Source organism: Haliotis rubra, unplaced genomic scaffold, assembly GCF_003918875.1.
Source record: "Haliotis rubra isolate DU_JTF1 unplaced genomic scaffold, ASM391887v1 Scf32, whole genome shotgun sequence".
NCBI lineage: Eukaryota > Metazoa > Mollusca > Gastropoda > Lepetellida > Haliotidae > Haliotis > Haliotis rubra.
Window position 1 is genome coordinate 1,084,128 of NW_025766991.1, and position 72,089 is coordinate 1,156,216.

At 40.7% G+C, this 72,089-nt stretch overlaps 3 protein-coding genes across 4 annotated transcripts; 1 reads left to right on the forward strand and 2 right to left on the reverse strand.

Moving 5' to 3' along the window:
- Positions 1–7,788: 7,788 nt before the first annotated feature.
- LOC124283665 (transmembrane protein 196-like) lies at positions 7,789–35,148 on the forward strand. Its single transcript, XM_046719656.1, has 3 exons — positions 7,789–8,306; positions 31,020–31,076; positions 33,351–35,148. Exons 1-3 carry the CDS (start codon positions 8,154–8,156, stop codon positions 33,684–33,686), a joined length of 546 nt encoding a protein of 181 aa, XP_046575612.1. The 5' UTR covers positions 7,789–8,153; the 3' UTR covers positions 33,687–35,148.
- Positions 35,149–52,977: 17,829 nt separating this feature from the next.
- Positions 52,978–61,590, reverse strand: LOC124283668 (ras-related protein Rab-1A-like). Of its 2 annotated transcripts, XM_046719658.1 has the most exons (7): positions 61,510–61,590; positions 61,261–61,333; positions 60,872–60,919; positions 60,481–60,528; positions 59,885–59,980; positions 57,352–57,483; positions 52,978–53,563 (listed from the first exon to the last, which is right to left on the reverse strand). In XM_046719658.1, exons 1-7 carry the CDS (start codon positions 61,539–61,541, stop codon positions 53,363–53,365), a joined length of 630 nt encoding a protein of 209 aa, XP_046575614.1. In that variant the 5' UTR covers positions 61,542–61,590; the 3' UTR covers positions 52,978–53,362. The 2 variants fall into 2 exon arrangements, with proteins under 2 accessions (XP_046575614.1, XP_046575615.1); XM_046719659.1 differs by lacking the exon at positions 59,885–59,980.
- Positions 61,591–64,454: 2,864 nt separating this feature from the next.
- Positions 64,455–71,215, reverse strand: LOC124283667 (hydroxyacid oxidase 1-like). Its single transcript, XM_046719657.1, has 8 exons — positions 71,003–71,215; positions 70,142–70,293; positions 69,431–69,686; positions 68,671–68,846; positions 68,305–68,396; positions 66,637–66,795; positions 65,534–65,603; positions 64,455–64,750 (listed from the first exon to the last, which is right to left on the reverse strand). Exons 1-8 carry the CDS (start codon positions 71,146–71,148, stop codon positions 64,683–64,685), a joined length of 1,119 nt encoding a protein of 372 aa, XP_046575613.1. The 5' UTR covers positions 71,149–71,215; the 3' UTR covers positions 64,455–64,682.
- Positions 71,216–72,089: the final 874 nt, after the last annotated feature.

Sequence of the window (72,089 nt, forward strand, 5' to 3'; positions counted from 1 at the left end):
CTTGAAACACATGTTGTCAAACTTTCGTGTCAGTCGGTGCGGTGCGGCGGTCGATGTCATTTTGTATGTCGAGCTGACCAGACGACCAAAACATCACGTGACAGTAACGTTGACTGCGACTGGTTGTTTCTGAACAAACAGGAGTTTAACAACATCTCATACGTCAAACTCTAAACTCGGGTTTGACAACACCGAGAGTTTGATGGAAAAGTTGGTGAGACCTATCCTATTTCTCGACAACAGTTTGACAACTCTGAAATTGAAGTTGGTGGCGAGTTGTTTGAATATTAACACTCTCTAACTCGAGTTTGCCGTGTGAAGGCCGTGTGAAGGCTGCTAAAGATAAGTTAAACGTTAAGAAAACGAATGTCAATTCATCCCCAACGATACTGAGAAAGCGGGTTCCAAATATTCTCTCAAGTTTACGTTTCGTTAAAGAAATGCAAAACGCACCGACGTTCCATCACTGTTTCAGCATGTTTCAGCAATGTTTCGGCAATAGTGACTGGTATTCCTGACATGACATGCATGTTATATTCTTATGGAAGGAAGTAAAGTCTCACTGAGAACTGACCCACAATACTCGATACTAATACTGCAACAAGAACGCGTTTCAACAAACAAAAAACAAACAAACTGTGATCACGAACACAGATATATGTTCGTATACTTACACTTCAAGTAGTTCCACTATTGTTTCCATCAATGTATTTAAATACTTTTTAAACAAACCAGCACCCACACCCACCCCACTCCCGACCCCTCACACCCACCCCCACCCCAACCCCCGACCAGAACTCTACTCAATAACTGCAACATATAGTCCTTTCAAAGTTTATTTGTAAATAACACATTAATTATATATAAGTTAATCATAAGTGCTTAATTCCTGATCAAAGTAGTCCAGCGAGTGACGTGCATTTCACCCTCTACATAATCTGACAAACCGATTTACTTTTTTCAGCCGATTCATTTGATTTTCTTCTGTGCCTATCATGGCGATGGCTATGGTGTTTTACAACGTCATCACGCGCGGAGATCGATCCTTGTTGCGACGATCCTTACGATCGGAATGATGACGCTTGTGTCGATGATGACGTTGTTCAGCTTCCTCTGCTTTCCGTTTTGAGTGCGTTATTTCATTTACAGGAATTGCTTTATCTTGTTCCTTTGTGGAAGGAACGTCACGTTTTACACCACTTGTTCCCGGAACTGTGTCTTCGGCTCTGTTTTTCTGATTTGGGTTCCATTTTCTCCGATTTGGCATTGCCTCTTTGGGACTCAACATGTTTTCTTAAATCATCCTCTTCTGGCTCTGGTTGATTTCTGTCCTGGTCTCCAGTTCTCTCTAATTTCTTGGCCCCACTTGGTCCAGGTTCGGGGTTAATTGATAACTTTTTATTTCCATTTGCTTTGGTTTTCTCTGGATCTTTATTGGACACTGTATTCTTTTCATTTTCGTCTTCTGCTTCATTCACGTCAGAAATCCATTTCTCAATGGACTTCAGACGATTCCTCTTTTCATCAGACTTCTCAACAATCTTGAGCTTCTTGGCAGTCAATGGGCCGCCAGGTGTTGTAGTACTGTTTCTCTCTGGTTCAGATTGGGAGAGATCTATTTGGGTGGCTCTGTTTCTGTTGTCACCTTTGTTAAAAATATGACCAGACTCTGCTTTACCTGGTTTGGCTGCCTGATCTAAGGCTTTATATGTCACCATTACGACATTACCGGATACAGACCTGTTTACGGCAATAGGATCCATCCTGATTTGCGGCAGTTGAACATCTTTTGAAACACACGCCATACGTTGAGTTTTGTCCGTAACATTTTTCGTTTTCTCTTCTTTCTTTATACTCTGTTTGTTTGGGTTTCTTGACACTGAGCTAGAGGGTGGGTCAATTCTTCTGCCGCCTGATAAATCGGAATCTCTATCGGGAGACTTTCTTTTACTTTCAAAACATTTCGACGCGACTTGCAGTCGCCGGGAGGTTTGTTTTGTATATTGTCTGTGAACGGTGTACTTGGAGGTGATTGCTTCGAAAAGCGGAAGCGTCATCTGTTTGATCCGCCACAGTTCTCCAATATGATCGTACCATCCCTTCTGGCGTCGGTAACTGATGATCTTTCTTGCAAGCGTGGGTGTCACGCCAATAGTTTTCACTAATGTTCTGGCAGTGGAGTTGTTTAGATCTAACAACGGCGTTTCCGACACATTGTCCTCCGGCGACAGCATCTTCACTTTTATATTATCACAACGTCGATGATGCTCTCAATGATAAACGTCCGCCATTGTTAGAAATGGTTTACACGAGACGTCATAGATATTGTGACGTCATATATCTAACGTCATAATCTTCATGACGTCATAAGAAGTGAAACAGTTGCACAGTGTTCGACAGTTCGCATTCGCTTTTAGATCACCTTATTGTTCAGTGTTTTTTCACAGGGTCAACTGTTCAAATGTCTTGGTCGTCATAAAGTAAGGGCAAAAACGGGCAAAACTGAAGAATTAAAATACCAAGACTTAACAATATTGAACTTTATTTATCATATTGTCAAACGTCAGTGTTCATGTAGAAGTACTGAAACCGTTACCAAAAGCAGCAGGCATGGGTATCCGATATGTATGGTGGATGTAACAATCTTCATCCGTAGTCAGCTCGGGTTGTATACTCCCCAGAGAGTTGAGAATGATAATTAGATGGCATACTGCTCAGTTATCGATAAACTAATAAAACGGATAATGATGATGATGAATCCATCTGAATACACCTGAATCTAAAAAAACACCTTATCATAAACCCCCCTCCTGGTGCCAATTAACACCTCCCTACGTCGGCGGATCTTACGTATGTACATGTGCATAGGTCAGTGACCTTGCATAACGTAGCGTAATGTCCATATGTATAAAACCTGACTGACATGGTCACTCAGGGAGACCAGTCAGAGATGAGGCGAGGAGACAGGCCAAGATCATCGACAGAAGCGGACGGATTGTGCGGCTAGTCGGGGCGTCGGCCAAGGCCATCGCCTCACCAACGACTACGTCGACGATGAAGAATCGATGTCCGACTTCTGAATGTGTGTAAGTGACAGAGCAGGTCTCCACATCGGGAACATTGGCCACTCGGTCCCGATGTGCGTTCTGTCACGTGATTACCATTTTATGTACCATTTCTACCATTGTTCCTCAACCATAATAAACATGGCTGCTGCTGGCTTCAACTGTACCGCTGACTTTTGTCTTCCATCTCTTGTCCACCATCCTGAACTACCATCCGAGAGCACCTCAACGAACGCTCTTTGAAGTTCCATAGGTGATTGTCAATCGAAAGGAAAGTCATACTGACTTCATGTCAGACCTGTTAATATCCGGTATGTGGCTTACATAAAGTTATATGGAAGTGGTATCCCAAAATCTAAGCCAATTAGTTGTCAACATTTGTTGGAAGCCCCTCACACTGTCTCTATATTATGAGATGAGATACATTCTATGTAGTCAATACCTGTTGTTATGGACCCGAAAACCAATGTAGACCAAGGACTTCGTCTTCGATCACTTTTGTTTATTGTGGGTCCATGAAAAATGGTATTGACTGCATATAAAGTCTATAATTGTTTTATGAAATATTATTTTGTATACCAGATGTGCGACCTTTTTTTCAATCAGTGCTCAGATAACAATTTTCCATTTTTTTCGATCTGGTTGAACTGAGGTTATAACAAGGTGTATGGATGAGTGACTAAAGGTATGTAAGCTGTTAAGAAAGGTGGTATAGTTTATCCATTATTTCTATGGTATTGATTCAACACGCCGACCAGAGCAAATCCGACACATTATCTAATCAATTTTACGCAAGAATGAAACAATAACCGCTTGAAGATCGATATGAAACTAGATGCTTCTTGTTACTTTCAGGGAACAACCGCGGCTAATACAGCAACCACATTCGGTTTTGTTTTTTTTAGAAATTTCAGTTAGAATTTTCTTCTACTTAGACACATTTATGGCAGCTGTGGGTGGATCATTTAGGTTAACGCTGGTTTGAACTTCAGTTATGTTCCAGCGTGTGAGAGTGGTGTGGGGAAGAGGTGCGATCTAGGTTTAAAGATTACTGGACCCTTGTAGCAACGTGCATACACACGCCAGCGCGTTTGGGTAGGCGTGCGCGCGTGTGTTTGTGCTTGCACACCTAGTAGCAGTAGTGATGGCGGTAGTACCCAGTTGTAGTGGTGGTAGTAGTAGCAATAGTGGTAGTAGTGGTGGTGGCCGTAGTAGTAGTGGTAGTAGCAGCAGCAGCAGTCGTAACCGTAGTTGTAGTCATCGCCGTCGTAGTACGTAGTAGTAGTAGTAGCAGTAGTAGTGGTCTTAAGCTTCGTGGGAGTGTAAGTATGTGGTCGGGACGCTGATAGTAGCAGTAGCAGTCATAGTAGCAGTCGTAGGTAGTAGTAGTAGTAGTAGTAGTAGTAGTAGTAGTAGTAGTAGTAGTAGTAGTAGTAGTAGTAGCAAAAGTACTCTCCCTGGGAGTGTTAGTATTCGGTCGTGGCGGTGATACTAGCAGCAGCGGTATAATGTGCGACTGTGGTTGGAGTAGATGTGGTTGTATAACAGAAGCGGAAATGTTTTGAGCACCGGTTAGCTGTCGTTGGATTGGAATAGGTCGGAGTGTAATTGTAGGTTTAAGAAATACAGTTCGCTCTACCAAAATGTATAGTGTAGCTTGCGTCCGAGTGCGTTAACGTTATAATAGTTCAGGGCGAAAGTGCTTAATTACACTATACATGGTGGTAGAGCGAACTGTATTTCTTTTCTAAGATACCAGATTCAATACTCTCTAAGGATAATTACGATTAATCTAAGGCAGAAAACAAAAGACGGTGTCGGTGACCTAAATTAAGAATCCTCGCACAGGGCTAAACACATTGATGACGGTTTACGTTCGGATTAAATTTCGTCTCTAAATTATTGTGATTAACGTAAACCATATGGGGCAATATGAACGTCGCATTTCTACTACCAACGTAAGTTTAGATCAGTACATCCAGATGAAGCTGAGTAGTCAAGCGACATTCCACGATTGCATTGTGGGAATGTAAACATCTTAAACGTCGGAAAACATAAACGTAATGTTTCCACCAGTGACGTTAGCTGCGTGAAACGGGATGCAACGGAGTAGTTTACTGTTGGAGGCTGTACGAGGCGATGACAACTGACATGCATCGTGACGTCGCTTACATCGGTGACGTGATGCAAAAATTGTTCGATTACGAGGGGGCAGACTGGAATGGCATTACATTGTGACGTAATGCAAAAAGTGCACATTATCGTCTGATAAAATACTGTCGGCGCCGTTGATCTTTCACCGAAGCATCTTAGACTGACTGACTGACTGAGTTTGGTTTTACGCCGCTTTTAGCAATATTCCAGCAACATCACGGCGGGGAACACCAGAAATGGGCTTCACACATAGTACCCTTGTGGGGATTCGAACCCGGGTCTTCGGCGTGACGAGCCAACGCTTTAACCACTAGGCTACCCCACCGCCCCCGAAGCATCTTAGAAGTAGTTGGATAGCTATTGGAGTAGTGGTATAGCTGTAGCGTAGTGTGAGGGTAGATTCAGTGGTATAGCCATCGTAAGTGTAGCGGTGAAGTCGTAGAGGTTGTGGTAGTAACGTTCTGGTGACAGGTGTTGTCTTGGTAACCATGATGTTGGAGGATGGATTTAGTAAACGGAGTAATATTGATATCATCTGCATCATTCCTATCCCAACTTAATTTATAACTTAAAAAACGGTCTAAATCTAAGAATTCCTACGTTTCAGGTTTGGAAACAAATGACCAGAGCCCTTGATTCCGCAGTAAGAACGTTCACGCTGAAACTGACTAATTTGTACCCTGCAAAAACACATGCATTTTCTATGAATGTCGTGTATCCGTATCGGATTAGGTGTCTGGTTCAGACCGGACGTCAGATTGCGATTGATCCTGGCGGGATACTGGACAGTATGGACAATGTAAGTCTCCGCTGATGATTAAAGAGCCAGACCAGCCGAGCCGGTAATCCCGTTTACCCCTGCACATCAAATATTTTGACAGACACAAAAAAGTCTCGCTTGCGGTAAAAGGGAGAGATGTGTCCTTCTTTAGCACAGTAGAGCGGTTAAATGGACGGAAACCCAATAATCAAAACCGATATTTGACGTAGTGAGCTGGCTCTTTCTTCAGGGTCGCTGCTTGAAGAATTCTCATTTTTTTACTTCTTAAAATAGCTGGGAATCTATCAGGGTCTGAACTATCGTGGTTTCCTGGCTGACATATGTGTTGGCAGCCCCGGCCTTTGGCGATCCGTCACATTTTTCCGACCTTGTCCGAGTATGAGATCGGGAATCATCGGTGAACGGAAACAAAAGCATTGAAAGAGGAGATTCTATTGAAATGAAATTCTATTTGTGGCGATCTTGATGCAGGCATCCTCCAGCAAATTCTGCAGATCAATATCCCTTCCTCGCTCCGACCAGCTTTGCATCCGATCGATCGATTGACTGAGCATGCGCGGGATCGAAGAAGGAGAATGGCGGACGGTCTGTCTCCTGTGATGCCTGTTGGTTGTGAGAGTGACCCCTGACTTGTTTAGGCAATGTCCTATTAACTTGGAAGCTTCATTGGACGCTTGTCAGTCACAGCTCCGTCATTGGCCTCAGGTACTGCTCACTCAACCACGCTCAACAGGACACAGGCATTGGAACAGAAGCAGACGACTCGTGGACGATCTATTCTCTTGCAGGTTTGTTTACTGCCTTATCAACCTACAGATCAAATATCGATATAATATTGATACACCTTTTCTGAAGATTCAATAACCTCCCTTTCACTTTCCAATATCTGTCAATTCCCGTATTACAGAAAAAAAATCAATAAATGTTTTGGGGCAATTATTATGTTGTTTCGGTGTGCATGCTGGTAAATTCAGCAGGAGACACACGCAACGCCGTTATTAACTCCTATTGAACGTCTACTAAATCCTGACTTCCAACCATTCAACTCAGTTGGACTTCCAGGATGTCGATAATGCCGATTTCATTTACAGACAATCACATTTGCCCTGGTGCGACAGAGATCGAGTCTCGCTTGTGCGTGAGGGAAGAATATTTATCCCGCACCAAAAGAAAACACTTTCGCTGGCCAAGCAATTTTCAGTCTTGTTGCTAAGAAAATCTACCAATGCCCCCAGCGCCACCTCAATTATCACAATTGCCTTAAATTAGATTTTGTAACCTAAGTCGAAGAACAAAATCGTCCAATATACTTTCGGTCCTTTCTTACGCTACTCTGGTTCTGAATAGTAAATGTGAAGGGTCGATATTGAAGGAATGCTTCTGTATTTGCAGTATTTACACAGCATCTCGTTCCTGCCACTGCCGCTATTTCCCGCCATTTCCCCCAGCAGACGACGATGAGCAGACGTCATTGTTAACCACATCTCCAACCGCGACGTCGGTGTTAAACTTGCAGACAGCTCTCTTTACTCTCTGCATGGAACCAACTCCTATTCATTGAAAGGGAGCTAACGTGTCCAACTGTCTGCTTCAATATTTCATCATCACTGATTCAGGAATCATTAAACATCTGACAGTATATGAAGACTTATTTTGATCACTTAAAAAGCTCGATTGGAAGAATTAAGATCCAGAGGTAAAACTTGAAGAAACACGGAGCATCATCAGCTATTTGTTGAATTGAGGACCACATGTTGCTCAACCCCTAAAGATTTGCCCACGGCACCACTTGTTTCTCAACCCCTGAAGATCTGCAAACAGCACCACTTGTTTCTCAACCCCTGAAGATCTGCCCACGGCACCACTTGTTTCTCAACCCCTGAAGATCTGCCAACAGCACCACTTGTTTCTCAACCCCTGAAGATCTGCCAACAGCACCACTTGTTTCTCAACCCCTGAAGATCTGCCCACACCACCACTTGTTTCTCAACCCCTGAAGATCTGCCCACACCACCACTTGTTTCTCAACTCCTGAAGATCTGCCAACAGCACCACTTGTTTCTCAACCCCTGAAGATCTGCCCACAGCACCACTTGATGATCAACCCCTGAGCATCTGTCCACTGCACCAACTGTTGCTCCACCACCGTCTCCATGATGATCCGACTGGTAGTAACGGCTGTCTACATCGTCTCTGGCTTCCACGCCTTCTTCGGCTTACTAAGCGTCGTCGTCGGTGTCATCTCCAGCATCAAGGCAGAGGTGTGGCTTGCCCATAGTGTATCGCCCATCTGGAGCGGGGGTTTTGTGAGTAGATTTTTAAATTACTTATGTGCGAAACTTGTAGGTTATTCCCCCGTACATCCATTGTACGTATGCAGCATGAAACCTGCACGAGATATATATGTCGTGTACCCCATGTTTAGCATGAAATTTGAAGTTGCACGGGATGTAGCCCACAGGATATATCTGACTTTTCTTATATATTGTGCGGCAGGAAATTTAATATTGCTCTGGGTGTATCTCTCATATATCCTTTGCACAACATGAAATTTGCACGGAATATGTCTGGCATGTATCCTATATATTTGCGGCAAGAGATTTAATATTTTGCAGATAACTCTCATATATCCTTTACACAGGATGAAAATTGCAATACCTGACGTATATCCTAAATATAGTCCAGCAAACAATGTAACATTGCATTGGCTATATTTCCCCTATCCTTTGTAGAGCATGGACCTTGCATAGGATCCATCCGTTGTGTGTCCTTTGTTTTGTACGTAGGTTGCATCAATACTACTGGCACTAGTGTTGAATATACGTTCAATCCCTGAGGTCAGTTACGAAACATCACCTGTTGCACATATTCAGGCATCAGTGAAAGCGATTTATCAGCGTCAACGAACATGGTCCCCCGTGCTTAGTCTAACAGGCCAAAAATGACAATTTGAAACGTAAGGTTGTGAAAGTGATAGAACAGGTCAGAAACAGGCATTCTTGACAAAACAACACCCCATTCTTCGAAGACCTTCAGTTTCATGACAGGCATTTTATTATTGAGTTGTAGAGAGTTGTAGAGAATTGTCACCTCTTCTGTCTTTGGACTCTGGGTATCCTGGCATGATAAATATTGAAAGCAGCAATCAACTCGGATTTAAGTATATAATAATTATAATGCGGACAACATCGCGTGTGTATTGTCGCGTGCTGTTACCTCTGGGGTCTGAAGGGGATTGGTAGATATACTCACACTGCATCTACGGTCAAGGACAGAGGCTGATGACGAAGGTCTTTGAGGATAAGAAGACCCAATGTACTAAAACAAGACTTAGCATTGCTTATGCAATATTCTGTTGATCAGCTGCACCGCCATTGTCGTAAAAGATATTACTTTAAAACGACTGAGCAGTATTTCACGACATTTTAACAAGTTTGTGCATCATCATGGGAGCGGGTGGAGATACCAGTAATGGCCTTCAAACACTTTAATCCAGACTAACGCTTAGCCTCTGAATACATATAATTTTGATTGTAACAAATAAACCCATTTAAATTGAAAAGGAGCCCCAGGGAGACCAGAGAGGGCTAGGGTGTAGGGAAAATAATGTGGTTCAGGGACTGTGAGACTAAAATTAACCATGTGAGGAGTCGAACCCTTGTCCTCAGTTTGATGATCTTTAACCGCTAGCCTACCTCTATGCTCCGGCTTTTATGTTTCTGCGTAGTACATATCTAGTTTCTGGCATGCTGATTATACACTGTAATGAAACTGGATAGTCTGTCAAATATACAGCTTCAATAAAACAATGTACCTGTGTCACGATATAGCATCTTCTATGTACCCGGTCTAAACCGGTTACATGGTTGCTTTGCGCAGCAAGCATAGTGTTATAAGATATGTGATACATGTATGTGTGCAAACCTGTCCTTAATTACGAATGTAGATAAACAGGGAAATATATCTACACGTCGAAACTTCAACAAGCTGCTCTACAGATGTTAATTTAGACGAGAACAATTGTACTTCATGAACAAACTTCAGGTAGTCCGCGCTTTGTTTTCATTCGATACCAAAGACCAATGAATGTTATGTTTACTGTCCACCAATCGAAGCCTACGAGAAAATGGCCTCCGCTTGCGTTCTCGTTCATGTAGAAAGGCGCCCAGTCGATACTCTGTCTCGTCTACGGATCACGTGACAAAGATTCTGAAGGCTTATACCCGATCCCACTGACGTTCCATTGACAGTTGTAAATGACTCTAGCATCGTCCATGCTTTTGGACTATGCTGCTGACGGAATATTGCCGGAATTTTCTCTTCACCAAGTACAAGCGATATCCATCGCAACAATGGCCGTGTAATACATTTTGTTGTAGTTACCCATGGTTACGGCCAAATTGTGTCTCGAGCTTGTCCACGGCGAATGACAGAATGTTGAAAGTCACAGTTCACGTTGTTTACCTAGGTTTGTTTGTTTGTGTTTTGTTTATAGCCGCACTCAGCAGTATTCCAGCTATTTGGCAGCGGTCTGTAAATAATTGAGTCTGGGCCAGACAATCCAGTAAGCAGCATCATGAGGACCGATCTACGCAATTGGGACACGATGACATGTGTCAACAAAGTCAGCGAGCCTGACCACCCGATACCGTTCGCCTCTTACGACAAGCATGGTTTACTGAAGACCAATTCTAACCCGGATCTTCACGGGTTGTTTATCTAGGACCAGAGTGTTACTTTAGTAAACCCTAGTCGAGTGAAAAATCTCTGACCACATGACGTGTTTCAGATCTCAAGGGTTACATTTCCTGGCGTTAACGGCAGTGAGACCTAGACCTCCCTCGTTACTAGTCCTGATCGGGTATGAACACCACTTATAGCAGTTGATAACAGGCAGCATGTCTGAGTCTCAGTTCAGATTCTATGAAATCACATTTAAAGATTTTAACCCCATTAGTGGGCACGGTATGTCAACCATTAATGTCAACTTGAGATACACAAGTGTGTGCGGCACTGTATACTTGTGATCAATATCTGAAAGTGACTAAAAGTTGGGAAATGAGAATCAGACGACTGGGTGTAGCTCGTCCATCTGATGAAGGAGATACTTGAAGCTTCTCTGTCTCTTTCATTATTTTGATCACCAGGTCGATTCAATCCGTCAGCAACGTGTCAAGCTAACAAGGCGGGGTTGTCACTACGTCGGGACTTGTAAAAGATTGACATTTTTTCTTCAGTGACTTTAACGAAACGAAACATATCAAAGTGAACTTGTTTGTGTGGATGAAATAGAGAGTAGGAGAGGCTGGTTGCAACAGTATTGGGTTTTTTTTATAAGGAAGTTCCCTCCCAGGCAATTGAGAGAGATTGCAACAGTATGGTATGCATATTCCCGAGCGAGTGGAGAGAATCTCCTAATCAATGTTAACCTTCAAAAGGGTATAAAGTATATTCATTGAGAAAGGTTTTATTTCCCAGGGATTTGAAAAAGGCTGATGAAGTATGTTTAATGAGAGCAGGGTTTATTTCATTATATATTATTAAATATTATGTATAAGAACGGGTGGGTATACCCCCTACGCTGCTGGGAGTGACTTGAGCAATTAATGACAGGTGGGTATACTCAGGGAGTGGAGAGACACTACTAGAGTATATTTACAGGCAAGTACGTTTACTCCCTTGGAGTGAGTGAGTGAGTGAGTTATTATTTAACGTCACATCGGCAATATTTCAGCCATATCGTGACGAGAACATTTGACAGTAAGAAATAGAATATATATATAGTTATTATAAAAACCTGCCGACGAAGGACAGTAAAAATACTAGATAATCACAGATATCAATATAAAACTAGCGAACAAAGCTAAAATATTCCAATTAAAGAAGACAATACAATGTAAAAATGGGCTATAGATCGCCAACAACTGAAGGTAGATCACCATACTAAGGCCTACTCCCTTGGAAGTGGAGAGAGACTACTACAGCATATTATGGGCTGATGGGTATACTCTCCAAGAAGCTGAGAGTGGCTGCTGGAGTACTATTATTGATATATATGTATATCCACCAGACAGATGAGACTGCAAAAGAAGGTTTAATTTGCTGGCAGTGAGGTATATTCCCCAAGGAGACGAACGATAGGGGTTTCGTATACTGACAGCAAGGTTTGTTCCCGGGGAGATGAGAGACTGCTAGGGTATGCTTGATGCGTATGTATGATAACATTGAGGTATACTCCCATGGAGACTGGAGACTGCTAGAGTGTGTATACTTGCGAGGAGGTATACTCCCGAGGGAGATAGGAGACTGGGGTTGCGACATGGCTTCGGGGATTCTTTGAATTTGCGCTTTTACTTGTATTTGAAATTCGCATCTCATGTAATCCATCGGTGCTGAACCCGCTCTATAATCCATCGGTGCTGAACCCGCTCTATGATCCATCGGTGCTGAACCCGCCCTATGATCCATCGGTACTGAACCCGCTCTATGATCCATCGGTGTTGAACCCGCTCAATGATCCATCGGTGTTGAACCCGCTCTATGGTCCATCGGTGCTGAACCCGCTCTATGATACCTCGGTGCTGAACCCGCTCTATGATCCATCGGTGTCCAACCCGCTCTATGATCCATCGGTGCTGAACCCGTTCTATGATTCATCGGTGCTTATTTTGTCACGTGATGTGTATATTATTGAAAATAGTATTAATGTAATTGGCTGCCATATAAAGATATATATACATGTTCCGAAAGTGTCTCACATACTATCATTATGTCAATATATATTTCTACGAGAAGACAACATAACTATAATCGAAGTACAATTGATTGAATATTAAGTACGATGTTGCGTGACACGTTGGATCTGGGCTTCGACAAAGACCAGAGATGTCAAGGAAATCCCGTTTGGAACATGCAACTTTCGATCAATTCTACTACAAAGTTATTTTAAATAATAATGACGAGGGCCCCCAAATCAATACTAGATGATTGAGTCCAACTTCAACATGCCCGCAGCCGGAGGACAGAACAACAGAATGCATCCTGCTGTATTTTTAAACTAGACATGCCTCGTGAGTGTCTGGATAAAAACGTTACTCAAAGTAAAAATATGACTTTGAAGTAGATTCTGAATCTATGGTATGTCGGCACCGGTTATCATGGAGCCGGATGTAAGGAAATATCGCCTTAAATGAAGCCATGTTCAGCATCGCAATATACCTTACTTCATACATTAAATAGAGAATCTCACCCTTCTGATATCAATGAGTTGATAAAGTTACAAATATCCGAGGCTTTCCGAGGATATTTTAACTTTTATCAACGAGTGTTGATATATTTGATATCAGAAGACACGAGGGTGAGATTCTATTTATCATCCAAAATCACTCTTCATTAATTTTCAATGAAAAATGTACATCTCTGAACACGGTACTGCCATTTGACTTCCAGTGCAGCGATGTCATAGCATTGTGACGTCATCAAGTACATGACGTCATAGCATTGCCAGGGCATTGTACAAAATCTACTGCAAAACGATATTTCCTTGGAGATATCGTTTGATCTCACACAAGCGATATCTCCTGTGGAACACAGTTTGGGATGATAAATAGCGAATACTAAACGAGGTCCCGTGTAATACCATATTTATGAAACGAGTGAATGGTTTGGTATTTCTAACGAGCAAAAGCGAGTTAGATACCAATACTATTCACTTGTTTCATAAATATGGTATTACACGGGGACATAGGTTAGTATTTTATTTATTACTCACCCAACATTAGCAAAACAATATCGAGCAAAGTACTTCTTTCCTAAGAATTCAACGAGTGTGATGACTCTCAGCTTTGCGCGAGTCAAGCAATACTATTGTGACAGAGGTATTAGCATTGTGACGTCTTAACTGTAAACCAGTTATACGTCATACGCACAGCACCACGCGATGTTATTACACAATGTCTAATAACATTTTAAAATTATCAAACAGTGATATCTTCAACGGGTGAGTAATAAAGTCATTTATCCACCCTACCTTTTTTAAATTTAGACAATGCGTCGAGCATGTCTGAACTAAAAAGCTACCTTAAAAATATACCTTTGAAGAAGATTATGAAACCTTAGTCTGTCAGCACCGGTAATCACGAACCCGGATGTTGGAAAATATCACCCAAAATGAAGGCAGTTTTAATGTTCGAAATGTACCTTTCTTCGCTTAAAACGCATCTATTCAATGAAACGTTATTAATAATGAAGTCGTTGAATTTTAATAATCAAAAGTTTATTTCAAATTTTATTCAACTTGAATTTGATATATTCGTGTTTAAATTTAATAGTCTGTTTTCTATTTACACCATATGGTGTTTTAAGTCAGGATTATTTGTTTTTAGGTGTACAATTTGATACACTTTTTACATTGTGTCAGACAAATGCTTTCAACAGTGACTTAGCTCTGCAGTGTTGTGACGTCAGGCGTGGCACAATACCTCGATAGTGGGTTCGAATCCCAGATACGACCAGATTGGGTTTGTAGGATTATAAGCACCATAGACGGGATTCATGAAGTGGTAAACAACGATTTGTGGCAGTGATACGAGTATTGACTGAAAGGTTCTGCGCCAGACTACGCAGCGTGTGTACTACACCCTCAACTGATTCGATACATTAAAGTACAGGGCCCCGTCCCACAAAGAGTTCGTAGCGCTACGACATTCGTAAACCTATGATAAACTATAGAGTTACGACAGGTCGTAACGTTACGAACGCTTTGTGGATTGTGGTCCAGGAAACTATGATTATGACGAACTCGCTTATATCGAACTGACGGACATAACGAACTCTTACCGGACATTTTCTATATATTTTAGTCGAAATGCGTACAACTAACTGCGGTTATAACAAACTCAAATTACTTCGCTTTGACTTCGTAATAACCCTAGTTTACAATACTTTACATGTTTAGACCAGCATTTGAAGCACAAGCACAACCATTCAGCATGGCAGTGCGCAAAGTTAAGTATTCTCTTTTGATGGAAACGAAACAAAAACCTGGCAATACACGATGACAGTCTAACTTTTTCTCCTTATTTCCCGTTTAACTTAAAAAATATAAATTCAAGAGGACATTGCTATTCCGTTACGTTCGCAAAGCATTAGCGGCTTTCAGTACACGCGCACTCAGTTTAAAATTACAATACGCACGCCGAGGTTAAATTCAATCATTGGAATCAACTCAGCGTTCCAAACCGTTCTTATTACGATGCTAATGTTCCTTGTTCAACCCAAGACGTACCCTGACCGCAGTGCATGGGATGCAGATAAGCGAAAGTCTATTACTGGCGTTGAGTCTAATAGGGCGAGTGGTTGCTGGTCATGAGACAAGATGAAATGGAGAAAACAATCCATCATTCTGGTATTGACATGGCTGTGTTATCCCGACAACTTTCCACGAGTTCTTCAACGTGCTAATACATCATTCGGTATTAGGGTTAAGCCTCGTTTTATCAGGGTTTCAAAGAACGGGATACGGGTTACAAGATGGACTGGGAAGAAGGGGCAGGGGATTGTACCAACATGGAAGTAGAGAATGAATGTGTCGATGTATTTTGTTTAACTAAACAGCAATGCTTTGAAATTGATTCGAGTTTTCCTTTGAATGCTGCAATGTGGTTGTTAGGGAACTATTTTGGAATATTTAAAGCAATTTATGTGTTTATTAGTGTCGGGGTAAGTCATAGCTTCTGTTGGTCGGTGTTGGAAACATATATCAAGGCTTCTGTTTGTCGGTGTAATAGAATTATTTCACGACTCCTGTCAGTGTTAAATATAAAACGACAAATCTACAGAACAACCAGTCTCAATTATCTGCAAAAAACAGATTCCAATGGGCGCAAAGGCAAAAACTTCTGTTAAAAGTATATATAAATCACTACAAAAGTTAAGACTTCTGTTCACTGAAATGATCGGTTCTTCTGTTAGTTAGTGTGAAAGAAACAACCCAGGCTTCTATTGACATTGTGGTCTTCTACAGTGTTACAGATACTTGGGATCAAATAGGCCATGTGCCATACATTGTCCTCTGTCTTTAATAATGGGTATGACAAATATAACTTGCTGTATAATTGACACGTGTATCTACAATGTATTGCAGCGCCGCCTGGGGGGTAAGGCATGATTTAAGAGATTCTTTGTCGATATGGGGACACTGTTTCATGACTCTTGTGTTCAGTGTCAGAGGAAAACATAACATATTTACGTGTGAGAGAAATGTATGAGGGCTTATATTATTTCGTGTGAGAAAAATATTATGGAGGTGTCTGGTGATTGGGTTGAGAGATATTTCAGGCATTGTTATTTAGTGCCAGGGAAATATTTGAGGGCTTGTGTTATTTAGTATGACAGACATGTCTGAGGGATTATGTTATTTAGTATGACAGAAATATCTGAGGGATTATGTTATTTAGTATGACAGAAATATCTGAGACATTATGTTATTTAGTGTGACAGAAATATCTGAGGGTTTATGTTATTCAGTATGACAGACATGTCTGAGGGATTATGTTATTTAGTATGACAGAAATATCTGAGGGATTATGTTATTTAGTATGACAGAAATATCTATGGGATTATGTTATTTAGTATGACAGAAATATCTGAGGGCTTATGTTATTTAGTATGACAGAAATATCTGAGGGCTTGTGTTATTTAGTATGACAGAAATATCTTAGGGATTATGTTATTCAGTATGACAAATATCTGAGGGTTTATGTTATTTAGTGTGATAGAAATGCTTCAGGGCTTCTGTTGATCCGCGTAACAAACATTTCAGGGCTTCTGTTGGTCAGTGTGCGAGACATATTTCAGGGCATTTGCTGGTCAGCCTGAGAGAAGTATTTCAGGCTTCCTATTGGTCAGTGTGAGATATATATTTCAGGTTTCTTCTGGTCAACCTGAGAGAAGTATTTCAGGCATCTGTTGGTCAGTGTGAGAGATATATTTCAGGCATCAGTTGGTCAGTGTGCGAGACATATTTCAGGGCATTTGCTGGTCAGCGTGACAAATGATATAGGCCTCTGTTGGTCAGTGTGAGAGATATATTTCAAGGCTCTGTTGGGTCAGCCTGAGAGAAGTATTTCAGGCCTCAGACAAATTTTCTAGGCAGTCAGTGTGAGAGACATATCTCAGGGCATTTGTTGGTCAGTGTGAGAGATATATTTCAGGCTTCAGTTGGTCAGTGTGAGAGATATATTTCAGGCTTCTGTTGGTCAGTGTGAGTGAAATATTACAGGACTCTGTTGGTCAGTGTGAGAGATATATTTCAGGCTCCTGTTGGTCAGTGTGCCACAATATTTCCCCGGCCTTAAGGCACATGTCGTACTTCGTCTGACATATGGGCAGGCATCACGTGTTCATAATATATTTCGATATCTGGTTGCTAATAACCGTTGCAGCCCTACCATTTTACTTCATGACGTACGTTTCAGTTGTGTCATTAAGTATATTTAATACGTCAAACATTCCATACGCATTTACCGTAGCAGCAGGATTTTATTTGATCAGATCAAATTTCGAACGATTTACTGATTCAGTGTTTACATGTTTCAAATAACGATCAAGAATTCAGGTAAACGTTTTGGTGAAATTCGTAAAGAAATATAACTATCATCGTTTTGGAGAGAGACGAAAACATCTCCATTCACATCCTGACCAGACGTTGTAATCTCCCCAAAACTACTTCTCATTTACACAAATACTATTCTGTGCACAACTAGTGATCATTATCTTATATTATACCCTCAGTTCTTTAACCAGGCACCAAACTTTTTGAGCCAATTCAGATCCGCGAACCGAAAGGATATTGCTGTGATTTACGATCAGATTGCCTATCACAGGCGGTTAACTGGCGCATTCAGAGATCCCTACGGGGCAACGGTGGTGTTGGCGGATAATCAGAATGTCCATAACCAAGGACACACTGAGAGAAGAAAAAAATGTGAAGGAAAATTATGCCGATAGGAAAATAGAACTAGATGGACTTAAGCGAGACTATATATTATAAGTAATAATAGCGGATATCCAACTTTTCTTCCTTTTTTATCTAAAAAATGCGGTTGAGTGTTTAAGTCAATGTCCATACATCCTTCTTAAATTCCTTCAGGGTAAAAAAGTATTACAATTACCCAACAACCTTGAGAACTCATTGCTACAAAATAATGCGCCTTTTCAAATGGTATGAACTACCTTCGGCAAAATAGGTTTAAATTAGGTGTAAACTTCAACTCTTTATTACAACTAGAAAAGTTCGTCCAATTTACAGATCTGCCCGTGCGATCGACAATGCCTTTAAAATTCTATATGAACTCGACAGGAAACGAATTACGTTGCGTTATTTCCCTGTTGTGCTCAAAGAACTGATTCTATTCAAATTTCCCCGTAAGATTTTCTCCCTGCGATCTTGTTTTATTCTCGGTTGGTTGGTAGTCACATTGACAGCTCCGGAAATTACATAAAACCTGTCAGCTTGTTGCCTTGAGCACAGTTTCGTATTTTCTGTATAATGCAGAGCCGTTCACTGTTAAGTAACCACCGCTAGAAGCTCATCTTCGTGTCAATAGCAGTTGATTGATTTATCTTAACACCTAAGTTTGACAAGTCCTGGGAGAAAGTTCTCCTTTCATATCATGACGTCAGTAAGAGATAAAATTACAATCTTTCGTCTGAAGCATACGCGACTTTGAAAACACGCGCTGGTTTGAACATAAAACGCCAAGACCAGACAATATGTCTCGATTTTCTAGAAAAAGATTCCATCGGGCGTAAAAGACAAAATATCGGTAAACATACATGAATAGATCACTGAAAAGGAATTTATTGACATGAATGATGCACATAGAACATGATGAAAACAGAAGGCAAAATGGATCTCAACATCAGTAGAATTTGAAGCAAGCCAAACGGAGAACTTTGTTCAGGTTCGTCCCAGTTTGATACAATCACCTCTTTCATTGGGATTTGTTTGTTATCTCGAATGCACCAGGGTAGAAGCCATTTTGAGTTTTCGCTACATTTTTGGATGGGTATGGGCAGCCGAGTTGTAATGACACTAGCGAACCCACACTGAGACCTGGCTCTTTACACTTTCATGGGCAGTGGGGTAGCCAAGTGGTTAAAGTGTTCGCTAATCACCCGAGGTTCCACTAAACCAGGTGGGTCATAAGCGCCTTTCACGTGTTCCCCGCCGAGTAATTCTTATATGCCTACAAAATCCCGCTTCAATCATTAACTTCACAGATCCATGTATGGGTAAATAAGAGAAAATGATTTTGCCATTCCGCCATGTTTTAATGCTATTCCGAAAAGGCAACCTAACAAGTTTCCTATAAGTCAGTATGCCTCTGTTGACCGTGGTATGAAACACGTTATTTCGATTCAATAAACGTTAACATGTAGACTGTTTGCAGTGGAAACGTACCGATGAATTTCACTTCAAACAAAAATGTAATTCAAATAAAGTGAAAGTAGGATTGCGAATCCTCATAATTTTACCTTGCGAATTGAACATTTACATCTCAGAATTTTATACAACTTTGGAAAAAGTTGTTTAACAAACGATCACGGATTCAAATCGCTATTATTGGTTTGTATTGCAAGGGGGTAACCACAGTAGTTGGAACAGTGAAACAAATGCACGTGCGGTACGTGATGAGCGTTAACTACTTGTTCTCGGTGTTTCATTTAATGTGCATACCCCCCTTGTAATACAAACCAATAATAGCGATTTGAAACTATGATCCTAAGTTGAATAAAATTCTGAGATTTTTAAATGTTCAACTGGCAAGGTAAAATTATGAGGATTTGCAATCTTAATTTCACTTTATATCGACTTACATTTTTGTGTAAAGTGAAATTCATCGGTACGTTTTCACTGCAAACAAACTGTACATAAAGTGCTCTCGTATTGCACTAATCAAATGAAATGGCAGTAACTCATCCATCACAATAGTCATTATTATCTTACCTCGCACATAAATGTCGCTTTCTGATTGGCTGAGCGCTCTTCTATTATTTTCAATGTACCCCGCTTACAAGCGAGTAACATTTCAATGTACCCCGCTGTCAATGGCAACTCATTTGGTTCTTCGTGGTATTAATTCTTTATCTCGAATAACATTGAATCACGTATGATATACGGAAATTGCCGATGTTTTGCGAATGCAAATCGATGGAAGGGAGATAACTCTAAATCTTCCTTCATTCGTAACTTCTCGCCTCTTTCCGTGAGCTACAAGAAGACTCGTACCCCTACCGTACACCATTACTGCCAAGAATCGTGGCAAAACAATCAAACTGCGCGTAGTAAAACGTATTTCGAAGCATGGCGGCACCGTTGAACTTTGAAACTTCGCTAAACTATGCAAAGCACAATTTGAACATAACCTTTGAGCTAAAGGATCGGCAACTTGAAACACTGAAACATATTTACAAAGGGAATGACTGTACTGCTGTTTTGCCCACGGGATATAGGATATTCTAGGAGCCATGTTTGGAAATTCAGAGTTATCGTTCCTTGGTAATAGTACTAGACTATTTTCATCTCCATGCCCGTTTGCGCTTAGACAGGTCCCAGTCGTAAACATGGCAACGAGAGGGGTACGAGACGCCATCCGGCTTGCCGGAATGACACGAGTAGTTACGAATGGGTTTTCTTGTCAGCAAAATCTAGCGATGGCTACAAAAGATTTGTACCCGTGCTTCAAACAATTCAAAATTAACATTAAGGTGTTCGGTAAGATAAATACGTTGTTCACTGGTCCCTCGGGGCCAATGGGTTGATGTACCCTCGATGTTTGTTTATGTTCAACCCATGCCCGACGAGGGACCATCGAACAACTTATAATATACAACCGCTTAAACCTGTGTGTGCAAACTATTACATAAACGGTTAAACATCTCATCAAGACATGTGTCAGTGGTGATGTGTGGTCCTGTGCGTTGAGCTCAGGTCACAAATCAGTTGAAGGTATCAACGTTGGGAGCGGAGAGTCCTTGGATGGGTGACCGTGCTTGGCAACTTGACACCTGAGAGTTTCTAGGATGTGATCTCATCTTAGGCAAGTGAGTTTGTTCAAAATTGCCTCTGTTCACCCAACAGAAAATGGGTACCCGGTGAAATAGGTCGTGGGACTATTAACCTTCTTGCGCCTAACAGGCAGCTTGGGGTAATACGGGGTAATAATGATCAGATTGTGTGCTCAGAGCAGGATATCTAGCCTGGAAAAGGCGCGTTTTAAATATTCTCATTATTATTATTATCATGAACGACTACACGCTGTATTACAGGACCACCGCATATACTTGCTTAGCCATATTGTGTTTTATTTCAGCTGGTTTCATCGTATCAATCTACCCACAAAAATAGATTAATTACCTCCGTCGTTATGGCTACTAGATTTTCTAGATGAGCGTATCGATTCTCTGTACCCTTAGTTATCCTGCTTTACAGTTCAAATAGATTTTTTTCACACACAAAAATTAAGCCGTTTTCAAGACTTTTTGATCACACAGTTGATTCTGACCTTTGCCCTTCTGAAACGAAACATGATTCAAAACTGCTTTACTTAGTTCGACTAGATTATATCATTTGACGCAAATATTTATTTTGCTCGTTGGACCATTTCAGAAGTTTGCTTGGTTTCACGACCCTCGCTTCGAGGCTGTTTGGATTTAGCGTTTTCTTTCTCTGGAACAGTAATGGCGGTTTAATTCATATTGAATCGTTTGTTCAAAGACACTTAATATTTAAGGGGTATAATCTATATATAATCTCTCACGCAAAACGTTTTCAGAGCAGTGAAACACGGCAGTACCGTAAGATCATCGTACAGCCGCAAGGCTATGTTGATAATGGGCTGGTGTTATAGCTTTCCGTTACGGCTTAATTTGAATTTTACTAGAATCGCATTGCACCAGCATAATCAAATACGAATTATATGCAATTAGACCATTATATAATTTGGTATGCAAATGTTTAGAATTCGAAGAGACATTAAGATTGATTTTGAGGAATTTCCATTCGGAATCATTAACCTTTCCAGGCTTTGAACGATGCTTCCAAACAGATGCTTCAAATCGCTCGTACATTTAATTCCTACCATCCCATCGTCAGAAAGGAAACTATTTATTAAACATGCATTTTTTTCCAATCACACGGGCACTTTCGTGTGGTAAGCAGTTACAAATATTGAGGTGACAAAGGACTGTTTGGGAGCCTCGTGGTGGAAAATGTCGCTTCCCTCGCCGAAGACCGAGGTTCACTTCCCCCCATGGGAAGAATGTGTGAAGACCAGTTGGGATGTCCCCCGGTGTGATATTACGGGAATGTAGTTAAAAGTGGCGTAAAACCAAATCTCACTCACTCACCCATTAGTTTACACGATATCGTGTATAGGTTACGCAATATGATGTATAGGTTACACAATGTCATGGATAGGTGACACAATGTCATGATAGGTTATACAATGTCATGGATAGGTTATACAATGTCATGTATAGGTTACACAATTACATGTATAGGTAACACAATGCCATGTATAGGTTATACAATGTCGTGTATAGGTTACACAATAACATGTATAGGTAACACAGTGCCATGTATGGGTTACACAATGTCATGTATAGGTTACACAATGCCGTGTACACAATGTCATGTATAGTATAATGAGGTTACACAATGTCATGTATAGGTTACACAATGCCGTGTACACAATGTCATGTATAGGTTACACAATGTCATGTATAGGTTACACAATGCCGTGTACACAATGTCATGTATAGGTTACACAATGTCATGTATAGGTTACACAATTCACGTATAGGTTACACAATGACGTATAGGTTACACAATGCCGTGTATAGTTTACACAACAATGTCATGTATAGGTTACACAATGTCTTGTATAGGTTACACAATGTCACGTATAGGTTACACAATTTCACGTATAGGTTACACAATGCCGTGTATAGTTTACACAATGCCATGTATAGGTTACACAATGTCATGTATAGGTTACACAATGTCATGTATAGGTTACACAATGCCATGGATACGTTACACAATGCCATGTATAGGTATACACAATGTCATGTATAGGTTACACAATGTCATGCATAGGTTACACAATGTCATGTATAGGTTACACAATGCCATGTATAGGTTACACAATGTCACGTATATAAATGAAGTACATAATGAGGTAGTTTACAAAATGCCGTGTATAGAAGCCCGAGTATAGTACCCGAAGTGATGCTGGTCTCAGATTTCCACCTTCTTGAAAACTAAGATGAGTTAAGGAGCAATTTTGTGACGACCAGCGGATCCTGGCACGACTAAGAGACACAACTGTCTACTGTAAAATTTGGTGATTAAGACTAAAATGCCCCCACAATCAGCTGCTTGCAGGAACCAAATATCGACGACACCATGCCGGGAATAATTTCAAAATTGCATAGCTGCGGACGGAAATAAATGTAATTTTTTTGTCGTTTAGTGTATTTTAGTATAAATTTCTAATACAAAGTAACTATAGCCAATGAAATCGGCAAAACCAAGTCAGGAATAAATGTCAAATTTGCTTTGCGACAGCCGGAAATAAATATATTTATTTCGGTTCAGGGGTTTTGTGTAGAAAATTTTAATAGAAGTAACTAAAACCAGAATCGAAAACACAATAAAAACCTTAGTTTGGATTCTTATGAGAGTTGTGGTGCCAGTCTCGTCATTCGTGAGGTGGCGTCGCCAATAGAGGCCTAACCCAGTCGCGCTCTTTTTAATGCATAAATATATTTTATGACGTCTGGCGCTTTAAAGGATTATTGGAAAAGCCTGAAATCGGAATCTTATAGAAGACCTATTACGAGAGGTGACTCGTGAGTGTGTTATTATTCTTTGAAATGCATTACCTTGAAACAACCGTGAGTGTGTTATTACCGTCTCGTTGGTACATGAGATGAAACTCCAACGACATGAACAACATCGTGTGCAGACAGCTGTCGTCCCGGGATATGAGTTCGGAAATATAAATGGAAGAAAACGTCATTGTCTATATGACAAATAGTGGCTACAAATGCTACTAGCAAAGGTCACGTTTACCGGGGTTGAAGTGACGAGAATATGTGTATAATAACCCATGTCAATTTTAATGTCGACTTCACAAGCAGAGACAGCGTAGAATATGTTGTTCGGATCAAACGCTAACAACAAAGCATTTTGGTGACGTTCTGACGTCATCGTTATATGATGCGCTGTCAGTTCGCCGTTAAAGATCAGTCAGTGGTTGACTAAAGAATAGGCTGGCAATTTTTCAGGGAAATGTAGAGTTCAAACGAAATGTCAAAACGTATCTGTGTGACTTTACATAGGCATGACCTCGTGTTATTTGGAGTAATAAATGATAATAATTAGTAATGACTTGTAATAGATTGTTCTATGTCGAACTTGCCAGGCGAGACAAGGTCTTCATCCTATTCTGGTATCAACACTCACTTGTTATCTTGAGTTTCGTATGTTCGTCAAATCGTACCTACCAAGGACATCGACTTTGCTGGTCTTACAATGAAGGCGCTTCCGTTGATTTTCGATCATTGGGCGCCTGCTTCGAACTCGATTAATTTACAGTATACATGCCTTGACATATGTTTGTGACGGGTGCCGCGCAGAATACCCGGATGGTTATGCTGTAGTCGTAATTGGAAGATAACATTCGTTCACTGCATTTTCAACTCTTTCTGATTTTTATGGCAATTAGTAGAAATAATTCGACTTAAACAGACTACAGACCCGCGGTGAGGGTGATTGACACCGTGACTTTACTTCCGGGTCAAAATGTTTATAGATGGACATGTTTAGGGAGTACCCAAATTTGACGCATCAGTGACCAAGACGAAGTTCGATGCAACTCCCTATTTCTACTGGTACTGTATGGTTTTCACCTAATACAGGTGAACAATTGACTTGGCTTTACATGTATTTGTGACGGGCGCCACTGGTGGGGCAGAATACATGGGTTATGATTCATAAACATGATTACTCGGAATTGTAGTCGGAATTGTACAATGGATGATGCTTTCAGCAGTAATTTCTAATCATCATGGTTGTTGTTCTAATCATCATGGTTGTTGTTCTAATCATCATGGTTGTTGTTCTAATCATCATGGTTGTTGTTCTAATCATCATGGTTGTTGTTCTAATCATCATGGTTTTTTGTTCTAATCATCATGGTTGTTGTTCTAATCATCATGGTTGTTGTTCTAATCATCATGGTTGTTGTTCTAATAATTATGAGTTGCCTTGCTTATATTTACAGCACTGTTTTCAGAAAGACTTTGATTATGAAAAATTCATTTGCCCTGACATGGATCAAGTTGTGAAACGTTTTGTTTGTTTGTTTGCTTTTTTAACGTCGAACTAAACACATGTTCAGCTTTAAGACGGTGGTCTGTAAACAATCGAGTTTGTTAACCAGACAATCCAGTGATTGACATTACGAGCATCGATCTAAGCAGTATGGATACGATGGCCTGCACCGACCAAATCAATACCGTTAATCGCCTCATACAACAAGCATGGGTTTCTCAAGACCAATTGTCACCCAGACCTTCAAGTGAGTCATCGCTGAATAGATTGCGCTCAGTTGCAATATCAATATTGTATCGCGGCGAAGATTAACAAACATTCAACATAGATCATCTGTATTAACAACGCGGCATCATTATGAAAACTGATAATAAACTATTATTATTCCCTAAAGTACATCGCGACATACACCGACTGGTCAGCGCTGCAGTGCCAAGGTCAGGTCATGACCCCCGCTGCTATAAATCAACGTCACATGTCGACCTTTCGCCAAGGTTTGAACGACTTGGCTTAAATTGAACAGCGGAGGAACATGTACAGCTCTGAGTGAAGTAGCTACTTCCTACTCTGGGATGGTATTACTGCGCTCACAATATGGGAATCTGAGAGGCTGTATGCGGTGGCAATCGCTCAGACGGTCAAATATCAATACCGCCCGTTCTATAAAGCGGTATATATTGAATTTCATACACTGTGCAGGCCTTGAAAGAACATAATTCAGTCGCCATGAGACAGGGGATTAATGAGAGCGCGATTCCTGTCATGACAGATGACACTAATTCTGACACAGTATATCTCATGTATTAAAACATGGGGAACACTCTTTCACAGACCAATTACGTGTTGTTCGTGCAAGGTTAACACCAGTATGACCATTGAATAATGGACGTTAGTCTACTGCACGTTTAACAAGAGGAAACATATGTTGTAATGTATGTATATATGCGTTGTAGGGAAAACGTTTACCCTAGGCTATTTGATTATGGAAAAAAATACAGAAAATATTAATTGATATATTTATTAACCACAATCGTTCTGGTCATTTATTATTATGTTTTATTGCATATTGAGATTTATTGCCTTTGAAGATTAAGTATTAATCGTGGCTTATCTATGACATTCAAATTTAGTTTCAAACCGAATAGCTGGTTCTAAGGACTGCCTCTGACGCGCCACGCCGCAACGCGTCCCCATCAAGGCCCGACATGATTCGCTGGACTAAAGCTGGAATCATATGTGCAGTTCTGTTTTTCATCATTTGATTGTTTTTTACTCGTACGTCAGTTTGTCAGTACTAGCTGTAATTTGTTTCTCTGCATCAGAACTAACTTGGTTGTCAAGATCAAATACCTTGTTTCTCTGCATCGGAACTAACTTGGTTGTCAAGATCAAATACCTTGTTTCTCTGCATCGGAACTAACTTGGTTGTCAAGATCAAATACCTTGTTTCTCTGCATCGGAACTAACTTGGTTGTCAAGATCAAATACCTTGTTTCTCTGCATCAGAACTACCTTGGTTGTCAAGATCAAATACCTTGTTTCTCTGCACTGAACTAACTTGGTTGTCAAGATCAAATACCTTGTTTCTCTGCATCAGAACTAACTTGGTTGTCAAGATCAAATACCTTGTTTCTCTGCATCAGAACTAACTTGGTTGTGAAGATCAAATACCTTGTTTCTCTGCATCAGAACTAACTTGGTTGTCAAGATTAACTACCTTGTTTCTCTGTAACATCACTAAATTGTTTCTCCCCATCAGAACTGAGTTGCTTGTCAAGATTAGTGAACTCGTTTGTAAAGATCAGCTGATTCTCCGCATCAGAACTAACTCGTTTGTCAAGATTAAATACCTTGTTTCTCAGTATCAGAACTGAATTGTTTCTCCGCGTCAGAATTAAGTTGTTTGTCAAGATTAACGTACTCGTTTGTCAGTATCAGCTGTAATTTGTCTTTCTACATCGGAACTAACTTGGTTGTCAAGATCAACTAACTTATTTCTCTGCATCGGAACTAACTTGGTTGTCAAGATCAACTAACTTGTTTCTACTCATCAGAACTAAATTGTCAGAATCACAACCACCTTATTTGTCCGGATCATCTTCTCACCATCAGAGAAGTAACGCCGTAGTGTGCCGTGTGGAGGAGTGCTGACCAGCTGGTTATTGGTTTAATCCTGGTTTGGTTTAATTAGTGCTGTGTCAGCAAACCATCTTTATATTTTTACCAGAGCATCAAAAGTCTACCACCTGCGTCCCATTGAGTTTTATGGTCTATTCTGGTAGCACTTATGCCACATAATTACCTTCTCCTCATTGACAATGGCGATCGCATATGTCTCGGGACGGAAATTCAGTCCATGATGAATAGGACTTATTCATTACAGACGGAAATTACCTGTAGTATCAATACGATGAAAAAGAACAAACTTAGCATCCAAAACTTGCCTGCCACTGGGCAGAATGATCTGAACGAATACAACTGGACGTGAAGCCGCCAGTCCATATGGGAAGGCTGCAACGCCGTATACATTCATTGCTTTCGAACTAGGTTTGATGTGCACCTTGTTATACTAATACGTGCATCACAAACCGTGACGTCAGAGATGATGACATGAGTAATGTATGTTCTGATCAAACGTCCAATGCATTTTACACGACTTGCCTGCAAACGTGGAAATATAACGATACAGACTGAGTGATTGATATAATGAGCATAGACCTACGATAACAAGTTTCGACCGGGTCAGACAGCCTAACCACCCGATCACTTTAGACGCCTCGTACAAGCATGGAGTGCTGAAGATTAATTCTGGGCACATCTTTAAGTGAGTGAGTGAATATATTGCAGCAATATTACGGCGGGGGACACCAGAAATTAGGCTTCACACATTGAACCCATGTGTCTTCAGCGTGACGAGCGAACGCTTTAACCACTAGGCTACCCAACAGCTCCACATCTTCAAAGATGTACAAGGTTATGTAGTCCTCAGAAAACAATTGGAACAGTACACGACATGCAGTTTGTTTTTCAAATGTATCTAGAATTTAGCTTTTACCGGGAAATCTCTGCAATATCATCCATGGAAAACTGATACAAGTCTAATCAATGCCATATACGCATGTACTAATGAAAAATAAAACCTAAGTGTAGAAAGGTATACTTTTAAAGAGCACATAAATGGCAAAGATGCGGCTGATTAGCCGGTATCACAATTCTCACTCATGAGTGAACTTTTCATTACTTAGAGCAACAATTTGGATCCGTCGTCTTGTGGCGCGTCAAGTCATCCCACAATCAGTCCCTCATTACAGTACTGGCGTGACTTTAACACATCTACCCTTTCCCTTAACACCGCACGTCTTCAGTGACCTTCACCTTTGTTCGCCCAATCAGGATTGCCCTTTTAGACCACGTTTCCTAACTAACTGACGTCATCTAATGTCACGTTCACGTCTCATCTGGAACGCTGCTGGCCGAACCTCACTTAATTAAGTCGATTCTTCGTGATGATAAGGGTACGACAAGGTGACACGCTGACACTGCCTCCTTTTGGTATTGAGTCGATAACGAGTCTGAAGTATGTTTATTCAGTGGAAGCCGCCGATAATACAGCATGTTGTGTTCATGATTTACAATCAGCTCGCTGAAAGCTTGTCAATATCCTAAACCCGGTCGTGAAATGTAGGCAAATTATTAATATCTGGCGGTAATATTCTTTAATCCGCCTTCGTTAGCTGGAAATGCCACTGGTTCCAGGCGGTGCCAAGCTGGAGAACCTTATTATATCTTTGAAAACTGAGCATGGTGTTCCTTACTGTTTCGACAAGTTCTGGCATTTTAAAAGATCGGATACATTGGTTAAGACAGTTTGAAACATTTGTTTTTAAGTTCGCACTTTGTATAATTGTTACGTGTTGATTACACGGCATGCTTACTCTTTCGTGGATACCTGGCGATTCCTGGATACCTGACTTTCAGTGATCCATTCATATCCATTTAACCGCTATTTTGCCCTCCACGTCCCATGGCGTCCATTTTGGCGGATAATCGAGACTGGTTATTCTCTGTATATTTCACTCTAATTGGACTTAACCAGTACAAGAAGACCAATATTTTTGCAAAGTAAAACTAACTGTTTTAAGTCGGCCCATTTCTGAATTTACTCTTCATTTTGTTCATAATTTTATTTTGTCAGTTTTTGGTTTTTTATATAAATACTTGATGGTAATGAACCTTTATCTCATCATGATTAAGACTGTATTGACAATCGTGTAATCCATGAAATTATTTTGGATGAAAAGTGAGTGAGTCTAGTTTTATGTCGCTTTTAGCAATATTCAATCAATTTCAAGGCGGGGGACAGCAGAATTGGGCTTCACACCTTTTGTACCTATGTGGGGAAAAGATGCTTCTAGATGGTACTTGTTATTACCCTGCACACCGCAATGAGGGAATAAATCAGGGACTGTGTCTGAGTCGGATATCTATGTTAAACTGGGCCATGGTGTTTTAGTGCGCTGACGTTATACACACACGCGCGCGCGTACGCACATACTTCACCATATAAATGTATTTCAGCTTAGAAACCATCACACAATTTATATCAGAATGTTAGTTTGAACGCTTTCATACGCCAGTGGTCTCTGATTCTTGTTGTTTGTTTGTTGTAATTTATTTATTTATTTTTAAAAACTCATTTAATTCCAGCTTTAAAAATCAGTATGTAAATTGTTTTCTAGCCTATTGTTCATCAGTGTGAAAGTTGGTTAGCAGAGGTCACCTTGACTTTCTGAAACGTCCTTCACCTCAGCGAGGATCAGCTTTGGTTGGATTGGTCAGCTTTGTTTTTCTTGAGTTTTCAGGGGTTATAATCTGCGTACGTTTCTTGATTGAAGGCTTCCATATTGAACATCAGACACAAAAGGTGCTATTATATATATAAGCGCTAAAGTTAACTCGGTGATGGTGTAACACGTTTCATCATCATTATAAAAAAAGTTGCAACGTTTGTCTTCAATTTGTTTGTTTTATAAAAAAGCATGTGCCGTTGTGTATGCCGTTTAGTTTATCGACGTGCAGTGTTGTGTTGCATTTTGTTATTGTGTTGCTGTGCAGTGCGGTGTGGTGCCGTGCCGTGGTGTGGTGTATGGTAATATAGCCCATTTGGGGAGCAGGGGTGCATGCAGTGCAGTTATAGTCTAATTTATGAAATTAGTTACATGCAGTGCAGCTATAATTAAAGTTTTGAAATCAGTTGCATCCAGTGCAGTAATAGTTTAATTTTGAATTCGCTGCATTTTCCTAATAGGTAAAGTGTGTAATTCATCCTCCTCCAAGATATATATCTTTGCATTTAATGATCAATGACAGGTTCTACTGTCCTATGATTTAACATGCACATGATAGGGATAGGCTTGACACACCTCCCAAGCCCCACAATATTCGGCTTCGATTTTGAGTGTCAAAGTGTCCATATCAAATAGATGAACCTATTTCCACACGCTTCATAATACGTCAGTGACATCAGACCACGTTGTTCTGAAAACGTCTATTCCGCATTGTTTTGGAATGTATGTAGAGAATTAGGAAATAATCTGTTTGATCGTTATTTCAGTTTATCATTACTGGCACGCTTGGGGTCCTGTGTGCAAGAAAGAAGTCATCTTATGTGGTAAGTACACCTGAAACGTCACATGACGTCAACGTCACGTCAACCCACTCTTCCCTAAAGGCTTCATCTGACCTCTTTATCTGCAAATAACGTGCGTAGGGTAATGGGAATTTCCCACTTTAAAAATACCCTTATTCAACAATTATTCCTCATAAACTCGGAGGAGACACGCTATTCTTCTTTTATCGTACTGTGTAGCTTTCATCTATCTTTATCTTATCCCTACGTCAAGCAAGGCTATCTTAGTAACATCTCGCGCCTAATGAGGTTACTCGCGTACGTACACTGATGATTAAAGGAACAAGCTCAGCCCTTTGGTAAATGTCGTTGGCCGTTGAATCAGAGAGCGCTGACAAGGTTACCGTGGGTTTGCACAGAGCACTGACCGTCTTCTGAAGTCTGCGAATCAGGAAGAATTCTGTCGCTCTACCAAATAATTCCTCTTCAATCTTTGGCGTCAATACTCTTGTTAGCTCTGTCTGCTTAGGTCACATCTATAATGCATTATGAACTGTTGGTTTGCCCTACCCATGATAACTATGTGCTGAATCTGAATATAACAGGCTGAAGACACTAACGGTACAACCAGGGATTGTTGCTGATATCAATGGGCGTTATTGTTGGGGCACTGCAAAACAGCAAACTGATGCTACCGTTACAGTGAAATGAATTTGATTTGCACAGACAATCCTCCTAAGTTTGACGCCATATTGGGATTAATAGACTATAATTCATGACGGCCACATTGAAAGAGGCAAACCACTAGAAATTATTAGCAATTTTCTGCTTTTGAATTTTCATAAAATTTCGAAAATAAATCGAATTTATCAATCCAAATGACAGAGCCACCATAAAATTAGAATGGGTTGAGGGAAGTGGTCGCGTCAGGCTAACACAGGGACAGGAAAATTATGGATTTATTTTTGTGGCTGAGGTGAAAGAGTCGGAATTCCCGTGAATTCGTTACTCTGTCAGTGATTACTCCCTCTGCAGGCCTATCTGGTCCGGATAATTAATTGTGCAGAGTTTCGTGAGGATTTCCTAATTAAGTTTTATAACCTTATACGGTTTTGTTAACACGTATAACGGAATGGCAGATTGTCGATCCGACGGTGTGGCAGCAGACACGGAGAACATGTTAATCCTCTTCCGCAGCTACATGGTCCGTTGGAGAAGTTCCAAAGATTGTCGTCAAGTGGTTTCTGTTCGGGGAAAACCAGATTTGAGACCTCTTTAAGGCTGATTTTGAAAGGCTAATGTTGTCAGCTTGCTGGTCCTGTGTAGTTGGGGATAGGTTCTAAAAGAGGCGCTGTCCATTAGGATCTGTCAGTCAGTGTGTTTGCTTCAGACCGTCCACGAGGTAACATTGTCGCCGCTGCAACGGTCGCCTTGAGGTACGCGCCAGCAAAACCTAATCGCGATGTTTATCGTTAGACGCTACTTTCATTATATTGAATTCATACACTTCACAATGTGACGCCATTTCATATCACCGTCATGTACAATGTCACCATCCATTATCTTGAAATATGACCCACTGCTCTTTTCCATGACATTATACGTCCTTTTGTTTCGTGACATTATCCATTGCGCTGTTTCATGACATCACCCACTCTTCTGATCCATGGCATCATCCACTTCTCTGTGCTGTAACATTACCGACTGCTCTGATCCATGGCATCATCCACTTCTATGCTCTGTAACATCACCCACTGCTCTGATCCTTGACATAACACAAAGCTCTGATCCATGTCAACACCCACTGCTCTGTTGCATGACATTACCGACTGCTCTGATCCATGACATCATCCACTGCGCTGATTTATGACATCACCCCATGCTCTGATCCATGACATCACCCAATGCCCTCTTCCATGATATTATCCATTGTTATCTGCCATTACATATACCACCCTGTTCCATGACATCGTCCAGTGCTCTGTCTCATGACATCCCCAATGTTCTGTACCATGACATCACAGTAAGATCTACCATGTACATTACTCTGTCTCTCTGTGTCCCCGGTTAGAATTCATCTTCAGCGACCCATCCTTGAAAAAGGCGGGATCGGGTGATCGGGGTCTTTGATTTCGTTGATGAATGGAGTGATGCTTTTCACTCCATTGGAGTGATGCTGATTATGTCAATCACTGGACTGCCTGGTCCAGACAGGATTAAGTATATGCTCCCATTCAAAAAGCTGAAATATATTAAGTTGTGCTGTAAACAACGGAGAATTCTATCCCTATTATATAACACGACCATTTGTTCCAGATAATGTGCTTCACCGCTTTCTCCGTGGTCTCCTTGGTAACAGCTGTGGTCAGCATCCAGCTGCTGAGGCTCGGTCTGGTCAACCACACGACGGACGGACACACCTTCCAGAAGGAGAACAAGGACATTCTCATCTTCGTTGCCCTGGCAACGGCGGGCTCCGAGTGTCTTGTGTGCCTTATCTCCAGCGCTCTAAGTTGCCGAATAGCTAAGGTGGCCAAAGAGGAGATGTGTAAAAGGCGTGAGGGCATGTTCCATGTTAAGGTATTAGGCCAGAAGGATATTGTTGTAGTAACCAGACCCCTCACTCAAAATGAAGACGTCACCGCTGTGTGAGCTTACGTCATCACTTCCTGCACCGCTCTCCCCGCCTCTCCTCAGCCTCTGCCACCTGGTTCATCAGAACACTGACCTCTTCCTTTAGCGATGACGTCACCACCCATCCTCCAAATCCCGAAAGCCTGTGTCTGTTAGACTTCTGTGACGTCAGTCCGTCCGTTCCTGTCAAGCTTCTGCTTCTGCTTGTTGTGTGCCCGTGTTCCTCAGCATCCCCCACAGTCGTTAGGCTGTTGTATATGTATGTTTTCCACACAGGAGGATGGGGAAGATGAGGAGGGGGAAGGAGGCGGTGACGATAACCCAACGACGCTGGCCGGTCGCGTGACCAACTCACAGCCTCTAGAGGAGGGGGGAGTGGAATTGGACATTATGTCTCCAAGAACTGCCGACAGAACGCAGAAAGAGAGGACACCTTTTGATATCCGAGAAATCATGAAGGAGTGTCAGTCTGAATTGAACAATGAGAACCAGCGTAGCGAAACAACTTGTGACGTACACACGCCGTTCTATGTGACGAATATACAGGAACCATCTCAGAGACTGTGGGACCTGAGTAACGCACAGAGATACATTTGTACAGAGCCTGTCAGTCTCTCCAGGGGAGGTAACTCGTATTCGAGCAGAGACTTCGTCCTACCCAGTATTCAGTCCTGACATCAGCAGCAATAAGAAAAAAGGGGAGATAACCCGTCACGGAGAAAAGCAATGGAGCAAAATGCAATACAAAGACTACGACCTGTGATTTTTAGGAAAGGTGCCAAATTTCCCTGATTTGCCAAATAATAAAATTAAAGGGAGTGGACGAAACTTCTACATACAGCAAATCAAGCAACGCTGCGTGTCACGCGGAGTCGGAGAGACTCTGAACACTCAATAATCCATGAACTTTACAAAGCTCAGAGGCAATATTTGCAATGGCAATCGCTAAGCATATGCTTTGCATGGTTGGGACTCTCGTGTGCTTTGTTCATCGATATTCACAATTTCATCTTCAAAACCTTTCATTTCAAATAGTTTGCGTCACAGTTCGTAATATTTAGGGAACTTCACCACGAAGCATCACATAACCTTTTGGAGATGTGTCTTGCATGAAGCGTTCGATATATGTCTTTTCATTCCCTTTCGCTTTGAAATTAGTATGACAGTTCACTTATTTCCGCGACACTAGTGTAATACCTCACATTATGAGGACGTGAAGAGCTTTGGTATTTTAACTAATATGATACTTTTCTTCCTTTAAAAAAGGAGATCTTTGCACTGTGTGATGAGTGGCATGTGATTGGTGGATCGTGATCACGTGTCACACATTGTGTTCTCGTGCATGAAGCATGCTATTCGACGGTTTTGTTGTGTGTTGTTGTTACATAGATTCAGTTACATCGTAGCCGTTTAATCACCAATTTTAAAATAAACATACGTGTATGAAGTGAACTATGATTAAAATGAATAGAGCCACGAACTATTTGCTGATTTATGTGCTTCCGCAGAGGGCGTGAGGATAACAGATGAGAGATAGTGATCACTACGCGAGTGTCTGTCAGATATCATTGTCTTACTCCGACTTGTTTCAGAACGTATTGAACGAGAGAAAGAATAGTGGTATATGACAGTCGTAATATGGAGTAGTTATTTTTTCGAAAGGCCCTCAAACCGCACCATTTTAGTATCGTACCGATGCATATTTGCACGCGTGATACACGTGGTTCACCTTAGACAACTGAGTTTTTTCAAAATTGTCTTTGGTCACCCAGCAGAAAATGGGTACCCGGTGGGACTATTAACCTTCTAGCGCCTCACAGGCAGCTTGGGTTGTCCGGGGTAATAATGATCAGATTGTGCGCTTTGAGCAGGATATCTAGCCTGGAAAAAGCGCGTTATAAATATTCTCATTATTATTATATCCATTCTTATCATCACAGTGGAGCAACAATACAATCACAAAGATCATACAAGACATGTGACCCTTTACAAATACAGTTTGGCTCTATTTGGAGATTGTCAAGATGATAATAATGCAAACTATATAAGATCATTGAAGAACATTTATTAACATTAAAAAAACATTACATTTCGAATTCGACAGAGGCAGGTTAGACGTACCAATGACTTACAAAATGAAAGCATACCTTGCGTCATCATCATGGAGTAGCCGATCACAGAAATCGAATTCGATCTCACCAGTATGTTTGATACCGGTTATCTCAAGTGGGTTTCCCAACCCATGTTCAAGGGTTCGAACCCCAGATTCACACCATCTGACCATTGTCGTTCTGAATCGTTCCGTACTGATGGGTTTCCCCAGAACTTAATGTATATGGCCTGCGCCAGTCAAACCCCACTCACTCACTCACTCATCGTGAATTACTTTATAATATATGAAAAGCATGGATTCGAATCCGGATTTTCAACGAGCAAACTCCATTAAAGGAAATTGTTTAAACTTAAACTGTTAAGGATGTTGATTAACTACATCAGAAATTCTGTAATATTTCTCAAAATATAAAACTCTCAAGCAAAAATACTTCACAGTTTTATGCATCCGTTCAACACTAAAAAATATTTTAGGCTCCAATTGACTTTGAAATTGAGCCTTAAATAGGCCGTTGTCAATACTTCATTCAGCCAAACCGCCACAGGGCTAACTTGTCCCATATCTGACACCAAAATGCTTGACGCCAGGGGGCGCTGAGCGTATCGATCGGCCAACTTTTTACCCTTTCTCCGCCACGTTTATGGAAGGGTAACAGCATTCAACGTGGCCATAAAACACCATCAACTGAACCACTCGACAACATCTCACGTTCTGGTCATAGTAGGCAAGGGGGTGTTGTTTATCGGACTGTCAAGCAAAAAGTAATCAAATTAAGCCAGCTTTGAAGACGATGCTTTGTTTATCTGACAAGCGACTCCGAAATACCGCACAGGGAGCTTACAGTGGCCATTATCATGGAAACATCGACAGGCAGATCAAAACACTAACCCTCTTTACTGCATCTTGGTCAAATGCTGTCTATTTGGAGAAATTAGAGGACCTTTCATCATCCATCTTACAATTTACGTATTCTAGAATAATGGAGGGATTCCGTGTTTTATTAAACTGTCAAGAGGTCTTTGGGGATAGGAACCTTTTTAATGCTCCATTTCAATCATAAAGAATTTCACTTTATTTCAACTGACAATATTCGTTATCGAAGCCTGTGATGCTTTAATGGATGATGTCATAATGTAATTGAGAGCAGTGTGGGACTATAAGGATACCAAACTCATATATAGGGCATAAACCAACCTCCCAAAACCCTTGAAGAACACACGCGTCAATGATCGAGCGGCAGTAATTTCTGGAAATTATGTGTTACGCCAGGAAATAAATCAAATTAAATCAAAACAGTTATGTTTGTTTGAGTGAGTGCGTATCAGTACGTCTCTTTCAGCAGTTTTATAGAAATGCTGGGCACATTGTGAATGGACTTTAGTAAGGGTGTTTTTACACCATACATTTAATTTCCCAAAGGCAATACGTTACCATTAAAAAATAATGGTTGTCTTTTTCGACACCGACCTTAAAATAGTTTATATGGCAACTACTCGTATTATATGACTGTTGGTTTAATGTTTACATTTTTGGAGTACTTCAGATAAAGAGTTCTAGTAATTGCAATATATTAAAACTTTTCACAAAGACGACTGACATCCATGAAGTGGCTGTCAGCAGATGCTCTTATGCCTTTAATAGATAATAAATGAATTTGGGATTTTCTAACCATAAATTCATAGTGAACTGTTGATTTAACCCTGTTTAACTATAACGCGGCGGTGGGGTAGCCTAGTGGTTAAAGCGTTTGCTCGTCACGCCGAAGACCCGGGTTCGATTCCCCACAACGGTACACATTGTACAATGCTACGGTAAAACGCATTCCTGGTGTCCTCTGTGGTATTGCTGGAATATTGCTAAAAGCGGCGAAAAGTCATCATCGCCCACTCACTGCAACAGACATGAAATACATAAACAAACGTGTTTTCCGTGGAGTAAAACAGTCATTGAACATGCCCATAATATATACTACCCATCAAAAGTTTAGACTCACTTAAAGCACTCACTATATGTTAGGCATATACCGGTATGTGTGGTTACATCGGCGGTGAATTTCTCCACTAACTTTGGGGAACCAACTGTAAACTTTATGCAGATGAATTGCACGAGGATCATGCATTAAATTGCTAAAAAGCATGTGCAAATATCGTGCATGTGAACAGCTGTGTTGTGGTGTAAAGGTTTGTTAAAAAATCGCCAGTTTTCACTCAGTTTCATCATTTTTTTAACCCATGACAATAATCTTTCCAACGTTACGAATTTGTTTTACAATACATCAGTTCATGTGTAAACAGTACCTTTAAACAGTATGGAAAATTTTGCAAAATCTAGTTTAGAAGATTGGCTACATTTACACTAGTGAGTCTAAACTTTTGATGGGGAGTATATATAATCGGAGAAAATAATCTTTTCCAACGTTGCGCTGCTCTGCGGATAAGGTTGATCCCAGTGGGTTCGATTCCGGACGGGGCAGTGTGAGGAATGAAACCTGTCGGAAACTGACACAACTAACCACACCTAGAAAACAATTCTGGAGTCCCTGACCAGACCATGCATGACCATGCCAACCACTCACTCACTAACTCGAAGTGATCACACTGGCCTCCCACATAAGACAGATATCACGCGATATGACTGAAAGCGGAGTCGAACCCAAGTCACTCACCCGTGACATGTATGACACAACTGATTCTAACTGAGCGATGGGCGAATACACGTTTAATATCAACTTCAGAGCTTTGAGTGTTTACTTCTCATTTCAACCTCACCTGAGTTGTTTCCATGCGGAAGGATTGATTGATTGGTTGGTTGGTTGGTTGTTTAACACCGCAATCAGCAATATCAAGGCTTTATGGCGGCGGTCTGTAAATAATCGAGTCAGGACCAAACAATCCAGTGATAGGCAGCATGATCATCGATCTACACAACTGGGATACGATGGCATGTGTCAACCAAGCCAACAAGCCTGACCACCTCATCCCGTTAGTCGCCTCTTACAACAAACATGGGTTCCTAAAGATCAATTCTAACCTGGATCTTCACGGGTCCATGCGGAAGGAAGGGACACAATGGAAGAAAGGGCCTTAAAACCAACTTTCGGCTTTTTATCAATTAAACTGTTCGGCAAAACAAAGTATACACTTGGATGTGACCAAAATGAAAAGGCAAAGTTATGAAAACACCGCAAACGCAAGGTCGAAAACATAAGTATGATACCAGGACCAAATGCATCACCATCGAGAATTACGTTCGGTTTCGTTTCGAAAATGAGTTAAAACTTTCTTTTGCCCGTCAGTTTAGAAACAGATGTAACCACAAAATTACACACTGTTGCATTAAATGAATTCGACAAGGACTGGCACACTTAACGTCGATCAGGGAAGACGGAATGGACTGGATCCAGCCAATAATATCCACAACACAAAACCCTAACACCAGCATCACATTCTGATACCTGTTGTTATTGAAGACCTTACCTAATACACCAGACTCAATCCAAAGGGAGGACCGGTACTTGAGTTCGATTTCTACGATGAAGCAAATTTAGCCTTCCCTGAATCTCTTCATCCCATCGTATTTGACTACTTTCAGCCAGTCGGCTATTCCTTTCTCTGCAGCATCAGCAGCCGCGTGAAGTACTTAAGGTTTGGTCTTATCCAATTCCATTATCTTAATTCTACCTCCGACTAGCTTCGGATACCAATGGTGCTGTTTTCGTTCACTTGACCGACCCAATTTCCTCTTAAATAGAAAAATAAATCATTTTATGCAGACCACTGTGACGGGCGATAAACGTTATATTTCCCATCCAAGAATTGGCAATCTTCCAGAAACGTGTGCTTCACTTTCCAAACCGTTCTTTATATCCACGCCTTTAAAAAGATTCCTGTGATAAGAAACAAACATCGTTCTCGTAAAATTCAATCAAAGTGGCAATTCAGTTTTCAAAGACTTGTAGAAAGAAAGTTGCATGATAGAAAGCGTTTTTCGGTTAATGCCGGGTCTGGGGTTCCAAGGTGTTTTATATGTAGTTTAACAGACGGAACTACTTTTAGGTTCCAGGAATCTGTACCAGTGTTGTAAATTAGAGTGGTATTGGGGCATGTGTTGTAAATCCGGATCGATATACGATATCTCCATTAATATGATTAACTGACATAGTTTTACATTCGCCGACATCCTTGTGTTTACTTAATGATGATGCTAATGGATTTGTTCAATTCGGTCCGTGTTCCAGTTCAAGTTTTTGTAAATACTGGACCCGTAAATACTTTGAAACATGCTTAGATGGAGAAAAGATTTAGACTTCAGTGCGGCAGATTTTCTAAACACGGAATATTCTCGTAAATCTCCATAAAAGGACACAATTAACATAAATAGATAGGAAAATAAAGGCACGTTTGAGATTTGTCCACACATAAGAAGTGATCGTTAGGGATAAAACACCAGGAATAAAAATACAATGTTAGGAAATATATACGGTCAATAATTTGAACACAGATTTTATTCTTTATTACATAAGAATATCACATGTAAACCGGTCTCTTTCCATGTTTGTTCAATCGGTTTTGTTTGTTTGTTTAATGCCGCACTCAGCATTATTCCAGCTTTATGGTGGCGGTTTGTAAAATTAATAATCGAGTCTGGACCAGACAATCCATTGATCGACATCAGGAACATCGTTCTACGCAACTGGAATACAATGATATGAATCAACCAAGTGGGCGAGCCTGACCACCCGATCCCGTTAGTCGCCTTTTACGACAAGCATGGGTTGCTGAAGAACAATTCTAACCCGGATCTTCGCGGATTGTTCAATCGGAATAAGTTGACAGAAATGTGTGCAAGAGTACAATGACGGATTGTGGTGTTTCAGTTCACATGTATTAAAGGTTATAGAGGCCTATAATAAATTTGCTGCAAATTTAAACTTTAATATTTTCTCGACATTTCCTTTGTCCAAAGCTCCACGAAGCCATGAATCCAGTGAGAATTTATTGGATTATTGCTAAAAGCGGCGTACAATTCATCTCGCTCAGACACCTATTCATTCATGGTCTCTCTGAACATGCAGTGAGTTCATATATTAAAGATGTGTAAATTTAAAGGTGATGTCAGCAATGATGCCCCTTAATATCAGATCATACGTATAAAAAAGGAAGGGGATCATATGCTCTCAAACGAAATCATACAATTGATATTTAAATGCTGTGATCGGACGTCCAATTTTAAAAATGACTGCCAGAGAAAAAACGGAATCGGAAAAGTCCCGACACTCCATTTGACGAGGACCATGTCATCCATTCCAACACGGGGGTGGGGGTAGTGTAACGTAACATATAAGCTTAAACACGTGAAGATCCGGGTTAGAATTGGCCTTCAGCAACCCATGCTTGTCGTAAGAGCCGACTAACGGGATCGGATGGTCAGACTCGCTGACGGGTTTGACACGCCATCTAATCCCAATGGCGTAGATCTATGCGCATAATGTCAATCACTGGATTGTCTGGTTAGGACACTATTATCTACAGACCTCCATCATGTAGCTGCACTATTGCTGAAGTACGGCGTAAAACAATAAACTCTTGCTTTCAATGCAGTATCTGTAGTTAAATACGTTACCACTGTCTTATGGTAGCATCCTGACTTTATCACTTAACATAGGCATACAAAACTCGTATCCAAAAGGAAAAATGCCACGGACTAAAATTACGAAAGAAATTCACATTGAATCCATTAGTATAACAAACACATGATATAAACTTCAAGTTTCACCTAGCAAAACTTGGTCATGAAAACAATTATTTCGCTACTACTTTTCGCGTTGACCTTTCAGGCTGACTTCTGATTAAGGTGCCTACCCATTGCGTGTTGGACAGTGAACTGAATCCATAGGCAGGGTAAAAGTCAATCACCTCCTCTGATCACGAACTGAACTCTTCTAAACCACTTAACCACATGAATCAATCACATGACGTCATTTTTGGATATTTGCTTGACGGAATTGGTATGTGGTAATGTACAAAAACGTCACTGAAGGTTCTTCAGTTGGAGCCATCGGCATGAAGACTTTGGTAATAAAAAGTAATGTTGTGAGCAGCATTTGGTGTAGTTTTGAAGAACGTCCCTGATCTTTACATGGTAAATAGCAGGTGCAGCTTGTAGACGAAGAAATTAAGAAACAGCTTATTTGCTTCATGCCACATGGCCCATGGGCTTTTGGCCATCTGATAATACAACGCGGGTTCATCGTTACCAAGGTAACCTTGATTGCGTATTATCTCGCTATAAATGGCACCGCGGGGTCGCTGTCACAACATGTAGGGGTAATAGATAAGAAGCCAAACATATCAGTCATTTTCCACGTGGGTAACCCCAGTCAAAAGACTGACTCTGTCAGTTAACTGGACTGATATAATTGTGGGCAAGCTCTGAAATTGATAGTGGCAGTTTTGAATATGAGGTTAGGACAGAAAATGGCAAATATATAAGACCGCGTGACCTTGTTGTAGATTCTGCTTTGATCGGTGAGTCAGATTTAATCGTGGATTTCCATCTACTGTTGTGCGAGTTGCACTTGAAAACACCGATTTTTGCGTTTGGAATGACGGCTCGTAAGCCATAAAATTTGAAACTTATTCGATTCAAATGTCAATTGTCAATAAGCTGCTCCTAATGGTTACTGGCGATTTTGCTGACAGCACCACCGCGGAAGGTAATATAATATAGTACGTATAATACGTATTTTACGGTCATTCTCGGGAGGCAGTTTTACCTACAATAACAGCCATGCTGTGTTTCCATATGGGATTCCTACTTCATGTAAGGCTATGACGTGTCTGTACTACATCCTTCCAATGCCTGCCATGTCTTCAAGGGACGTATAACAGTGAAAAATAGCAGTGAAGGTCCGGGTTAGAATTGGTCTTCCGATGCTTGTCGTAAGAGGCGACTAACAGGGTTGGAAGGCCAGGCTCGATGACTTGGTTGACACATGTCATCGAATCCCAAATGCGTAGATCGATGTTCATGATGTCAGTCACTGGATTGTCTGGTCCAGACTCGATTATTTACTGACCGTCGCCATAATTGGAATATTGTTGAGTGCGGCGTTAAACAACAACCAAAAAACATCAGTGAAAGATGTGCCTCAGAATTTAACTGTTGGCAGTGATTACGTATATCAGGTCGACAATACACTCAGTATTGAATTCGGTTCCCTAATTTAAAATACTGAGCGAGAAAATGAACCACAAAATAACTTACAAATATAATTGACACGGATTTTCCACAATTACATAATATTATACATACACGATGTCTATGGTTACCCTGAAACTGCACATTCATTTCGGTCTTTGAATTTCATAAAGTTTAATCGACAGTGTACTATGATAGGTTACTTTGTTGACCGCCAAATCTCCTAAACACTAATAATTAGCGGTTAAGTGCAAATGAAATCCTTGAAATCGGAATTGTTGTTGCTACGAGTGTTCGAGTTGATCGAAACACCAACTCTGGTTACCATCGCAACCATGTCAACACCACGGTGTTCGAGGAGATGAGCATATCTGTCTTGTTCACCAGTACGATCGGTTACAGGCTGTAACACATCATATGACCCTGTTCAACGATGGAGTCAACAATTGAAAGTTGACAGCATGTTTGTTTACGTATTTCATGTCTGTTGCAGTGATCATATTCCAACAATATCACGGTGACACCAGAATTGGGCTTCACACAATGCACCCATGTGGGGAATCGAACCCGGGTGTTCAGTGTGACGAGCGAACGCATTAACCACTAGGCTACCACACCGTCCCTTCAGATCTATGGATCCGATCAGTATCCTTCAGCTGTAATCAATAACCTGTGGATATCGGTACATTGTTCTGGTGGAAAACTGTGTGTTTGTTTTTCCCACGATAGCCATATATTGATGCCAGGAACTTTCCTTCGACCAATATATTTGCTGACTCTATAGGGCGCTCATTTCATTTTGCATGGTAGACTGGAGATAAACAATATTTGGAACCCCGCTTCACTGAACGGGAACTAGGTAACCTAGTTATGCTTTATCAACTCAGCAGGTTTATCTCCCAAGTACAGATCCCTTTAATACAGGCTTTCTTGGTGCGGTTCACCTTTCATTGTTGTGCCTACCAATCTCTTGGTGTCAGCAAATTTTTAGAAATTTTGTGATACATGATAGGATATTTAAGGTGTTTTATTTTAGTGTGCAAAACTGATTGGTTCACCGCACATCTCCACAATGACTATCCTTAAGATGATCATTACATACACACATACAAACACACACACACACACACACACACACACACACACACACACACACACACACACACACAGACAGACAGAGACAGACAGACAGACAGACAGACAGACAGACAGACAGACAGACAGACAGACAGACAGACAGACATACAAAGTGCGAGCTTTCTTAGTGCTGTGCCAACCAGTCCTGATCCTATTAGTGCGAGCTTTCTTAGTGCTGTCCCAACCAGGCCTGCTTCAATTAGTGCGAGCTTTCATAGTGTTGTCCCAACCAGGCCTGCTTCCATTAGTGAAAACTTTCTTAGTGCTGTCCCAACCAGGCCTGCTTCCATTAGTGCGAGCTTTCATAGTGTTGTCCCAACCAGGCCTGCTTCCATTAGTGAAAACTTTCTTAGTGCTGTCCCAACCAGGCCTGCTTCCATTAGTGCGAGCTTTCATAGTGTTGTCCCAACTAGGCCTGCTTCCATTAGTGAAAACTTTCATAGTGTTGTCCCAACCAGGCCTGCTTCCATTAGTGCGAGCTTTCATAGTGTTGTCCCAACAAGGCCTGCTTCCATTAGTGCGAGCTTTCAAAGTGTTGTCCCAACAAGGCCTGCTTCCATTAGTGCGAGCTTTCATAGTGTTGTCCAAACAAGGCCTGCTTCCATTAGTGCGAGCTTTCATAGTGTTGTCCCAACCAGGCCTGATTCCATTAGTGAAAACTTTCATAGTGTTGTCCCAACCAGGCCTGCTTCCATTAGTGAAAACTTTTTTAGTGCTGTCCCAACCAGGCCTGCTTCCATTAGTGAAAACTTTCATAGTGTTGTCCAAACAAGGCCTGCTTCCATTAGTGAAAACTTTCTTAGTGCTGTCCCAACCAGGCCTGCTTCCATTAGTGCGAGCTTTCATAGTGTTGTCCAAACAAGGCCTGCTTCCATTAGTGAAAACTTTCTTAGTGTTGTCCCAAAGGCCTGCTTCCATTAGTGAAAAGGCTGTCCCAACCAGCTTCCATTAGTGCGAGCTTTCATAGTGTTGTCCAAACAAGGCCTGCTTCCATTAGTGAAAACTTTCTTAGTGCTGTCCCAACCAGGCCTGCTTCCATTAGTGAAAACTTTCATAGTGTTGTCCCAACCAGGCCTGCTTCCATTAGTGAAAACTTTCATAGTGTTGTCCCAACCAGGCCTGCTTCCATTAGTGCGAGCTTTCATAGTGTTGTCCCAACCAGGCCTGCTTCCATTAGTGAAAACTTTCATAGTGTTGTCCCAACCAGGCCTGCTTCCATTAGTGAAAACTTTCTTAGTGTTGTCCCAACCAGGCCTGCTTCCATTAGTGAAAAGCTTTCATAGTGTTGTCCCAACCAGGCCTGCTTCCATTAGTGAAAACTTTCATAGTGTTGTCCCAACCAGGCCTGCTTCCATTTGTGAAAACTTTCATAGTGTTGTCCCAACTAGGCCTGCTTCCATTAGTGCGAGCTTTCATAGTGTTGTCCCAACCAGGCCTGCTTCCATTAGTGAAAACTTTCATAGTGTTGTCCCAACCAGGCCTGCTTCCATTAGTGCGAGCTTTCATAGTGTTGTCCTAACCAGGCCTGCTTCCATTAGTGAAAACTTTCATAGTGTTGTCCCAACCAGGCCTGCTTCCATTAGTGTGAGCTTTCATAGTGTTGTCCCAACCAGGCCTGCTTCCATTAGTGCGAGCTTTCTTACATCAGGTCTCTCCACCATCGTTACTGATCCTGTTGATGCGAGCACTCGTAATATATACTGTCCCCATGAGTCAAGACCCAACTAGTGCGAGCTTCTTAGTTGTGTCCGCAATAGTACTGATCAAATAAGTGCGAGCCCTATTAGAGCGAGCTCTCTTAGGGCTCTCAAACCTGATGTCATTAGTGTGCGCTTTCTTATAGGGATATTCCCATTATTGCCAACTTTCTTAGTGCTGTCCCAGTGAGTCCTGATTCCATTAGTGCGAACTTTCGTCGTGCTGTCCTTATAAGATTAGTGCGAGCTTACATTAGTGCTGTCCCAGTCAGTCCTGATCCCTTTTGTGCGACTTTCTGAGTGTACTTCTGAACACCTTTCATGCTGCGATTCACGTTTCACGCAATGGCCCCGAATACTGTGTTTAATCCTTAAATATTTAAGTAAAACTGCATATCTCCAAAGAAAATTAAGTTACAGCATAACCAATACGCAGTCTTCGTGATCAAAGTTTATTCTATTAATATTAAAATTAAAATTAATTTATTAATTAAAATTATCAGTGTTAATTATTGACATTTCGTGTTCATGCACATGGATCGAGTTATTATGCAATAATTTGTTGGCTTCGTTACATGGATGTGCTAACAGTCTGCCATCTCACGCCAGACACAAGTCCGGCAGGGGAGCGGAGCGGTGATTTGTTTGCTCACAAATCGATCATCAATCCTCGGATTTGAGTCGGATTCCGCCATTGCAACTCGGTACTCAATGTGTATACATAACCAAGTGATTTTACCCCCGAACAGGCTGTTTGCTCGGTGTCGTGGGTTTGACAGAACGGCTTGCTCAGACTTGCTCTGAGGCTATATATCTCAGTCCCTTAGTAACGACACGGATTTTCAGCTTAATGTGTGTGTGCGAGCGTGCGTGTGCGTGCGTGCGTGTGTGTGTGTGCACGCGTGTGTGGGGGTTTGCTTTTGTTTATTTGACGTCTTGTATGTTTTTTGTTTTGTTTGGGGGATTTGGGTCTTTTGGGTGTTTCTTTTTTTATTTTGGGTTTTTTGTTTGCTTGTTTGTTGTTTTGGGGGGCCTTTTTGTATTTCTTTTTAGTTTGGTGGGAGGGGGCTATTGGGGATATCCGGGAGGATCCGGGTTAGACTTGATCTTCAGCAACACATGCTTGTCGTAAAAGGCTACTAACGGGATCGGGTGGTCTGGATCGCTGACTTGAAACTGGTTGACAACATGTCATCGTATCCCATTGCGTAGATCGATGCTCATGCTGTTGATCACTGGATTGTCTGGTCCAGACTCGATTATTTACAGACCGCCGCCATATAGCTGGAATATTGCTGAGTGCGGCGTTAAACAACAAACAAACCAACCAACCTTTAAAGAGAAAAGAAAAGGGAAAGAAAATATTCATCCTATACCCTGTGTATACGAGTGAAAACATCGTTACCAAGCCTGTTAAATCTACACATACAGCTTGCAGCTGTAATGCATGTTTTTCATTTTATATTTATATTGCGTAGGCATGATTCCAGTGTAGTAAACAAAAGAGTTTAAGGACACAATTAAGTACGAGGTGACAGGTTTTATTATGTCTTCGCTAATTTATTTATAAGATTAATAGAAGTTATGGCACCTTGACAGAAATCTCTAAAAATATGGTTTTGGTAATTCAAACATTTGCCGTTGGCAGAATCGATAAACACTTGAGAAAGGCTTCATGAATGGATTCTGTCTCAGCTATACAAAGACGTAAAAACCCATGGTGATGCTGTTGTTATTCTTAAATCAGAATGTCGCGTTCTTGAAAATATATGTTACAAATGTACGTGATAAATGGAACATAAAAAGACATAAAAAAGTGAATTGCTCATTCGAGACCCGGAGCTAGAGCTTTGCTCCATCAAAACATGATGTTTTTCTGTGCGTATATTGTCGGACATAGCCTTTTTTGGAAGTAATTACCAAAAGTTAATTAACCGCAAAAGCTCATATTTATTTAACTGACTGTACAAATCGAGCACGGATATGTGACTAAATTCTTCAATAAGGGGAGATTACTCCGCTTGATTGGATCTTCTTTTCTTGCATTTATTTGTTATTACTCGCCCGTTCTGTAATCCCCGATTTGACAATAGGCTCGGCTTGAAATAACTCGATTTTTTCCCCCGAAATAGGTTGATCTGTTTCAGCTGTAAATATCTTCACCAATGATAATAAGAATGTTTGCGTATATTTTATTCGTTGGACAAATACTGTCACTAATCAAGTGAGTGAGTGAGTTGGGTTTTACGCCGCTTTTAGCAATATTCAAGTAATATCACGGCGGGGGACACCAGAAATGGGCTTCACAGATTGTACCCGACTAATCAAGCCTGTGTCACAACAACGATGATGTTATGAAGTCTTATTACCAAACAACCCTACAGACATAACTGGGGAATGCTATACACAAATTGAATGGATGGGTGGGTAGCCTAATGGTTAAAGCGTCCGCTCGTTACGATGAAGATCCGCGTTCGATTCCCCACATGGGTACAATGTATGAAGCCCATTTCTGGTGTCCCCCGCCATGATATTGCTGGAATATTGCTAAAAGCGGCGTAAAACCATACCCACTCACTCACTCACAAATTGAAAAAGTAAAACGGTCAGTCAAAGAATAAGGAGCGTCCAAAATTCAATTTTTATGGATCAAATTTCATGAATCTAAGCAACCATCGCCGATAAATTTGGACTCATTTTCTTCCGGGGTGTCTATAGAACATAATTATCTGTCCCGAAAAAAAACAACACGCAAATTGTTTCTTGATCGGAATCAGTAAAGGAATGGAAATACGACCTACGCAGAAACTGAATCAGTCAAGCCGGATTGACTTTGGTTAATGATAACACCGAGATCTAATTCTCAGAATCGAGATGCGATACAGAACTCCGACAACATCCTCAGATTGTTTACTTTGTCTGATTGTCACAGACTTGATGAAGGGACCGGAAACTCCCGAGCTTGTCTGAGCTCCAGATACTCTGCCACGGTCCCAGTGGTACAAGCATTGCCTCCCGTGTTGACATCAGCCGTGATTCGACTGAGAAACGCGAGCTTCGCTGTACGGAGTTGGAGCTAATTGCTTTCCTCTTGATTGTTTGAAGAACTCTCGGTGCCAGGCGATTGCTGCAGACTGGGTACCGTGCTCACCTCTAGAGGTATATATACTTGATAAATACAATTCGGGACAGTAACAAAATAATTATGTTGACATTAATTCTGTTCCTGAATGGTCAAACTAGAAATGAAGACAAATTTGGTTTGAGTTTTAACAAAAATATTTATTTGAACAATATTATCACTGGTCCCGTGGATTTAATGTCCAACACCTGGGGCTTTGTTAATACTCATTTTACAATCAAATTCGAAAGAAGGTATTAAAGGGGTTAATATTTAGTAATACATCTCTCATTACCGCATTAACATCATAAGTATTTTGACAACGTTGAGATATGGATACAATGCGCCTGGGCCCCGTTTCACAAAGCTCTCGTAACCCTAAGATCTCGTATCTTTTCTCGTAGCATTCGTACCTCCTATACTGTAACATACGAGGTACGAATGCTACGAGAAAGGTTACGAGATCTTAGGCTTACGAGAGCTTTCTGTAAAGGGGCCCAGGGCCCCGTTTCACAAACGATACGACTATCGTAAGTCAATGTTACAGTATAGGAGGTACGAATACTACGACTAAAGTTACGAGATCTTAGGCTTACTAAAGTTTTGTGAAATGGGGCCCCGGAACCCAGCGGAAGATGGTAATTACGCACTCAAAGAACAACAGAGCACTTTTCTTATTTTTTCTGTATTTTTATCCCCAAGAGTATATAATCCCCAATATGTACAAATATATTTACAGAACTACTGGTGTGTCCAATTATGACATTACATGTGTGTCCAAATATGACACTATGAGAGTGTGTCCAAATATGACACTGTTCAATGACGTGTTCAAAATATGAACTCTACAAAGGCGTGTCCAAATACGACACTACACAAAGGAGACACCAAATGTGTGATCTCTAATATGTTCAATAAATTCTTCAATAACTATCAAATTTCACGTTTCTCAAAAGTGTCTACAAATTAGACACAATATTCAAAAGTTACTTCCAAATTCATTCATTTATATCAGAAAGACACAAAAGGAGACAGTCACCAAAGTGTGACTGCTCTCATACAAGTAAAGAACCGAAAAGAAGCAATCACGTGCTAATCTGCACGGGGTGCTGCAGAAAAAAATGTCTATTTCAATGCGCGTTCGCTCGAATGTTTTAGAATGTCCATGAACGGGAGGTGTTTGGGCGAGTCCTTCTGTCCAACGCCCTTGCTCTAATATACCAACAGGAGGTCTGGTATACCATTTCCTTATTAGGCGTTATACAGAATCTCCATATTTACATGTATTGCGGGTTAATTCGTTTAATCAACAAATCTGCACAAAGGACATTAGTATACACGCAGTGTATACAAGTAAATGTACAACATCGTCAGTGGTACATGTGACGCTTGATCCCCATTATAAACACCGTATTCACATATATTAAACACAAAGTTTTGCTATCTGATGATGGCACGATTCAATGCATTTCCTGAAAGTAGAACACATCGTTGAACATATGAAAATAATGACTTCATCTTTATGTACATGCAAGAGTCTCTGGATATTGACTTCAATGCTTACTGGTGGTACGTACATGTTTCTTTAGTTCATAAGTTATCACTTACAATTTGGAAAATGGTATAAATGATAATATCATAAATACACTGATTATAATATCTGTGACAGAATATTTCCGCTATACAATTTACATAGTATATCGTTCGATGTCTTAAGTCGACACGTATATCTCGATTGATGAAATACGCATCACCACAAAAATATAACATGCATCATTTTTTTTATTTATCAACAGCGGTATGTCAGTGCATGGTATACCTTTATGGATATATAAACAACTTAACCAGCTGTAAGAAATAAACCCCAGAAACAATAATAGCTGAGTTAATTTGATGGGCTGTTTTTCATTCGCCCACACAAATAATGTACACGTCACTCAAGAGTAACAAAACAATACATCAGACTATACGACTATACGAGTCGAGCACCGTTGTCTCGATATTCATGGGACCAAGAAAAAATATCGAGTTATCCGAACTTCGAGTCATCCGACCAGGGCATATCATCACATATCACTGTGAAAGAAAACAAAACGCTTCTCAGTATGTTTTGATTGAAACTATAATCCGTTATCAGTAGTGTTAAGTTGTACCAGTGAGTACTTCCTAATTACATCCTTCTTAATTAGCCCTGATTAAATAACAAACAAGTGACACCTTCAACTCAATTAGCCGTAATGAGTTTACACTACCGCACCGTGTGTAAACGTGTGGAAACAACCTCAGTTCAGAGGGATACTTGCACATGAAAGGTGAATATCGATCGAGTTTCTTTGCAAATATCGAGTTAAAATGGTGATTTTGCTTGTTGGTACCGTGAAATGATATCGAGATATCGAGACATCCGTATCGAGTTAAAAGAGCTTAAATAATGATAAATTATGAAGGATTTTGCCGGGACCGAGATGTTATAACGAGACAACCGAGATATCGAGTTATCAGAGTTCGACACAACGGTGCTCGACTGTACAATTGTATCACGCTTCCACGAATAAAAACATATTTTTTCAATCTATAACAAAATAGATGATGTGTGACCTCTTGGACATATGTACAGCAATATAAATCAGAAGTGTAAGTTAAAATTTAACGTAATGGCGTTATTTTCGCCACATAGCGACTGAATGAGAAGAAATGAGGCTATGCTTGTTCATTCTCCAGATGGTTTACGCAAGCGTTCATCTTTGATATTCTGGTCTACAGATTTAATACATGTCAGTATGTTTCAATAAGTACTGGAATAAACTACTACTTTGTAGCGAAAAGGATTATACAGTCGCTCCTTTCAGACAAATAAACTCACGTACAAAAGAAAGTACACACCTGTGGCTTTTGGATTACTTTCCAAAAAGCGACGTAAATGTTTTGAAAAGAGGTTTACAGTGATATATAAGTCACAAACATTCCTAATATGTTGTCAAAACACCACAGATACCGTACCCAAGGCGAAGTTGCCAGTCAAAATCACAACACTTTTCAAATAATCCCAAAACACCAGGTGTGTACTTTCTTTTGTACGTCAGTATATATGAACATTCAGTCTAAAAAAACATGCGCAGCCCCCAAACCCATCCCTATCTCCCCTAACCCCGAATATTTAAGTGGAGGGTCCCTGTAAACGGTGTGTGGGATGAAGGCGGCGTTAACTAAGAACATCGTTGCTTCCAATATCTCCATTTCCCCAACACACGGGTCAATGAATCTGATGACGATATCATTCATGTTACATTTAATAAATAAGAAAATATACACAGGTTATGCTATCGTGTGTGTTAATGTTGTTGGAATTGAATCTGTAAATGGACATATATACCCCGTAAAAAATGCTGTATATCATATATACAAAAAGATTTATTTATTAGAGTTCTGGGGTATAATATCTACATTTCGATAGAATCGGAGTTCTGATATAGCATCACCGGGCTGATAATGACTCTGCCAGGACAACAGATCGTCGTCATAAAGGATGTATCGACATACCAGAGTTCGGGCTAAAGAGGTTTTACAGGTGGAGTAGTAGTGTAACAGTGATTTTACATTGCTCTTGGTTATATTCCATTAACGACCGGGCATAACAATAATTGACTGATATCTTTTGAATTGAAACCAGCTCGTCGGTTGTACAAGCAAACACTTTAACCACTTCACTAAAGATTCGATACAAAATGAGAGAAAGAAAATGTGGACGTATTGTATTGAGTGTAATGTTGCACGTTTGGAATTAAGAAAGTATGGAGAGTCCATTCCCTGATAATCAACACAAGTTGGTCATTGTGTGCGAGTAGGTCTTAACGTCGCTATAAACAGAATTCAAGTTACATCACCGCGTGTCACTGTAAATTGGTTTGTCTGTTGTTTAACGCCGCACTCAGCAATATTCCAGCTATATGGCGGCGGTCTGCAATTAATGCAGTCTGGACCACACAATCCAGTGATCAACAGCATCATCATCGATCTACGCAATTGGAATACGATGACATGTGTCAACCAAATCAGCGAGACTGACCACCCGATCCTGTTAGTCGCCTCTTACGACAAGCAAGGGTTGCTGAAGACCCATTCTAACCCGTTTCCATGACAATGGCCTTTTTAGATGTTACAATTGAGACAGTTGCTAATGATGCAGCCGGGATTCAAACTCACAATGATACGTTTCTGTCGAGACCTAAGGGACGCAACCCTTCCCAGACATTTGCACTATCACAGACAAATGGGTGACCCGAGCCTCGAAAGAGCCTTTGACTTAATTTGAGCATGTAATTTAAATGGAACTTCGACCAGGGTTTCTTTCTTCTCAGTATCTAACATTTCATTCATCCATTCTGTTAACCTTAAAGTGAACTAATTTCATCCACGAAACTATGCATCAAAAGTAGGAACAGCAGTAAGTGTTGTTGACAGGAGTCGATTCCAGCCGGAAGCTGTCGTTCATTTCCGGAACCACCGGAAGTGCGTTTCCGATTCTGTTCTTGATCTGTGTTGCCATAGTGACGAATGCCTGTTGAACGTTTGTAGAATTTCTTGCACTCGTTTCCAGGAACGAAACGCCAAATTTCTCTGCGCATGCCTATTTGAAAGAAAAATAGATAAATTATAGAAAGTACAGACAGTATCACGTGAGTGTCTCAATATAGAACCATGAGCGTATCTGTAGGAGTGCAAAAATACAATACAGGATCCTGTCTCATGTAAAAGCTTTAAAGTTCCACTTTCGGGTGATACCAGCATCGCAGTGATCTTTATACTATGCGTCAAATATACACTTGACGCCAAAATAAACCTTTATGATTTACTGAAAAACTATCAAAGATATTTTAGAAGGTTTTAGTTTACAAAGCTTAACAACACAGCTTTATGCAAATCACGAAAAACAATTCTCAAATGCATTCATATTTGGGTGAAATGCATCTTTTTCAGAAGACTTAATTTGTCCTATATTCGTCCATGCCGAAATGAAACCAATAATAGTGATTTTGATGTCCAAAAGAAAGGAATAAAATTCTGCTTTTCACCATTTTTCAACTATTAAAACAAGAAACAACTGTTGTAGAGTTTGTAAAATTGTAAAATAATCATTGCTATGATTTCTGTCTTTTAAAACATTTTCTGCTGATTTGCATTAGTGAAAACAACCTTGAGTAAAACGTTTCTTTGATATTGTGAAAAATGTTTAGGAACATCTACAATTATCTTTGTAACATTTTTCCTTTTCCATTTTACACATAGCAATATCAGTCGCCAAAACGCAGCAATATTCAAACAATATTTACAACCATTTCACATGTAGAATTATTCTATAGGGTATAAACAGAGCCTAGAAGACATGATCTGAAACACACGTACGAGAAATATGCCACGATTAACAGCTGAAGGGAGAGAAAGAGCCATTGGGATGGTGCAGATGGGGTCGACATACAATGCTGTTGCCAACGCCCACTGATGCCACCGTATCACGGTCATAAGACTTATTCAGCGCTACAGACAGACTGGGATCACCGTAGACAGACCAAGAAGTGGACGTCCACGCATCACAACGCCAGCTGAAGATAGGTACCTCCGTCATTAAGGAAAGAGGGTAACGTTTCTTTTGGCGTCTAGTGTAGTTCATCAATAATATATTTTGAATGACATTAAACAAAGCAGTTTCAATATATATTCACGCGTCTCCTCTAATCTCAGGTCATGCAGGGGAGGTGGGGTAGCCTAGTGATTAAAGCATTCGCTCGTCACGCCGAAGATCCGGGTTCGATTCCACACATGGGTACAATGTGTGAAGCCCATTTCTGGTGTCCACCGCTGAACATATTGTTAAAAATGCGGCGTAAAACCATACTCACTCAAATCATGCTTTATAGCGTGTACCTGCACGTGCAAGTCCATGCACAGCACACAATTTGGATGTTTGCAGGTTTGTTGGCATCCTGGTTCTGAACATTTTAAAAGAGAATAGCACACATTGATTGTTTGGCTACCAGGTGCTAAAAGAACACTTTTGTGTATCTTTCGCTTACGCAATGCCGAGGCTTGCTAAAAATCAAATTCAAAACGCTGTGGTTATAAACAAAGCGATGTTGCCAGACTCAATATTATCTCTTTGGAGACGTTTTCACTAGGTCAATACTCTTGCCAGGGCCGGTTATCAACGCGTGACGTCACGTAAACAAGGCAACTACACTCAGTCGGTGCATCTACGGAATCGATACCAAACCGGCACATTGACAGTCCTGGTTTGAGCCCCATAACCCCGACATCCAGCGATTCCGTCAGGCATGCCTAGCTAGCATCTGAGGTTTAGAAGAAACGATTTGGACAGTACACAGTAGATCCAGGTTCATCTGGGTAGCTCAGATGATGGAACGAGGGACTACAAGTGTCAAGGAGAAGGGTTTACCTACTATTGCGTAAATTAACGTCATCAGTTTGGGCTTCAAAGACAACGTTTTAACCTACTGTTGCGTTAATCAACGTCATCAGTTTAGGGTTCAGGGTGAACGTTTTGCCTACTGTTGCGTTAATCTACGTCACCAGTTTAGGATTCAAGGTGAACGTTTTACCTACTGTTGGGTTAATCAACGTCACCAGTTTAGGATTCAAGGTGAACGTTTTACCTACTGTTGGGTTAATCAACGTCACCAGTTTAGGATTCAAGAGGCGTTTTGCCTACTGTTGCGTTAATCTACGTCATCAGTTTAGGATTCAAGCTGAACGTTTTGCCTACTGTTGCGTTAATCTACGTCATCAGTTTAGGGTTGGAAAAGATATAGCATGGGGTCGTCTCACAACCATTGAGAACAACAACTCATTACTATTAAAGGCAATATAAATGCCTTAAGCTACCAGAACAATATCGTTCCAGATCATATTTTATACCTTGTGCAATTTCAAGGACGTCACCTAATATTTGCAACACGATAATGCCAGCCCACGTGTTGCATGTGTTATAACAGATTATTTGAGGTAGGTTATTCCCAGACTACTAGGCCGGTTGTTTCTCTACTACTCTCCCCAACAGACTGGAATGCGATGAAACGACACCTACGACAGATCAGAACCAGCCGCTAACGTTATCTCAGTTTGCCAAATTTTAAGTTGACATTTGGAACATCATACCTCAGGCAACAATGTGTCTTCAGAGAGCTCTGCTGCATGTAGAAGCCTTAATGATGGTCGCACTCGATACTTATATTTAATTGTTAATTGAGTTGTTTAACCACCCCCCTTTCAGGGTATGTGGCTCTGTCGCCTGTAACCAGGTGTACGTTTTCTTATGAATTCGTTATGCTCAGTCGAATGACCAAAATAGTTTGTTTTGTTTGTGTTTTTAACAACAAAACATTTACACTATTTCATATAAAGCACTGTAACTCGTTTCCTATACAATATTAGATCTGCTTTTATTAAAAGCGACTAACAAAGAAAAGAGTCCAATACTTCCCTGTCCCCAGTAAACCTGGACACACCATAAGAGGGGAATTACAAGAAGATTCCCATCACAATCTAAACGTTCCCCTGCAGCAGACATACATAATGAAATACCGTGGAATGAGCGCGTGTCCAGAATGGATTTGCAATCATTAGGAATGGGACAACGCATGCAATAGGTTGTGCACTTTAAGGGGGTGATTCGCCTCTTTAATTCCCGACTAGAGGGATCGATTTCGACGCAAATCAGTGTTTACCACATCTCGAGATCCGTGGTTTAAAGATAACTTAGAACGAATCAATTACATAGACAAGAAACAGTAGATTACACTGCGGAAATAGGAAGGGATGGGACATTTGCGCCTCGGGTAAAAGGCCGACTCTTTTAAGCTGATGCCACTGGAGCGCCGTACGTTTAAATGTGATTTGATCTGCACAAGATCCAGTTAATACGTTCCTTGGTACATCGACCTACAAAAATGGTAGCATAGACACAAAATATATTATCAGTGCCATCATCGTGGTTGTCATCGCAGACATTATTGTTGTTGCTGTTGTTATTTTTGTTGTTGGTGGTGGTGGCGGTGAGGTATTTTTATTGGTGTTGTTATTATTATTATTAGTTGAACAACATTTTCTCTATAGACATTGCGCTAAATTTGAAGTGTCAATGATGTAATGTTGGTTAATTGGTCAAAGCTCTAATGGTTCCTGAATAGGAATGGTACAGCTCCATCAACCAAGATATTAACGAACTGTAGATGTTGACAGCAGTGAAATTGCAGTCTCACAGGTGTCAGTTCTCTTATACAAGGCTCACATTCACATGTACTTAGGCCATGTTTATCACTGTTCAACGGAAATGTATTATATATTATTCAAACATTTCCTCATACTCAGGATGTGACGTCAGATAACCCACAATACACTTACACTTCCGGAAGCTTGTCCGACCACCCTCTCCGCTGATAGGTCGCTCTTGTTGCCAATCAGTAAAGTGCTGACATTCACGGGGGCAGTTTTGTTGACTGTTTCCACCCAGGAAGGAACTGAATCAAAGGAATCCTGAAAATATAGAATTTATTATTCGTCATACTCAGATATATATTCTCACATTCTTATGATAGTCCCAGTACAAGGAAGTTGCCTGTTTGTTTGTTCGTTGTTTAACGCCGAATTAAGTAATAATGCAGCTATATGGCGGCGGCTGTAAATATTCGAGTCTGGACCAGACAATCCAGTGATGAACAGTGAGCATCGATTTACGCAATTGGGATACGATGATATGTGTCAGCCAAGTTAGAAAGCCTGACCACGCAGTACAAGGAAGAGATGGAGGAAACTTATCTTGAATTCTATAAACCCATTTCGGGTATTACATCCTTTCTACCCGTGAAGATCCGGGTTAGAATTGATGTTCAGTGACCCATGCTTGTAAGAGGCGACTAACGGGATCGGATGGTCAGGCTCGCTGACTTTGTTGACACATGTCATCGGTTCCAAGTTGCGCAGATCGATGCTCATGCTGTTGATCACTGGGTTGTCTGGTCCAGACTCGATTATTTACAGAGCGCCGCCATATAGCTGGGATAGTGCGGCGTAAAACTAAACTCATCCACTAACATCCTTTCTTGGAGCGTATAATTGTAACATAGTGTGTAAACAATAAGCACTCACTCACAGCACTCAACAGTTATATAATCGCATGGATAGAATATATATTCAAGGGATAGCAAATGTGCAAAATGGTACTCGTAGCCAGTGTTTATTCATTCGTAGTAATGTTTCATTAAAGCACATCAAATTGGGTACGGTTTTGACCAGCTTATCGAAGCACGAGTGAGTTTAGTTTTACGCCGCTTTTAGCAATATCCCAGCAATATCACGGCGGGGACACCAGAAATGAGCTTCACACAATGTACCCATGTGGGGATGCGAACCCGGGTCTTCGGCGTGACGAGCGAACGCTTTAACCACTAGGCTACCCCACCGCCCCTCGAAGCACGAGTGTTGACTGGAATAGGACAAGCTACGTTTCCTCGAGACTTCACCATAAGCAGGTAGAACCACGTGCCTCAGTACGACGGGTTCTGTCGAATATCCACTACTTTTTTCCACAATGAAAACTTTTAAAAAATCAAATATTCATTAATTTTACAATACCGCCATTCCGATGAAAAAATAACAGAAAAACCTGTACGAACCATTATTGTCTATTTAATGGCACCATAATCTATAAGCACAGATGCATCCAATCAATAAAACTTCTTCTTCGTTCTCATATATCATCCAGGAGAAACAGTAACCTTTGGTGAATCGTAATAACACAACTGCCATTTAAACATAGGGAACACAATCCATACTGCTGACCTATAAACCTGACAATACATACTCGATTTGGTGCTGCGGTGAGAATGAGAAAATTCCATTATTTAATAAATATCGAGTAGGTCGTAAAACGAATAGACACTGACTTCTCATAGATTGTGTCATAAATTCCGAATACTCTCATATGTATTGTGTTGGTCATAAGTGTCAGGGGGCTCTATTATCATTAAGGCCATTCGAATTGATGTATTTCTTATCTCTCTCAAAGAGAGCGGACGGACGAAAAAAAAAATTGCATGAATGTTTAAAATTCAGATCTCTTGTACAAGTATATAAATTAATTCATTATTTAGATCTATTCGCTTTGTTTCGGCAACAGTTTTGTAATTAATGTAGATGAGAGAAGATCAAGCTGACCTGTTTTCTGCAAGGGTAAGAGTATTGTATAGTTTATCAAATCAGGACACACATTTCCATAGCGGTTGGAAAACTGTGGTGGGAAAACGCTTTTATGCCCCACACACAATACAATGTACGCCCCCTGTTTTCCGCACTTGAGAATTAATTAAAAAACGTATAGCCGGTGTGCTCCATCCTGTAGCCTACACTTTTCCGATTCAACTGGACATACAGAATGATGTGCCCATCCTGCATTCTACGTATCCTACACTTTTCCGATTCAACTGGACATACAGAATGATGTGCCCATCCTGTATTCTACGTACCCTACACTTTTCGGGGCGGTGGGGTAGTCTAGTGGTTAATGTGCCCATCCTGTTTTCACGTATCGAAGACCCGGATTTAACTGGACATACAGAACGATGTGCCCATCCTGTATTCTACGTACCCTACACTTTTCCGATTCACCTGGACATACAGAACGATGTGCCCATCCTGTATTCTACGTATCCTACACTTTTCCGATTCAACTGGACATACAGAACGATGTGCCCATCCTGTATTCTACGTATCCTACACTTTTCCGATTTTACTAGAAATACAGAAACACGTGTCCTTCGTGTAACACACATCTAGGATTTCACCCGATATACAGAAGCACGTGCCCCTCCTGTAACACATACATAGGATTTCACTAAAGACAAGTCTACATATACACACATATGTTCATTGCACTCACCTTGCTTGTGACGGAGTAGACCAGAATAATGCCATGTGCCCCTCGGAAGAAGTTGCTGGAGAACGACCGGTATCTCTCCTGTCCCGCCGTGTCCCACTGCATCAATGTTTTAGATGTATTCAGCACATAGTTTATTACCATCTCATTAACATGGGGACTGTGTTACATCTTGACAGAAATTACTATATACTTAGTGAGGTGAGGTGAAATTGGGTTTTACGTCGTGCTTGAGAATATTTCGCTCATATGACGACGTGCATGCGTGTGTATGTGTATGTGCGGCTGCTTGTACTAGCCCAGACTGAAGCTGGTTTTATAGTGCTAGCCCACTGAGATACCATGCCGCAGTGAAGCAGGAATACCCCACTCAGATACATTATACTGACTCCGAGCCGACCAGTCCTTGTACCCATTAATGCCGAGCGCCAGACAGGGACCAACAATTGCAAGTACCATATTTTAACGTATTTTGGTATGACGCGGTCGGGGATCGAACCCGCGACCTTCCGCTCTCCGGGCGGACGCTCTAACCACTACACCGGAGGCGGAGGCGGTCACTATATACTTAGTAGAAACATGATAAGCTATGAACTTACGATTTGTAGCTTGATTGTCTTCCCGTCAACTAAAATTGTTTTTATTTTCTGAAGTCAATAAATAGAAAACATTAGATATATTAACATATAGATCATCAAACTTATTTAAAATTCAATTCTAAAATTACGATGACAATTAAATCATAGACATGTATGAACATTGGTATGTGTTTTTTCAGGAATACAACTGCATAGTACTCATGAAACATAGGTATTGATTCATCTACACGTTTAATATGTCTTGGCGTACATATGAATGTAAGTATGAAAACTTTGAGGATGTACAGTTACTTGAACTGACGTGTCTACAAATAATGTATTTCTTGTAATTATTCCCAAGACTCTTTCTTCGTCCCTTTTAACTAGATTAAGTTCTAAATAGTCAACTTACAAAATCAACGCCAACTGTAGTCTTTGTGTCAAACGAAAATGTGTCGTCCTGTTAACAACACAAAAATGAGATGATAAACACAACAGAGCTATATATACCCTAATGAGACCGAGTTTATTAAATTATAAGAGACAGACCATTATCAAATTCCGCATCATCTTATCATGTTCCACAATATCACATTAATTTTAACTTTCTATGTTTCATAAATTTCCGAAATAATCTACACTCCACACATTCCAGTACACGATCCGATCTGTCTTTTATGATCACCCATTGCTATTTATAGACCGGGAAATCCCAGGGTAATGCGTCATGACTATCAACAAAATCTCAACACGCCCAAATTGTACATGACACAAAATGACAAACACTATATGTATACTTACTGCAAACCTCGTCATTAAACATGATTTTCCAACACCGGTGTCGCCGATAAGAACCAATTTGAAGAGAAAATCACTGCAAAATGCAAGTCATCTCAATTCACTCAATGTAAACATAGAACAGCGATCTGACAGCAAACAACAACGTTATTTCTCAATACAGTGGGTTGACAAGAACAATGGTGTCCCGTTTTAAATCTACATGTTATTTCTGAAAAAATGTTCTCGACTACTCAGATACGATTTACTTACTAATCCGAGGCTGCCTTCAGCATGTAGGCCATTTTGATTTCGTGTTTTGTAGCTTGTGAGATATGACTGTCTCGCGCATGTTTTGTGTCTAAATATAGAATCACGTGATCTTTAATCACCGATGAATCTTTCGGTCAATATCTACATCTATATTTAAAATCACAAAGGGAAATTCCGATTTCTAGTTTCGAAGAGATATATAGCATTTTCAAGTTTAATATTCATAAGAAAACAGGAGATGATTATTTATTCTTGAAGTCTTAATTTATTTATGTTCATTAGCGTACCTAAACGATCTAAAGTTACATTAGCGAATTACTCCAAGAAAACTGACTTTCAATGAAACTGAAACTACCACTAGAAGATATATATTCTGTTTCTTCATTGTAGTCGCAATACTTAAATAACGATCATCATATTAAACTATATCAAGCTTTATCTATTATAACCTAAATTAAAGTAGTGTCAAACGTATAGAGACTGACTAACGCTTAGTCCCAGAATATATATAAGTTTAATAGTAACAAATAAAGTCATTTAAATTCAGTAGGAGCCCCAGTGAGTTGGGATATAACCTGAGGAAATCTAGACTTGCTTTATTTAGGATTTCAGCATTGCAGTGAGAGCTAGGCAGTAGGGAAAATAATGTGAGGGACCGTGAGGCAGACTAGTATAGAGATAATAGAGTCATTTTCACAGTATATACGAGATGAACAATTTATTGTAACCATGTAGGTTGTCGCTCAGACATTTTACTACAGCTTCGAAGACAATCGTGTTCTTACGATCCAGGGTAGGTAACTCTCAGTTTCTGTTCGTATTGAAGTATCTATAAAATCGACACAACAGATAATGAAACGAAGAAACACGACTTCATCCAACATGTTATCAGAGGTACAAATAAGCTGTGTATCTGCGTAAATTACGTAAATATTTATGTAAAACTCAATTCCTATTACGACTATTGCGTACAAGTACGCTTGAATTTTTGTAAATTCTCAATAAATGTGATCTTACATGCGTACACACAAAAAATGTCAAATCTTAGCTTGCGTACCGGTGGATAAATAAAATAACTGTAGTATATTGAGACATTCTATTTCAGGACATGAACTTGGCAACTTGCAGTCTTTCTTATCGTTTCTCATATTACAGATCAAATATAAATAACAAACACTAACATTTAAACTTTATTGTATTTTTAAAGTTAATGGAAATAGTAAAATACCCAATTGAGTTTGAGTGAGATGAGTGCAATTTATTTAGTTACTCAAAGGAAAATTAGGATACCCCAATTGGGATGAGCACAAGTGAGTACACAACTCAATGACCCCAAAAGTTATCTGTATCTCTGTTATGTTTTAATAAATTGAAAATAATTTGCACTATCGATTATTTCAAAGCAAAATGGTTTGCTTTAATACAGCTAGTTATGCATTTTCTTCCTGCATCGACAAATTTCGAATTAAATTAATGTACAATAGGGAGAGTTCAACGGATATACAACTTCTGTATTATTTATTTGAGCGACATGTGTATGATAAAGAAGTTGTATATCCATAGAATTCTCCCCGCTGTTCATCACACCAACTTCTAAATACCACTCAAAGAAGTTAAAACAATGCAATTATTTAACGGAATATAACAAAGGGAAAATTCTATATTTCGTTACTCTCTTTTCGTAAATTGCCCGTTCCGTATTCGGTCTGTGTGATCGACGGTAATATCAAGTTCACAGCTGGACTGGGCCTGTCTACTCAGAGTCTGTTATTAGATGAGCTGTGTGTGAGAGGTGTCCCAATAGTCTCGTCGTATGATCTGACACGCTCTCTGTATTCAGCGTGCCTGTCTAAGCATTGCCGTGAGGAGCAGAAGCCCCAGCGAGCCTAACCACCCGATCCCGTTAGTCGCCTCTTTCTTCAAGCATGGGTGCCTGAAGATCAAATCTAACCCGGATCTTCACGCCTTTTACAAGTTACTGAAGATCAGTTATCACCCGGATCTTCATGGGTCTGACTAAAACGAAACAAATAGGAAATGGTTACTTGATGACGAATGTGACACGGTTATCACGATTGTGTATTAGACTTTATGTCTGTTGTGTTTCAGGACTTTTTCAGTGTAGTATCGGGTTGGTAATGTATCAAATCCATTTTCAAGTGTATATTTGTTTGCCGGGCAGTTTACTTTCATTAATGACCCCAAAGAATACCCCGTGTAACTGATATACACATTATATATAGTTAAAGTACATAGCCTCCGTGGTGTAGTGGTTAGAGCGTCCGCCCGGAGAGCGGAAGGTCGCGGGTGGGGTTCGATCCCCGACCCCGTCATACCAAAAGACGTTAAAATATGGTACTTGTTGGTCCCTGTCTGGCGCTCGGGATTAATGGGTACAACAAGGACTGGTCGGCTCGGAGTCAGTATAATGTATCTGAGTGGGGTATTTATGCTTCACTGCGGCATGGTATCTCAGTGGGCTAGCACTATAAAACCAGCTTCAGTCTGGGCTAGTACAAGCAGCCGCACATACACATACACACGCATGCACGTCGTCATATGAGCGAAATATTCTCAAGCACGACGTTAAACCCAATTTCACCTCACCTCACCTCACATAGTTTATGAATCGATTTTTAGTAATTACGTAGAGGTAGTGAGATAGCCTAGTGGGTAAAGTATTCGCTAGTCACGCCGTAGAGGCGGGTTCGATTCCCCACAGGGTTACAACGTGTGAAGTAAATAATCGAGTCTGGACCAGACAATCCCGTGATGAACGTCAGGAGCATCGATCTACGCAATTGGGATACGATATTGATGACATGTGTTAAGCAAGTCAGCGAGCCTGTCCATGCGCTCGATCCCGACATTCGCCTCTTACGGCAAGCATGGGTTACTGAAGATCAATTCTAACCCGGATCTTCGCGGGTCTGCTAAAAGCGGCGTAAAACAATAATCCTGTATTTATTACATAAGTTCAGGTGGGTATGCATCCATGGACATTTCACCGTTCTATATTTGTTACAATATATATAGACACATCTCTGTGCAGTAGCCGAATAACCTCGAACAAACCGATGCCGCAAAATACGATTCACTTAATCACTGCAATCCTTTGTAGCAGGGGTGTTACAACTTCGCTTTGTCACATCTCTACCGATACCACTGTGAGATTAGAGCTTAGGAAGCAAGGACTCGTGTGTCACGTGACTTCTGTTCAGTTCTCCGAGGCTTGAGACACCTGAAAAGAGTTTCACAAGAATCACCAACTTGGCATATAGTCTTACCGCTAGGTAGTATTACGCTAAGCTTCGCCATATATCAATCATTCTCTCACCAGTCTGCAACGGGAACAAGTACGAAAATCAGGAGATCGCCCAAAGAAGCAATAACCCACATAGAAGAGAGTGAGTGAGTTATAATTTAACGTCACATTTGCAGTATTTCAGCCATATAGTGACGACCATTGAAGAAGAAAGTTCACAATATAAATATGTATCAAGCTGATGTGACGTTTTGAACCATTGCCTCTAAATGTATTTTATTAGTGGTGCATCTTAACATAAGTAGAATTAATGACAGCTGAATGTTTCTGAAAGAAAACAGAAATATTTAATTTAACATGATTGCAAAAAAAATATTTGATTCAGGTAAAATGCATATTTCTGGAAATAGGTTTTCAGTAGGTGTCTTGAGTTATCAGCGTCTTCAGTTTTCTTCTAAAGATTTCCTTTAAATAATTACCTGTCTTGAACTAAATTCTATACATGAAGCAAGCATCAAACAAACATACAGTGAATTTCTTTCAAGACAATAGAGGTTCTGTGAGAATGAATCTTGATTAGTACAGGCGATGCACTTAAAGAATATATGACCTTGGGATGACCTTGACCTTTTACATGAATGAAACATGTGACACGTTGATGAGTTAATGTATAATTCATCATACCTGATTGGAATTGAATAGAGATGACACATTTCAACATGTACAGCGTTAGTGACGAGAGACCATTCTGCAACCTACCAAGGAGCGCCATTGCGTTGTCCACTTCATCCTTTACCAACTGCAGCAGATTAACAACGCCCTCTGTGCCCTGTCAAGGGGAGAAAACTTGTGCAAGAAAATGTCTGTGGATGAAAAATGGCCTACAGCCTATGGTGTTCGTACTAATACCCCAACTACCACGGTGGTACATCTTTCGGTCAAATCACCCCTCATACGATCAAACACGAAATGTCCAGTCGAACCCGTGTGCGAAATACACTGTCATTATGCCGGAAGCCAGACGTTAAATCTCCAAAATCGTCATCATCATCATCATCATCATCATCATCGTAATCATCGGTGGCACCTGTTTACCCTTCTGACCCCTCCGGCTCAGAGTGTGAACACAGCGCCCCCTGCTTTTGTAATCAGACTCAAATTAAGAAACTGTGATTGCAATGTTTGACTGTACGTGTCAGAGCAACCGCTCGAGTCCGTCGCTGTTTATCCACTGGTGTTTCTCATTCTATATCTGCTATGGCTACATTATTGCAGTATGTAAGCATGCACTAACTACACTCATAACGTATTTCCAAAACTGACGCATGAGTCACCGAAGTCAGATGCCAGTCCATTTATTAACGTGCACTATGTGTACTTGTGTCTTTTCAGGTCAAAAAATGACTAGTCTTGCACGTGTATGTGAAAGATGCCACCGACGGGGCAGGATACGCTCACTTTTTTGTGTGAAAACCTGGTTTCATCACTGTTTGATGATGGAGCATAATTACATGTTTACGACACAGTGGGAAGTGCACACTGGATTCTGCATTTATAAGAGTTTTTAAAGGGTGGGGAATAGTTTTCGTCGTTTTTATGTTCCACAACATTTTAAACTGGGTTGTGCAAGCCTTGTGTTGTCAGGGTCTTTCCCGATATGATAAGCTTTATAAAGATCTTTCTTGATGGACTTTTACTCGAAAGAAGTGCATGCGTACATGTAAGCAACGATTTACGTCGTCATCTACGTCCATCCGATCCATTACGTCGTCTCTTACGACGACAATTTTCCCGCGGAAAAGGAAGCCTAATCACACTACAGCAACTACAACGATTCTCTGTTACAAACCACCACACTTCACCTTGTGGACGAGTCCCCATAATGCTGGCCTGCCGATGAACGCTGCCCTGGCGCCGATTGCTATAGCCTTGATGACGTCATATCCACTCCTGACGCCACCGTCCACGTACACCTCACAACGACCACCGACAGCGTCCACAACCTCAGCGAGAACATCTAACTGTTTGGAAGTAGAAAATATCTCACAAACGTTTGTAAGTTAAGCTTGAAATAACCAAATGAATTGCCTTTAATGCCGCTCTGAAAAAATGACAGTACTACCACGGCGTGTCCACGTTTTGTTGGAGAACCACATAAGCGAAACCTTAGAGCCAACGGATTCTGATACAACTAAGGGAGGCAACTTTTGAAATTCATGAAGTCATTATTCGTTTTTTTGTCATGAGAGCACAAAATACATATGCATACATATCGGCGAAAGTTGAAAACCAAACAATAGTCGGGGCCCCCAAAAATTACACACATGGATGTCCATGAATATATACAGAAAGTTTGTCCTGTGAACACCATCCACAATGTACAAATAATGATATTTTCACCACACAATATAGACTCTGATGTCATCATCCATCGAAAGACAAACGGTTATGGTATTTATATACAGTCGAGCACCGTTGTCTCGATATTCATGGGACCAAGAAAAAATATCGAGTTATCCGAACTTCGAGACATCCGACCTGGACATATTATCGCATATCACTATGAAAGAAAACAAAATGCTTCTCGGTATGTTTTGATTCGAAACTATAATCCGTAATCAGTAGTGTTTAGTCGTAACAGTGAGTACTTCCAAATTAAATCCTTCTTAATTAATCCTAATTAAATAACAAACAAATGTCACCTTCAACTCATTTAGCCCTAATTTACACTACCGCATCTGCTACATGGCTCTGTTCAGGCAAGTTTCCTGTCATCATGCCCTCAACCTCCCCGTTCATGTATATCAACGGATGTTTACAGATATAAGCACTGAGCACCTGTTACATACATGACAATACGACATTAATCTACCATGAAATCATTCCATCAGTACAATAGTCACACGTATTGACATGTTTGTTATGGCCCACTAAGTCTGCGTGTTATGAGTCGTAACGTTTTGGGTCATACCTATGGAATCCGAGAAGGGACATTGTCTCGTTGTCGCATTGTCGCCCTCTCAAAAACAAATAAAATGAGGCAAAATAAACCAAAACGCGACACGCGACATCGCGACAACGCGACATTTCGCTCATTTGTCGCATTGTCGCGATGTCGCGTTTTGGTTAACTTTGCCTCATTTGAGAGGGCGACAACGCGACAATGTCCCTTCCAGGATTCCATACATTGCACTATAGATAATCTGTTGCACTTGCCATTGTCATGAAATTAGAGACCATTCCTAAAAAGTTTACAATAACAAATGTGGAAGTTAAAAAGCAGAAACAAATAACATAATGTAAACGTGAAAGGAATTTGTAAAAATACATTTTTGTGGGTTCCGATCATTCAGGATTGAATAACTGACTCCTTGTTTTGTCTCTCAATCAACCAACTCACACACTTAACCATCGATCTAAGATGATCTCTACTCATTTGCATATTTCAAGCTGCATGGCAAAAATTATGGTCTTTATCGTCACCGTCTGTATCTTCTATGAGGAGAGCAATCTCCCTTGCACTGACTCACCGAGGCCGGTACACTGTCTAATTGTCGCCCGCCGTGATTTGACACCCAGATAGCCGCCACACCGTGAGATACTGCCTTCCTCGCATCTTCAGCTGAAGTTACAGATTGCTTTAGTTGGATATATAGCCTTTTTAAACAGTTACTGATGAAAGCATCAGCCTAAATGGACGTTAATACAGCAAGGTGTATCATTTCGTCGTTTGAGTATTATGATTATGATGACAAGAGCATGAAAATAATAATATCAATATTGATAGATATAGATACATGTATTTCGTTTACTTCAAGCGTTAACGTTATTAGGATACCTCTTTACAGAACAACCAAGGCCGGTTATTTCAACATAATAACTTAATGGCTGGTTACCATTTAAAACTCCCTTGACAATTACAGGCAATCGGGTGAAGTTTAGAAGCCATTTGACGTCATCCCACGTGATCGATGGATCCAACTGACTCCCAACAACTTCCAAATATGGCACATTGGCTGCATCAGTTCTCAAAGATTTGAATATGCCATCAGAAGCGTCGATGTTCGGCAATCTGAAGATAAACAACAACTATCTAGGATATACTAATCTGTATGTGTGGAATAGAACGGGGGTAAAAAGCACAAAGAGATAAAACATTGAATACATTTTCATCGTGTATCAATATGTACTCAACACTAGTCTAATTTCATATTAATCGTTTGATCTCTGCGTTCAGATCTCAGGACAGATTTATAGAAAGCCACGTAAAGTAAACTCTCAGCAAACTGAATCCTAATTAAAACTAAAAAAGGCATGGATTTGAAATCCAGTAGGATATAAGTTTGCTTAACCAAATTAAACTCGATTTGGGAATTTCAGTTTCTATAAATGAAAACCCGCACAGAGCACAAATGATCTTTCGATCGTACTTCCGTTTGACACCATGTTGCTCTGTACCGAAGGAATATTGGTTACAGAGGCCTAACACCATTCCTACTCAGTACTTCAATGGACACTTGTTTCGGTTTCAAAGGAAGACATTGATGGCCTTTAGTCAGACCCATCGATTCGAGATACAACCATCTCCAAGTCGCATAAAAAGTCCGGTACGACCTAAGACAAGAAAAGGTCAACAGATTATAAGAAAACTGAAACCTGAGGTGACCCGGAAGTGTAAATCCTCCCCTCATAGTAGACAGCCTCCTGCCGGCAAACGGCGCATCTACCGTCAAAACAAGGGCAGAGAACCCAGCCGCCTCAGCTCTCCGCACCAGCGTTTCCGTCAGGCGACGTTCCTTGAATATGTAGAGTTGGAACCACCTGACGCTGTTGGGAGCTCCGACTGCTATGTCTTCAATGCTAAATGTTGAGACGGTGGAGAGACCAAAGGGGAGCTGGAGTCGCTCACAGGCTGCAACAGTGTTGAGAGTAATACCACAGAGGAAAGTGGCAATCAAGAAAGTTAAATGAAAGTTGAAAGTATAATTTATTCAAAAACATCATTCTGTGTATATAGCATACGTCGATTCTGTAATCAGGCATCATATCTATCTCGAAACTGAGTGTTACGCCCTCTTGCCCAACACAACATGCATCGGACTACCTTTATCTGTGTCAAGCTGGTAGAATAGAGTGAGTTAGTTTAGTTTTACGCTGCACTCAGCAATATTCCAGCTACACGGCGTCGGTCTGTAAATAATCGAGTCTGGGCCACCGCCATATAGCTGGAATATTACTGAGGGCGGCGTTACACAACAAACAAACAAACAAACACATCCTCAGAAAATGGCATGCAGTTATACACAATATTGATGGTGCCACGCCAACTTGCCATCATTCGTATAACACTGCAGTGACTCCACCTACCTTTAGCTATTCCCATCTCCCCATCCAGATGGGCCATCCGGCACATGGACATTGGTGCCACGCCTACTGGACAGCTGACCGGGCTGCCCAGCACTGTAGTGGACATGTCCCTCTTGGATACATCCTTCAGCACGCGGGGACGAAACCGGTATCTGTACACACAACAGCATGAATGAGAGAGTGAGTGAATTTAGTTTTACGCCACTTTTAGCAATATTCCAGCAATATCACGGCGGAGGACACCAGAAATGGCTTCACACATTGTGCCCATGTGACACACTTTTAAGGAAGGACAGCAATATATGGGTGAACAACTTATTACAGTGGGGCAACGTTTGGGTGTTCTAACACCGTTGTCAAGCAAGTGGTCACTTAAACCTACACAGAAACCTCGCTCCAACTGTAACCCCAAGACGTTGTTCATCCAAATACTGTTATTCTTCCTTAATGCCCCAACTTGTAAATGCCTCGCAAAGGAATCACACCTTTAAGCTAACCATCAGTAAAGCATCACGGACAGGTCACCCTTTGTGTCCCAGTCGGACTTAATTCAGGGTATAGGTGCCGACTCCTTGTCCAACTGAAGTCAAGAGTAATTTGACAAATCTAGAAAGTATGCATTGTTCTGGGACACATTTTGTGTATTTATTATTACATATTTTCAAGAAGTCGCTTTATTTCTTGGACTAAATATTAGTCTAGGTATAAATGATATAGATATCAGACGTTTGCAATCCCAGTGAAAGCCACGAGAAGGAATATGGTGAACGTGGTATTAATCGTGACATGGTAGTATAACGGTAAACTGCAATCTATCTCGGATCACTCACTGCATGTCTCAAGCGTGTTGACGCACCATACCTCTTATACACCAGCGCGTTTTCCTTCAGTGTCTGCTCCGACGATGATCCCGCCTTAAAATAATCCTCAACCATAGCAGGGAGTTTGCCCTTGGCGTAATCCTCATAGTCCCCGACACAGAGTAAGGGGGTAGAAGACGCTGGCATGGTTCAGGAGTTCACGTCCAGGTAAGACTAATAAGCAGATATGTAGTCCAGGTGTTAAAACACAAGTGACATAGATTTAAAGCTATTTTTAAGTTCAAGGTTGCGTATATCTAATCAGTATGAGAGTATGTCAACAATGCGTTTAGAAAATGGCTGTTTATTTTCAAGACCGATGATTGTGTGGAGCAGAGTCACTGGTAAGTGTTATTACTTCAACACTATTGGGTGTATGTATATTTATACACATGTGTGTGTTCTCACAGTAAATCATAACTTTGTATGCTGTGATAGCGAACGAATTCTAATCGGTAATCGCCAGCCTTGATACATGGGCTGTCGTTTGGTTGATGCTTTCGTACGCGAGATTTTAGTGTGCCATATGAATTTTTAAAGGCACTATATCACACCAAACTTCCCCCCAAAATAAATAATGCTTTTCTCTCAATAATACTAACTATCAGCCTTCAGGGAAGCTACCATGTAATAATATTCCAAAACTATTTACGTTGTTAGATTACAATATTTAATTAAACAGTACGAATGAATTAATGCAACATTGCAGTTAAACGACTCTCGCGACCTCTACCGGCCGAACATTATTTCAAGCGAACCCCATAGGGTTATGTCCCTTGGAGGGCTAATTCAGGAATATCCTACACACAACTTGTGATTGAAACCAGTTTCGGCAAACACCGACAACACCGCGTGCGACAGTTTTCGATGTACGCAGCAATTACATTCCATCTATGGCAAGTGTTCTCTGTTTGGAAGCTGTTCGCCTCGGAGTTTCAATTACCGATTTCAGGCAAGTCGTAATAGGGCAGGAAACAAACCCATTTTTGGGGGGTGATTTGATCAAATTGAGAGGTATACATGATCTATATATCAAATTAAAGCTGAAGACCTATAGAATAATATAAGACATGATGTGGAAATATTCG

Coding starts and splice junctions, on each gene's coding strand:
- LOC124283665 (XM_046719656.1), top strand. CDS start 8,154: ATGATGATCCGACTGGTAGTAACGGCTGTCTACATCGTCTCTGGCTTC. Junction 8,307..31,019: donor CCATCTGGAGCGGGGGTTTT/GTGAGTAGATTT, acceptor TCGTTATTTCAG/TTTATCATTACTGGCACGCT. Junction 31,077..33,350: donor GAAAGAAGTCATCTTATGTG/GTAAGTACACCT, acceptor CATTTGTTCCAG/ATAATGTGCTTCACCGCTTT.
- LOC124283668 (XM_046719658.1), bottom strand. CDS start 61,541: ATGGCCTACATGCTGAAGGCAGCCTCGGATTA. Junction 60,920..61,260: donor GTTTAATGACGAGGTTTGCA/GTAAGTATACAT, acceptor TGTTGTTAACAG/GACGACACATTTTCGTTTGA. Junction 53,564..57,351: donor TCGGACAAGCTTCCGGAAGT/GTAAGTGTATTG, acceptor TCTTTCAAATAG/GCATGCGCAGAGAAATTTGG.
- LOC124283667 (XM_046719657.1), bottom strand. CDS start 71,148: ATGCCAGCGTCTTCTACCCCCTTACTCTGTGTCGGGGACTATGAGGAT. Junction 69,687..70,141: donor GGAGATGGGAATAGCTAAAG/GTAGGTGGAGTC, acceptor ACACTGTTGCAG/CCTGTGAGCGACTCCAGCTC. Junction 68,847..69,430: donor ACACTTCCGGGTCACCTCAG/GTTTCAGTTTTC, acceptor GTTTATCTTCAG/ATTGCCGAACATCGACGCTT.